A 68,165-nucleotide genomic window follows, 5' to 3' on the forward strand; every position below is an offset into this window, starting at 1 on the left:
AAGCTGTCAATGCATGCTTGGCAGGAGGAAGCAACACATGACCTCAGACTTCTCGGCCTATTGGCTAAGATCAAGTGTAGTATCGGCATGCTGCACTTGGTTGAAGTCATTAGGTTACATTTCAGCTTCATTTGAAGCAATTTTTTAAAGCGGCATCTCGGCCTTTTGGCTAAGATGCAAATTAGATCAAGCCTTGGAGGAGGAGCTACACCTACTCCAATCAGCTTGGATCATGTAGATCAAGCCCAAGACAGGAGGTGAGAGCCCTGTATTGTCAGTTTGGATCGGTAATGTCCCAACTTGTTGGGACACTGAATTGGCTTTAATTTGACTTGATTGGATTGAAATAAAGTAAACAAAAAAAAAGCAAGCTCTGCCAAACCGTATACAATTAGTACCTCTTTTGGAAAGATAACTTAGCCTATTTTCAAATCAAAGTAAAACTGGAGAGATTAGGAGTTGAATTTTAATTAACAGGAGCAAATGGGTTTGGGAACAAGTGAAAGATGAGCAGTGATGGGCAGTATCTCAAGATGCTATCTCCAATCTGCTGCTTTCCCCTTTGACTGCAGCATGCTAAAAGAACGTAAGAACATAAGAACAAGGAGCAGGAGTAGGCCATCTGGCCCCATGAGCCTGCTCTGCCATTCAATAAGATCATAGCTGATCTGTTCATGGACTCAGCTCCACGTACCCGCCCTCTCACCATAACCCTTAATTTCTTTACTGTTCAAAAATTTATCTATCCTTGCCTTAAAAACATTCAATGATGTAGCCTCAACTGCTTCATTGGGCAGGAAATTCCACAGATTCACAACCCTTTGTGTGAAGAAGTTCCTCCTCAACTCAGTCCTAAATTTGCTCCCCCTTATTTTGAGGCTATGCCTCCTAGTTCTAGTTTCACCTGCCAGTGGAAACAACTTCCCTGTTTCTATCTTATCTATTGCCTTCATAATCTTTTACATTTCTCTATGATCTCCCCTCGTTCTTCTGAATTCCACTGAGTATAGCCCCAGTCTATTCAGTTTCTCCTCATAAGCCAACCCTCTCAACTCTGGAAACAACCTAGTGAATCTCCTCTCTATCCCCGCCAGTGCCAGTATATTCTTTCTCAAGTAAGGAGACCAAAGCTGTACACAGTATCCAAGTGTGGCCACACCAACACCTTATACAGCTGCAACATTACTCGCTGTTTTTAAACTCCATCCCTCTAGCAGATTGCATGCATGTCACCAATCGGGAAAGGTGGGTTGTCAATTTCAATGTGTTAAATGCTCAGTTACAGCAAGATAAACATGGCTTTAAATTTTAACCATGGGTGCAAAGGCTTCCTTGACTTTTTGGAACTCACCAATGAAAGAAAGGCAAGTACATGCTGTCATTTGAGGGACTCAAAGACATGACAGGAAAATATGCCGATAAATACTGAAACCTTGCAGCTGTTGTTTTGCCTGATTGTGTGAAAAGCTTTGTTCACAGTACTTGTGCAAAGAGGTGACTTTCACAACTTCTGGAGGTTTGTACAGTTGATCTTCACAATGCAGCTGTGACCTATCACAGCGGCATAGTTGCTGCTTTACTTTTAGCCTCAGGTGAGGACCTAGATGACCAGCAGCACCTACAGTGCCAGCAGGAGTGACAGGAAGAACGCCAGCAGGAGCACCAACATCAATAGGAGCAGCACTAGCTCCAGTTGAAGAAATAACAGCTGGCTTCTCACAAGAACTAGTGCTCCACAGTAGAGAGGGGGTTGAGCAGGTGGTTGTTGTTCAGTGGAGCCCATTCTCTTGGCAGGGGTTCCTAAACCATGGGTCATGACTTCACATCGTGTTACAGAGGTCAACATTTGGGGTTACAAGCTGCCCCTCATCTGGAAAGCAATGGGAACTGTGGAGAGGAGACTGCTCAGTCTGGGCGATCTTGTGGGATAGCCCTGGATCCACTGGATCAATGCCAAATACAGCAAGGGGTGGACAGTGAGCTCACAGTGCCCTTGAACCTCAGAAAACATTTTTAGCTCAAATGTGCAGCTGCAGAAGAGCGAGCGTAACACAGTTACAGACTGAGTACAGAGAAAACTGGGAGGTTACGCAGCTGAGCCAGGAAGATGCATGATGGATTCAAACTTGATTGTGTTTTTCCTCCTGTCTGCCTGTTGGACAGGTTCCTTACCCCAGGATGGAGACTCTGCTTCACAATCATGACAACTAGACCAGAGGCAGAGCAAGGGGAAAGGGATTGGTAAGTGTCTTTTGTTCTTCCCTAATAACTGGGCTTCCTTTAAAGCCCAATGAAGCCCAACCAATGAATCCAGGAGTGATACAATTATCGGTATATGATAACCTGATGTGTCACTGGCTAAACCTTCATCATTCTAAAGATGCTCCAATGCCTAGGCTGATCTGGGAGCTTCCTTTAATAAGCATCAGGCTAACGCTCATGATGGACTAAGCTCTGCAGAACACAACCCAGCAGGCAAGTTTTGTGTAGTATAAAGTGTCAACAGATGGGATATGCTGAAGTATGATGTAGATGATGATGAGCCACTGACATCAACACTCTTCATCAATAGCCACCCAAGATTCAACATCTTGCTGAGCAGAGTTTGGATCATCATTCACCCAAATTCGGCATTACTTTCTCCATCATCTATGTTCCCTTGTGATGTGTCAGGGCAAAGCCAACTATCAGTCACATGGTAGTGAAGAACTTGAGTATTGCTGAAAAAGAGGCACGCTGTCAAATCTTTTCATATTGCACTCATCAAGACAGATTTACAAGATTAACAAATCTCAAAGTTATACTTCATGAGAAGAGGGTGCTAATTGGTTGACAAGTGCACTCTGAATGTTAAAGATGTTGCCATGGAGAATGCACCAAGGAACAGTTAACTGACAAGTTTTTGTTTAAATTCAAACCTGGCAAGCATTCTTGCCACATTCTTGTAAATAGGTCCTGATCAGCACAAGATGAAGAACATCAATAGTATGTCTCTTTTTTTCAGCAAAAGCTAACTGTCTTCCTCACTGGTGCCACTGAAATCTGAGTATCTGGGTTAGTGCACAGTTTATTATGTCCTGTGATGATGTACCTTAGAACAAAGTGAGCTCCAATGATTTGTTTCATTCTCATGCAGTATCTCTTGCAAGACGCTTGATGGTTCTGTGGGGATTAAGATGGTCAAGTGGAAAATGTTATAATTGATCATACCTCACTCACTGTTTATACCAATTCCAGATGACGTACTGCATTGAGCCATATGGCTGTCTGATATTTAATTCTGCCCTAATCCCTCCACACCCTGCAGCAAAGATGCCAGTAATGTCCAGCGCCACTTCCTCTACAGCTGCCAGCTGCAAATGTTTGGAGTGCCACCTCTAATTCTTTGCCCTTCTCGTATTCTGTGCTCTTTCCTCCCACAAGGAAAAATAGAGTGGGGGTAACGGTATGTGCTGAACAGATGGATGGAGAGAAATTATTGCAGATCATTGTAAGTGATAGGCATGCTGATGTATATCGATGAGGAGGAGTGTCAGTGGAGGTACACAGATAAGGGTGAGAGGAAATGCACAGTCTGAGAAGGATGGGTTCTCCTGCAAGTTAAATGAGTGTGTGCTGAAGTAAGCTACTCATGGAAGACTGAGGGGGTTGGCACAAAGCACACAGCAGGATATCATTAAATATGCTGCAGTGCTCACTTTTCCTGCTCTGTTTATATCATTAAACCACTTTCTGTATTAAATCCAGGAGAGTGATACTGCACTCTCCCTTCTCAACTGTTCCATGAACTTCATGTGTACATTGGTTTCAGTAACATGTTTCTTTCTCCCTTCAGTAAGGTGGACATCCTTCCTGCAGGCCTACATCCTTCCTGGGGGCCCATATCCTTCCTGGGGGCCTATATCCTTCTGGCAGATTTTCCTGTCCTGCCTGCCATGGCTGGGGTGTTGGGAGGGGTGTTGGCGGGGGGAAGCCAGAAAATCCCCCCCTCCCAAAGCCTTTTATGACCTTGGGACATCCCAAAGCACTTTACAGCCAATGATGTTATTCTGTAATAAAGTCACTATTACAACATAGGAAAGTAACTTATTCAAATCACTGAGAAATTATTTGGAAAACAAATGGTTTTCATAAAAACCATGCATTATGAATAATAATGGTGAGAGTAGAGTTTAGGCTTACCAGCTAGTGCACAGGTTTAATGAGGAGTTGAACCACATATCTGTGTACAATGTAGAAGCCATTGAGGGTAAAATGACAATTTTTCAAAATCCTGATTTCTCTTCCAAATGATTGAATAAAGGAGAAGTTAAACATGATTTTAGTTTTTTTATTATTCATTCATGGGACATGGGTATCGTTGGCTGGCCAGCATTTATTGCCTATCCCTAGTTGCTCGATAAGGCAACTGTGGGTCAACCATATGTCAGCCAGACCTACACATGGTCACGTGTAAAAATGGCAGATTTCCTTTCCTAAAAGACATCAGTGAACCAGATGGGTTTTCCAACAATCAACAATGGGTTTCATGGTCATCATAGATTCTTAATTCCAGTTTTTTTTTATTGAATTCAAATTCCATCATCTGCCATGACGGGATTCAAGCCTGGGTCCCAAAACATTAGCTGAGTTTTTGGATTAATAGTCTAGCGATAATACCAGCAGGCCATCACCTCCTCTGAGTACAGGTAAAGGTATTGTTTGAAGTCGGAACAAAAAGTCTGCAGGAGACAAAATATCAGACCTGAAATTTGTCAATTCCTGAAACTTGGAAATTCTCATTCACTGCATCCCTCCTTTTGTATTTACAATAACTGTGTCAAATCAATTTGGTAGAATATGATCCCTTTGCAGAAAGAGGCTGAATAAGACTTTCTTAAAATTGGTGATAGGTACTGACTCCAATTGAAGAGTGATTTGATTATTCCCTGTTGATAGAGGAGATTATTCTCACCTCATCTTTGCTCCAGTCTATAATTACATGCAGTACTATTCTTTACATTCATCGCTGCGGGAGAAAGCATCAAAGTATAAAGGAGGAAGTAAACTAAAGGGGTACCATCTTTTGTAAATTAAACACAGAAAAAAGACGGCCAAATACATAAGATCATCATTATAAAAACAGCTAAACACATTGCCACCAAATATAAAGATGGGAGGGGTGCAGAGAAGGTCAGCCTTCAAATTGCACTGACATATATTGCTGCTGAAGTGTTGAGGATGAGTGAATTTGCAGACTGATTTTGAACGTAGTAGTTTGAAAGGTTGGCAGCAAGTGGAGATTGTGAGGACAAAGATAATAAGAGAGAGTGTGAAATGTGTGCAGAATAGTATAAGGTAATGAAGTTATTGATGAGTCAGAGTTATTTAGCTGGAGCCAGGAGACCAGTGAGGAGGACATAAAGGAATTTTGGTGGGAACTGGCAATAAACATAGATGACAGTTTCGGTGATGGTGAAGATAATGGGGCAGGGATAGCAGATACTGCAGAGGTAAAAAGAAAGTCTTACTGAGGCATGGGGTATAAATTTTGAAGCCCAGGGGCAGAAGGAACACTAAACTTGTAGATAATGAGCAGCCAGTGGATGACTGGAGTCACTTGGTTAGGAGATTTATTTTTTGGAGGGGAAGAATGTTGGCAGCCAGGCAGACAAGTTAGCTTCAGTATATTAACCTGAAGAAAGATCTGGTTTATCCACAGAGTTTAATCTGCGTTTGGTTAATGTCTGATAGAGGAGATGAGCTGGGTACTCTCAGGGTTGGAAGATGGACGAAAAGATACAGTGATATAATACAAAGCCCAGGGTATAGAGACACCTTCTTGGGATGAGCAGAGAAGGGGGTTGAAGAGGTCAACTGGACAGTCTCAATATTAAAGATTAAAAAAATTCAATTGGTTCCTCCGCTTTTCAAGAAACGTGAGTGGAGGACGTTGTTCTCCATTGAAGAGTCACTTACTTTTACTCTCCATTGAAGAGTTGGATTACCTCTGGTTAATTCTTGAGCATTAGGAGGAATTGTGTATGGAGCAGCAACCAGGTCAGTTACGCTCTCAGCATGCAGCTCTTGGATATAGAAGTGCAAAATTGGAACTGTACCAGAGGCAAGGACAGGGACATCACGAGTGGTATTTAGTCAGGGGAGGAAGGCTGACCTGCCAACTGGAGAACCAGCAGGAGCTAATTTTTGTGAAGGTCCATCCTATTAATTGCCAGTTAGGAACTTATCTTGACAGTGGTAGGCCTTGCCAGGGAACCTGACGGTGGTAGCCCCACCTGCTGAGTGCTGCCAACCAGTTAGAGGCTGGCAACTTTTCATTGTCCAGTAGCACTAGTGGGTAGTTGATGGCTGCTGCTGGTACTGCACCCACCCAAAATCCAGGTTCACTGATAGATACGCACACATTTGGGAGGGGGGCCATGGGGTAGGGATTACAGGGGAAGCCACAGAATTTGGACAAGATTCTAAAGAACCGAGGCAGCTCTGGTAACCAGCCCACCTCGGCATTCAATTGCCCACGTGCCTGCCTCCAAACTATTTCAGGAATCAGTGGGCCGGACTCCAGCATGGGGCAGCTGCCTGCTATTTATTTCATAATTTATTCACAAGAACACTGATGCATTGATCCCACCGCTCCTATAAATCACTAAATCGTTTCCATCCTGCAACGATCAGCAGCATTCAACAAGCAGACCACAGCTGAGCTCTTCCCAAACTGGACAGCAATTGTACATCTCCACCCTTCACTCATGGGGTCTTTGGCATGATGGGCACATATAAATCCTGTTCCACATTAGATCATAAACAGTAATTAGTAGAAGGGCACGGTCACACAGTGGTTAGTACCGCTGCCTCACAGTAGCAGGGACCTGGGTTCAATTCTGGCCCTGGTCACTGTCCGTGTAGAGTTTGCCCGTGTCTGCGTGGGTTTCCTTCGGGTGCTCTCTGTGTCTGTGTGGGTTTCCTTCGGGTCCTCCAGTTTCCTCTCACAGTCTGGAAGACATGCTGGTTAGGGGTATTGGTCATGCTAAATTCTCTCTGTGTACCCAAACAGGCACTGGAGTGTGGCGACTAGGGGATTTTCACAGCAACTTCATTGCAGTGTTAATGTAAGTCTACTTGTGAAACTAATAAATAAACTTAAACTATCTGTTGACCTACATACTTTGCACATTTGTGATAATAGTGCTTTGAAATGGCTGAAGGTAGATGTTTCATCTGTATGCACTAAATAAAGAATCTTTGAGTCAGATGGACTCTAATTTTCTGTTTCGTGTTGGGTTCAATAGATGGAGGTAGCTTCTGCTTTCAACCGTTCTCAAATGTACACATAGAGTAAATTTACAAATATCAGGTATTCCAAAAATAGTTTACGTTTCCCAGTGCAAACAAGTTAGATGACTCAGAGACAGAGATGTACAGAGGCATGGGGTAGCTAAGAAAAGACCAATGTCCATCTTTTAACAGAGGCAGAAAATACACAGCAGTGGGTTTGTAGAAGGAACACAACTGTATCTTGCGCTGAAATGTGTTATATTCCAAATTGTCTGCTGAATATATTGCAAATGAGAAATGACATGCTGCATTCGACAAAATACACACATGCAGCAATAAATTTTATTACAGAACTTTAACTAATGTGTATATTAACCAATCGGATAAAGGTGTGTTTGCACTGGGGAAATATAAGCTATTCAAACCTGGAAGACCACCATGCAAGACCATTATGTACAATATACTTACATGTCAGCTTTCCAGGATTTGATGTCTTTTTAATCAACTAACTGGTATCGCAATAGGATGCTATCAAAGGGAGCTGTAAAGAAATGTCAGATAAAATAGATCCTAACAAATGCTATGATTGCAAGCCAAAGTATTAAAATTATACCATGGGATACTACATTTGTGAACATTAAATGGATTTTGTATGATATTCTTATCACCGGCGTTTTAAGAAATAAAGAGGTTAACATCTCTGTTGAAATAGCAGAGACAGAGATTTGCAGAAAGTCACATTAAGTGCTCATAAGCTAGCATTCCATGGCAATGTTTCAAGGCCCAAGAGATCTTCCACTGGAAAGCCAAACCCAAATCAATCAACTGGCTAAATATTTGATCTATCAATCTTGTATTAGTAGAAGATAGCTAATTCTGTGTTTAATGTTTTGCGCACATGGAGGAAGAATACCAAGCAACAACACTCCTTTGGAGAGATTTCATGAGAATTTCATGTGAGATTTTGTATTGAATCAGAATCTTGAGGTACAGCTGTAGCAAATCATTCATTTTAGTTTAATCAGCTTTCACAATGCATTTGCACTCCAGATTGGAAACTATAACGCTCAGACTATCTGGTGCTTGGACCTTTTATTAAAGAAAGAAAAAGGAAAATCATTTTCTATTTCTCATTTTTCTTAATGAAAATTAGAAATTCTAAAATCCAAAAATCAGAACGTGTTAAGGACTTCTTTAAAGTAATTCTTTTTTCAAAATAATAAATCAGAGTTGTCACTGGGACCGACTTTGTGGGCTTTGTGCCCTATTTAACATAAAAAAGTTGTTCCAATTGCAGTGCTTTACATTGGTTAATGTTTGTTTGTATTATATTCACTTTAAATTTGTGCAGACACACAAGATACAGCTGTATTAATAGCTCCATGGGTAATGTACTGTCTGGTATGGCACTCAGCCATACACACTAAGAGGCTTCCAAGCTCAATTCCTGCTTTGTGCTGAGTTAGCTAATTCAGCTGGGGTCAAAAATGGAGTACCACAATTGTTGGAGACAACATGAAGAGGGTGAAAAAAAAATCAGCTAGCGTTCCAGCTCCCCATCGCTGTCCAGTGCCACCTGCTCAAGAATGTAATTGTGTGAACTTTGATGTGAGGACATGATCTAGCTCTGGTTTAATAATCAATCAGCCTGCTGACATTCATTCAAATCTCACGTATGAACAATAGCTGATTGCCTCCCTCCAGTATGTTGCTCAAGCATCTGTGGAATCACAGGCAGCAAAGCCTTTGGACAGTGATGAAGAAAATGGTTTGAGTTGGTGCTAACTGTTAGGTGTCAATTGTTAGCCCTCCTACCTCCAGTCAACAAGCCATGGATTCAAGTGCCACCCCAGAGATTTGAGTGCAATGTTTTTGTTTTGCTAAACTGAGATCCTATCTGCCCTCTCAGATGCACGTAAAAGATCCCATGGCATTATTTTGAAAAAGAGCGGAAGATTTCATATTTATCCCTCAATCAAAACCACTTTTTTATTCATTTGGCAGGAGAAGCAATTATAGTTGAGAATGTTGAAGTTAACAGTTCATCCAACAGCTTCAGCTGAAGCAATATGAATGGTTGTGATGCCACCAGGAGTGGATCACTCAGGACAGCAGGACTGTATATAGGCTATGGCCTGACTTGGATAGCCACAATCATAGTTTGAGCTGTTGCTCATGTTTCAAATGGCCACATCTGGCTTACCCTCAAGCTATTGAGGGGTGTCCAGATTTTTGAAACCTGCGACTTCATTACTCAGGTCAGTTACCCGATAATGGTTGGTCATGTCTGCAGTCAACCAGGAGGTGCACCAACCTGCCAACTAATACCATCAAGAAGGCAACTAAATCCCAGTCATCAGGTTCCCAGACCAAGCGAGGTGGCATGGTGGCACAGTGGTTAGCACTGCTGCCTCTCAGTGCCATGGACCCAGGTTCAATTCCTGGCTTGGTTCAATGGCTGTGTGGAGTTTGCACATTCTCCCCATGTCTGCATGGGGAGAACGTCTCCGGGTGCTCTGGTTTCTTCCCACGATCTAAAGATGTGCAGGTTAGGTTGATTGGCCATGCTAAATTGCCCCTTAGTGTCAGGTGGACTAGGAGAGTAAATATGTCGGGTTACAGGGATAGGACCTGGGTAGGGTTGTTATCAGTGGAGGCTCAATGGGCCAAATGGCCTCCTTCTGCACTGTAGATTCTATGATTCTATAAATATCCATCAGAGAATGGATTTTATTCAGGATCAGCACCCCGAAAACAGATTAATGGGTCATTATCACATTGCAGTTTGTGGGACCTTGCTGTGCACAGCTTGGCCACATGTTTCCTACATTACAATACTAATTAAATGGCTGTAATGCAGTTTAGAAAGATGCTACATAAATACAAATCTTCTTTTCTTTGTTGACTAAATGCTTGGGACCTAAACTCATGGTGCTGATCATAATTTACATGAAATGGTCAGACCAACCTCTGAAGACAAATGATATATTTTGTCATCCTTCCATTTACAGAAGGTGATGGACAAACAGCAAACAAATCCATTTCAGGTGAGGTGCCTTCATGGAGCACACCTTTGCTGATGACTTCAAAGGCAGGCTGTGCCACTAGTGCCACACATGAAGCTATCGAACATTGTTGTGGGTTGATTCTTTTTGGCATTAGCAGCAGCAAAGTATATATCAGAGGTCATAATGGAGCCTCTATGGATTGTGACAGCACAGGGTTGCAGCACAAGGTTTCACTGACACATTTTATACAGCATTGACAATGCCCAAATGAAGGTCAGTGCATCACTTCCACATCTTTCAAATTATGTCTTTTCCAACAGTACATTTTATATAGTGCTTCAATAATGTACTAAATATAGTTGGATAGACTGAACCCGAAAGGTCACATTCCCCAGAGTGCAGCCAGAACATAAATACCATCGCACAATATCAGCACACGTACCAACTGCACTCTGCAATTTCATATTCTCTATTCTCAACAAGTGCTATTTATTGAATACATTCATCAGAATGGTTGCTTTATTTTGTCAGTTTCTTTTCACATTCTTTTTACTTCCCCTTTCCCTCCTACTTTCAAATGCTTCGTCCTCACACTTTGCGGTGCATCCCAGCTGAAAGGCAGCTGATCACCAGTGCTGCTCTGGGCTGGAGCATCTCTGGGACGGGTTTGTGGTTTCATGTTCCAATCCAGTGACCCTTCACTGTAGGACTGTGGGACTGCCACATAGTTGGAGATGCTCTTTCAATGGGGATGTACAATACCATAACAGTGTGTTCTGGCCAATACCTATCTCCTAAAAACAACAGACTATCTAGTCATATATCTCATTGGTGTTTGTGGAACTTGCACACAAGGAGTGGCTGCCACATTTTATACAAAACAGAAATGCCCACAGTTCCAAAAATATTTCATTGGCTGTAAAGTCATGCAAGTTCTGACAAAGCACAAGCTGTATTATCTCAGGAGCCATTATATCACTATAATGCTTCTGACTAGGCGGGAATGAAAAAAACAACCAGTGTCTCTGCTTTTGGTAACTACCCAGCCATCCGGCCAAAAATTCACCTGTGCAAGCACAGAGTGCAAACATGCTTTATAGTCATTCACGCTGATGCCAAGACTCACTGCCTATGTCACATTCCTTAGGATAGAACGGGGCCATTTAGCCCATCTTGTCTGTGCCGGCTCTCTGAAGGAGCAATTCACCTTTGCCACTCTTTTCCCAAAAGTTCAGTAATTTTTTTCCTTTTCAGGTAATGATGCAATTCCCTTTGGAAAACTGCAGCTGACACTGTCTCCATCACACCCTCAGGCAGTGTATTCCATATCCTAACCATTCACTGCATGAAGAGGTTTTTCCTCATGTTGTCACTGCTACTTTTGACAATGACCTTAAATCTCCACCTGCTACTTATCAATCCTGACACCAATGGGGTCATTTTCTCCCCATTTATTCCATCTAGACCCTTCATGATTTTGAAAAGCTCTATCAAATCTCCCCTAAAGATGTCCTTCTCCAAGGAAATAGCTCTAACTTCTCCAGTCTTTCTATATAACTTAAGTTCCTCATCCCTAGAACCATGTTCGTGAATATTTTCTGCAAATTCTCTAATGCCTCCACATTCTTTGCATAGAATACTTCTGACCTCTCCGCCCGATCTTCTTGGGCTCCAATCTTTCTAATCTCCCCCGTCCAGCTTTAGATTTCTGATCCCCCAACACCAGCCTTTAAAATCTCGCCCCGTTCCCCACTCCACCCAGTGGCCGTGACCTACCTGCTCACAAGCAGCCTCCTCAACCTGCAGCCAGGAAACAAAGGCAAAAGGATGTCAATCATGTATTGCCATTAATTCCAACAGGTCTTAAGGAAAACCCAATTTTTACTGGTTTCCCAGACACAAGGCTGCAACTACCATGCCAGAAAACCTTTCAGCTCCCACCCTCCGCACCCCACCCCCCACCCGTCCACCTCCCTATGTATACCCAGGGCCCTGATGTCTATTGAAGCACTGTGAACATGAGAAAAGCAAAATGAAGCACTGTTGCAGCCATTCTTCCTTTTCTTGTCTGCAGTGAAAGAATGTTACTGAAGGATTAATCCGTGCGCAATCTGATCTGTGCTGAGGTAGTGTCACAGTTTAATATTTGGCTTACAATGCATTGGGTTAGAGTCAGCATGACACCACTGTACTCCAAAGCAGATGTAAAGAATTTCACTCACTGTTCTCATTTATTACTGAATGCTCACCATTTATTCTTGCATTGGATTTACTCACCATGGGCTGTATAAAATATATCAGAATTTATTTTTGAGCCCTGAATAATGTGGAAAACTTTGCTCTTCTGTTTTTGTAACATGAGTTTTCTTTTGAAAGGCTGAAGAATTTTAGTACTGAGGAATGGAACATTTTTCCATTTCAGGTTCCCAGAGCCTGCAGCTCCTGCCCCCAGGTCAGGGTACAGCATGATTAGATCCAGCAATGCTTCCTCAGATCAGCCTCAGGTTAAGGATAATCCCCTCACTCTCACGTCCACTAAACCATTTTCCCATTTCTGTCATGAGTGTTGAACATGTGAACAGAATTTATTGTATGGTGTACTTGTCTGCTGACAGCGCAAAGGAGCTTCATTCACATCAATGGAAGAAATGTCAATTATCAAAGTTGTTTTTATACTCACACTTGTTTCATTTAGATTATGTGAGATCCATATCTGAGAGACAGATGCCCATGTTTACCAAATCTTTTTTTAAAACCATAATGTCAGAATCATGCCCCACTGCACCTCCCCCCAAGTCTTTTGAAGGATTTGCAAGTGACCAATTTCCCAGAATTCACATAAGTGCCAGTGGAAAAGCAGGCTGGTGGCTGGGAGGAGTTACCAAGTCTCACATTACCAAGTCTCAAGCACAATAGAGTCGATAATGTGGGCTGCAGTTACAGAACCTGTAGCACAAAACAGGTCTTGTATCTCACCTCAGTGATTGAAACAAGTTTACTTCACTGCGAGATTTAAATTTAAAATGTCACAAGTAGGCTTACAATAAATTGCAATGAAGTTACTGTGAAAATCCCCTAGTCACTGTACTCCAGCGCCTGTTCGGGTACACTAAGAGAATTTAGCATGGTCAATGCAGCTAACTAGCATATCTTTTGGATTGTGGGAGGAAACCATATCGGTCAGAGGAAACTCACACAGACACTGGGAGAACATGCAGACTGCACACAGATAGTGACCCAAGCCAGGAATCAAACTCAGGTCCCTGGTGCTGTGAGGCAGTCATATTAATCACTGCACCATCATGCCACTCACAAAGCATAATTGATTTGAACATTCACGTGATTGTGAAATAGAAAAAAAATCCAGGATGGTGTTGTGTCCTGTTAAGCTTGAAAATACTGAAGTCTGAGCACAAATTTGTTACTGTAATTCTGAGCACTGCAGGTAGCCAAATCCCATTCTGGGGCCTAATTTGAGACAAAAGGCAGAAGGTGGGCCACACTTCAAAAGATAGAAAATTCCACACTTGATTACTCCAAGAACTGGCCGCACAAAGCTTCTGACTGCCAAGGCCAAATAGCAGATATACCACTAAACCAGAGATGGTATGCAGCACAGACAGTGGATATGCATCTGAATCTGAACATAGGCAGCAGGTTGTTCACAGCACAGACAATAGATACACAACTGAATCTGAGATGGTACAGAGCACAGACAACAGGTATATCACTGAAACAGAGATGGTACAGTGTGCAGGCAGAAGATAAACTGCTGAACCAGAGAGGGTACACAGCATGTAAAGAATACACAAATCATTTGGGATGATTTTCAGCCAACAATTCATCAACATAAAATATTAATTTAACCAATTTGCACTTTTACATAATGGCTGGAATTCTCCAGCTGTTCACACCCTGCCACCGCTGCCAGCAAGAATGGAGAATTTGGCACACAGTCAGATCTCCATTCACTGCAGTGGGACTGGAGAATCCAAGATGCTAATGGATCCGGCCCAATGTTTGACTTGTGTCAATCAGTACAGTGATAAAACCAGCACAGTGTGGGAAACATATAGCTCTAGGTAGAAGTAACTTAACATGTGGTTTGGTTTGGTTTCACCACCATCTATTTATAAAGTAGTGACTTATCATCAGCAACCAGCTGAAATGTCCTTAATAAACTTATTATGACTTTTAATACAAGAGCAGTATTCTATCAGTGTGGTCTAACCAAAGTTTTATGTTCAGGTCCAAATGTAGCAAGACTTGGAAAATTTCCAGACAATTTTATTGCACCAAATCAACCACACAAATCACCCCAGAATTTCAGAACCAATTTACTTTCATTCCTCTGAAACATCAATTTGACTTCCACTTTTAAAATCATTCTGAAACCTCTGCAAATTGGAAAGTTATGATGAATATACAATGACACCGTAACATTTCCAGTCCATATGGTCAGGAAGAGGAGGTCTGTTATTCAGAGAACTGCTACAGTCAAACCCAAATATTGCAAGAAAGAAAGCAAAAAGGCCACAGATGCCAACAAGAGTTACCTGAATCCAAAAAAGCTGTACTGTATTGAGGAAAATACTTTGTCATGGGGTTTAGAAATTGGACAACACAAATTTTTCAGGTAATAAATGGGCAGTGAAGGAATCAATATTTTATGAGGCATGCATTTATTCATTCCACCCCAGATATATGTCATGCACCCTGTAGTCATCCAGAGTGCCCACTTGAAACAAGCATGAGGTCTGTGACCCATGCAAATTGGCAATCCAATGGCTACATCAGCTTCCTTTTTGGTACTGCTTCACAGTTAAGCAGCACACACCAAGCATCATCATGCTATATTCAGGTCACTCACAATGAAACAACGAACTTGTATTTATTTCCTGAGGTATTAGAATTGAAAAGTGAAGAAATTAGCTTGCTTCAAACCTTGGATAGATCACACATGTGGAGTATTGTGCACTGTTCTAGACTCTCCTAGCATATCAAAATAATTTACAAAGATGGGTATAATAATTTTTTAAATTTCATTTATAAGGACCAGCATTTGTTGCTCATCCCAAATTGCCCTTGAACTGAGTGGCTTGCTAGGCCATTCAAGTTAATAGTCAACCACATTGCTCTGGGTCTGGAATCACATGTAGGCCAGACCAGGTAAGGATGGCAGATTTCCTTACGTAGAGGCCATTAGTGAAACCAATGACTTTTTACAACTATCAACAATTGTTTTATGGTTATGGTCAAACTTTTAATTCTAGATTTTTATTGAATTCAAATTGCACCATCTGCTATGGTGGGATTTGAACCTGCATCCTGAGAACATTACCCTGTATTACTGTATTATTAGTCCAGTGACAATACCAGTACATCACCACCTCCCTGTAATCTCAGCAATAACCTGCTCATGGGTGCCCAATTTGAGCTTCACCAGGGTCACTTAGCTCCTGACCTCATTATAACCTTGATTCAACATGGACAAAAGAGCTGAATGCCAGAGGTGAGGTGAGGTGACTGCCCTTGACATCAAAGCTCCATCTGACTGAGTGTGGCATCAAGGAGCCCTAGTAAAATTAGGGTAAATGGAAATCAGAGGGAAAATGCTTCACTGATACAGGTTACATATCGCACAAAGGAAAATGGTTGTGGTAGTTGGAGGTCAATCATTTCAGCTCCAGGATGTCACTGCAGAATTTCCTAGACCCAACCATCTTCAGCTGCTTCATCAATGATCAGCCTTCCAGCATAAGGTTAGAAGTGGGGATGTTCACAGATGACTGCACAATATTTGGCACCATTCACAATTCCTCAGATACTGAAGCAGTTCATGTCCAAATGCACCAAGACCTGGACAAAAACCAGGCTTGGGCTGACAAGTAGCAAATAGCATTCATGCTGCCCAAATGCCAGGCAACGACCATCTCCAGCAAGAGAGGATCTAACCATCAGTGCTTGATATTCAATGGCATTATCATCAATGAATCCTCTACAATGAACAACCGGGGGTTACCACTGACCAGAAACTGAACTGGACTGGCCATATAAATACTGTGGTTACCAGAACAAGCCAAAGGCTAGGAATCCTGCAGTGAGTAACTCACCCCCAGACTCCCCATACTCTGTCCACCATGTACCAGCACAGGCCTCAATGGAATACTCTTCACTTGCCTAAATGAGTGCAGCTCCAACGGCACTCAAGAAGTACAACACCACTCAGTTCAAAGCAGCCCACTTAATTGCTATTCTTTTCACAAACATTAAATCCCTCCACCATTGATAACCCTGGTAGCTTTACGTGCCAGTACAGGAACTCACCAAGGTTCCTTACGTAGCATCTTCCAAACTGACAACCAATACTAACTAGAAGGACAAGGGCAGCAGGTACCTGGGAACACCATCACCTGCAATTTCCCCTCCAAGCCATCATCTTGACTTGGAAATGTACAATCGTTCCTCTAGTGTAGCTGGGTCAAAATCCAAGTATTCCCTCCCTTGCAGCATTGTGGATGTATGCTGAGGGACTGCAGCCGTTTAAGAAGGCAGCTCACAGCCACCTTCTCAAGGGCAATTAGGGATGAGCAATAAATGGTGGCCTGGCCAGCAACACCCGTATCCTAGAAAATGAATTTTTAAAAACGTGATGCACTGGGCAGATTTTTCTCCCTCTCTGCATGTTTGGCAGTGTTGCACCATTTACTGGCTGCAGGATCTTACAGTCCCATTGTTGTCAATAGGGTTTCCAATTCATCCCACAGGAAGCTTGCAGGGAGACATAACATTCTACTGGCATGATCGGCAACAAGATTTTGGCGACTCTGTTTCCAGATGAAGTCGCAGAAGGGAGAGATGTAGATGCAAAGTAGAATGGGGCCAACTGAGAGGATAACTGAGACAATGCAGGTGTGGGGAGAAAAGCTGTTGCAAATGATACACTGTGTGGGAGTCTCTGGCCATTCATGTCAGCTTGTCCCGCTGAAGTGAATGGAGATTTGGCTGAGCATCAAATTCTCCATCCCCGCTTGCAAGAGCAGTGGGGCATGTACAGCTAGAAAGCTCTGGCCACTATCAATGACAGAATAGATAAGAATAGAACTGGGTAAGTGCAGTCGCACCCAGCTAGGTGAGTTGAGGTACTATAAGAGGTTGTTGAGGCAAATAGTATAAATCTAGAGGTATAAAGGAGAGGAACATTAATCTGATAGTGATAAATGAAGAAGGGTGGAAGGAGGCTTGTGTGGAGTATAAACTCAAGCATGAACCTGTTAGGTTGAATGGCCTATTTCCCTGCAACATATGGCAATAAAATAGGATAAGGAATGCAGGCAACAAGTGGTACTCCATTTATTTATGGAGTACCACTGAGCACAAAGAAAGATGGCTGTGATTTTTGGAGGTCAATAGGCTCCAAGTTGAGCCTATTGACCTAGGCTCAGTTGAGCCTTGCAGGATTTCTTCAGAATAATGACCTAGCCCAACCATCTTCAGCTGCTTCAGCAATGAATTCCGCCTCCAAAAAAAAGGTCAGAAGTGTGATGTTTACTGGTGATTGCATAGTGCTCAGCACGATTCACAACTCTTCAGATACTGAAGCAGTCCACATATGCTCACATGTAGCAAGAACTGGACAACATTCAGGTTTGGACTAATAAGTGGCAAGTAACATTCAGGACACACAACTGTCAGACAATAACCATCTCCAACAGGACAGAGTCTAAACATCTTCTCAAGGGTGTTACCATTGCTAAATCCCCCACCATCAACATCCTGGGCAGACCATTGACCAAAAGCATTCCTAGACCAACCACATAAATACTGTGTCTATAAGAACAGGTTGGGAATCCTTAGGTGACCAACTCACCTCCTGATTCCCCAGACCCTGTCCACCATCTACAAGGCACAAGATTGTGATAGAATACTGTTTACCTGCCTAGATGAATTCAGATCTGAGATCACTCCAGAAGATCAACAACATCCAAGACAAAGCAGGCCACTTGTTTGACACACCACTCTTAATCATTCACTCCCCCCACCACCAGCACACAACAATTTTCTACAAGGTGCAGAGCAGCAACTCACCAAGGCTCCTTCAATTGCATTGATTTTGATATTTATTCATTTGTAAAATGTGGACATTAGTGCCTAGGTCAGTATTTATTATCCATCCCTAGTTGCCCTTGGGAATGTGGTGGTGAGTCGCCATCTTAAACCGCTGTTGTCCATGTGGTGTACATGAACCCACATTGGTGTTAAGAAAGGAAATCCTGGATTTTGATGCAGTTGAAGCTCAGTTTGGGTTCCACCAGTGACACTCAGTTTCTGGCTGCATTTTGACTTGCCAATTAAGGAGACAATGCCATAGTGATAATATCACTGGGCTAATAATCCAGGGACCCAGACTAATAGTCTGGGGAAATGGGTTCAAATTCCACCACAGCAGTGGAATTTAAATTCAGTTAAGAAAATCTGGGATATTAAATGAATCTCATTAATGGTGACCATGAAACTATCTTTGATTGATAGGTCCACAGATGTCCTTTAGGGAAGGAAATTGCCATCCTTACCTGGCTTACCTGTGACTCCATTGCTGACTCTTAACTGTGCTCTGAAATAACCAGGCAAGCCATTCAGTTCGAGGGCAATTAGGGATGGGTCACAAATTGCCCTTGAGCAAACAAATTTCAAGAACACAAAACATACCAAGAGGAAAAAATTACTCACAATTCTATAGTTGGCAAATCAAAGCAGGAATTGAAAAAGGAAAAACATGATGCACAGGCACAGTTGCAAGCATATACACTCAGTTGATGAAGTTGTACCTTTATAACAATAGACTGGACAAGGAGAGGGAATTTAACAAGCTGTACTGAGTATTGGATAACTATCAGTCCCTGAGGTCCACAAGTCCCCAGCAACTTCAACAGAACAACAAGAGTCTTCAAGGCAACAAGGGCTACAGGAATGACATTATCCAAACAATGAACATCACCCAGGCAAAGAGCCAATGTCAACATGCATTTGTTCCAGTAAAAGATCTGCACAGTGCAAAGACTATCAGTGGGATTCTCTGATCCCCCCCTGTAGCATGTTTCCCCACAGCAGGAGGCAGCCTGCCATTAGCTGGCAGCAGGATATTCTGGTCCCATTGGTGTCAATAGGATTTCCCACCTCATGCTACCTGGAAACCCACAGCTGGGGTGTGCCGTTGGCAGGACCAGAAGATCCTGCTGGTGGGAAAGGCAGTATGTGTGCCCATTCATCTAGTCTATCAATACTCCTTTGTAATTCTATGCTATCATCACGGTCCACAATGCTGCCAATTTTGTGTCATCAGTAAATTTAGATATATGACTTTCTTTGCCATTCTCCAGGTTGTTAATAAATAATGTGAACAATTGAGGCCCCAACACAGATCCTTGTGGGACATCACTGGTCACATCCCACCAATTTAAATACCTACCCACTAGTCCTACTTTCTGTCACCCACCACTCAACTAATCTCTTAGCCATGTCAGAAATTTTCCCTCAGTTCTGTGGTCTTCTATCTTAGTTAACAGTCTCTCATGTGGAATTTTATCAAAGGCCATCTGGAAAACAAATTATATTTATAAAGCTTTTATGGCAATAATCTCATGTCGTGGCAAGAAAATGATAGTAAATGTTCACTCTCGTGATATGAATTTCAAATGAATTAACATCTATTAAACATTGTCAAGTGCCAACTATGTCAGGACTTCCCAAACTTTTTCCTGGCATGACTCCATGATAATGTCTTTGTAAGGAGGGAACCGAGTGCAGGGTGTCGAAATTTGCTGATGACACCAAGATTGGGGGAAAGGCAAATTGTGCGGAGGGTGTGGAGAGTCTGCAGAAGGATCTAGATAGGCTGGGCGAATGGGCCAGGAAATGGCAAATGGAATTTAATGTTGGCAAGTGTGAGGTGGTCCACTTTGGTAGGAAGAATGGTAGGAAGGACTATTACTTACGTGGCGAAAAACTGCAGCAGGCGACGGTGCAGAGGGACCTCGGGGTCCTTGTGCATGAGTCGCAAAAACCCAGCTTGCAGGTGCAGCAGGTGGTCAGGAAGGCTAATGGGATGCTGGCCTTCATAGCGAGGGGGATTGAATATAAAAGTAGGGAGGTCTTGCTGCAGCTGTATAGGGCATTGGTGAGGCCGCAGCTGGAGTACTGTGTGCAGTTTTGGGCGCCGCATCTGCGCAAGGATATTTTGGCCCTGGAGGGAGTGCAGAGGAGGTTTACTAGGCTGATACCGGAGTTGAGGGGATTGAGCTATGAGGAGAGGCTGAATAAACTAGGCTTGTACTCGTTAGAGTTTAGAAGAATGAGGGGAGATCTCATTGAGACGTATAAGATGATGAATGGGATGGATAGGATAGAGGTGGAGAGACTCTTCCCGCTCAGAAAAGACAGTAGGACTAGGGGGCACAGCCTCAAGATAAAGGGGAGGCGGTTTAGAACAGAGTTGAGGAGGAACTTCTTCACTCAAAGGGTGGTGAATCTCTGGAATTCTCTGCCCGTTGAAGTGGTGGAGGCTGCCTCGCTAAATATTTTTAAGAAGCGGGTTGATGGGTTCTTGATAAGAGAGGGGATTAAGGGTTATGGGGAGAGGGCGGGAAAGTGGAACTGAGCCACAACAGATCAGCCATGATCTTATTGAATGGCGGGGCAGGCTCGAAGGGCTAGATGGCCTACTCCTGCTCCTATTTCTTATGTTCTTATGTTCTTATGATTCCAGAATGAAAACTTCACGGGAGAATTGTTAAGTTATGGGTTTGCGGGGGGGGGGGGGTGTGGTTCAGTTGTTTAGAGAGAGGTTGGCTTCAATTATTATGGGGCCAAGGGGGTTGATCATGCTTCATCTCTGGTAACTTCACTTCCTCATCTCCCCCTGCTTCAACCTCCCCATTGCCCTATCCTTCAATGCCATCTCTTAATTCTTCATCCCCAATCTCTCTGTGGGGTGGGAATTGATGAAAAGGCAAGTTTTATCTGAAAAAAAATGATTGCCTATCTATTCACAAGGCTTTTTGCAACAGCAGCTGCCACCAGCCTCAGACAGCAGTCCATTCGGCCACATCCTCTAATAAAACAATTGGAGGGTTTTAAAGGAGGTCTCAAAACTCTCAGAAAGCAGTCTCAGCTTCACATTGCTGCCTCAGAGTTCACAACACCACTAGGATTTGGGAGATTGTGTTTTATGGTATATATTTGTATTGTATATTTACAGATAATATTAACAGTCTGACCTGCTGAGAATTTCCAGTATTTTTGTTTTTATTTCACATTTCCAGCATCTGTTATATTTCATCCTTGTTATAAAGGTTGCTGTAGTGGTTATCCAATTTAATTCCAATATCATCTCTGGCCTTTCACATGGCATATAATCAAGAGTCAAATATGTTGCTGTAATAAGTCCCTGAAATGCGTTCAACTAGAAGATGGACAGAACATGGGAATGGCCAATAACTTGCTTTATTTATATATCATGCTGTCTGCAGCATGCTTGGACATTGGATTGCAAGCTAGAGTTGAAATGACTTTGTTTGACAACTTGAAATCTGGCCAGTTGTCCAAGTCCAATTTTCAAGATGGTCCATTCTGTACATCTCAAAGTGATCCATTCACTACAATGGAACCCAGCATTTCAGAATCTGAATTTGAGAATCAATCGGGAACTCACTTAGTGCAGTTCTTTCTTATTTACACAAAAGCAACATTAGTGAGTAAATTAGTCAGTCATTCAAGAGTAATTCCCAAGTTGGCAGAATGTATATGTTACATTTGAAAATAATTGCAGTTGTTTTGAAATAAGCATGGGTTGTTACAAAAGTAAAGTTTATTTATTAATCACAAGTAAGGCTTACATTAACACTGCAATGAAATTAACAGTGAAATTCCCTTAGTCATCATAGTCAGGCGCCTGTTCAGGTCAATGCATCTAACCAGCATGTCTTTCAGAATGTGAGAGGAAACCAGAGCACCCGGAGGAAACCCACGCAGATACGGGGAGAACATGCAAACTCCACACTAACAATGACCCAAGCCGGAAATTGAACCTGGGTCTGACAATATGTTTATATTTTTTTCCTTCAAAGCAGAGGAGACATAGCAGTCACTCTGGAGGTGTCCATTCTACTGTCACTCTGGACGTGTCCACTCTACTGTCACTCCTTGATTTGATTTGATTTGATTGTATTATTGTCACATGTATTAACATATAGTGAAAAGTATTGTTTCTTGTGCGCTATACAGACAAAGCATTCCGTTCATATAGAAGAAAACAAGGGTGTGCAAAATGTAATGTTACAGTCATAGCTAGGGTGTAAAGAAAGATCAACTTAATGCAAGGTAAGTCCAGTTAAAAGTCTGATAGCAGCAGGGAAGAAGCTGTTCTTGGGTCAATTGGTACATGACCTCAGATTTTTGTATCTTTTTCCTGACGGAAGAAGGTGGAAGAAAGAGTGTCCAGGGTTTGCGGAGTCCTTAATAATGGTGGCTGCTTTCCCGAGGCAGCGAGAAGGGTAGAGTCAATGGATGGGAGGCCAGTTTGCCTGATGGATTGGGCTACATTCACAACCTTTTGTAGTTCCCTGCAATCTTGGGCAGAGCAGGAGCCATACCAAGCTGTGATACAACCAGAAAGAATGCTTTCTATGGTGCATCTATAAAAGTTGGTGAGAGTCGTAGCTGACATGCCAAATTTCCTTAGTCTTCTGAGAAAGTAGAGGCATTGGTGGGCTTTTTTAATTGTAGTGTCGGTATGGGGGGACCAGAACGCATTGTTGGTGATCTGGACACATAAAAAATTGAAGCTCTTGACCCTTTCTACTTTGTCCCTGTTGATGTAGACAAGGGCATGTTCTCCCTCACATTTCCTGAAGTCAATGACAATCTCCTTCATTTTGTTGACATTGAGGGAGAGATTATTGTTACCTCACCAGTTCGCCAGATTCTCTATCTTATTCCTGTAGTCTGTCTTGTCATTGTTTGAGATCCGAACCACTATGGTGGTGACATCAGCAAACTTGAAAATCGAATTGGAGGGGAATTTGGCCATACAGTCATAGGTGTATAAGGAGTATGGTAAGGGGCTGAGGACACAGCCTTGTGGTGCACTGGTGTTGAGGATGATCATGGAGGAGGTGTTGTTGCCTATCCTTACTGATTGTGGTTTAAGAGTTAGGAAGTTCAGGATCCAGTTGGAAAGGCCTAGGCCACGGAGTTTGGAAATGAGTTTTGTGAGAGTAATGGTGTTGAAGTCTGAGCTGTAGTCAATAAATAGGAATCTGACATAGATGTCCTTGTTATCTAGGTGTTCCAGCGTTGAGTGCAGGCCAGGGAGATGGCATTCGCTATGGACCTTTTGAGGCGATAAGCAAACTGTAGTGGATCCAGGTAGTCTGGGAGACTGGAATTCATTCATGCCTTTCAAAGCAGTCCATAATGATGGATGTCAGAGCCACCATCCAATAGTCATTAAGGTACGCCGCTTGGTTTTTCTTAGGAACTGGGATGATAGTCATTTTCTTGAAGCAGATAAGGATCTCAGATTGTTGTACAGAGAGTTTGAAGATGTCTGCAAATGCTCCCGCCAATTGATCCACATGGGATCTGAGTGCTCGTCCAGGTACCACACCAGGCCAGTCGCTTTCCGTGGGTTTACCTTCAAGAAAGCTGCTCTGACGTCTGCAATGGTAACCCCAGATACAGATTCATCCAGGGCTTCCAGGGTGGAGGGCATGGTCTCGCTGACCTCTTGCTCAAAACGGATGTAGAATGCATTGAGGTCATCAGGAAAGGGTGCATTGGAGCTGGCGATTTTACATATCTTCATCTTGTAGCCTGTTATGTCTTGCAGAGCTTGCCATTGTCAACAGGGGTTGGTGTGGCTAGCCTGAGACACGAGTTTGGTCCGGTGATGTCTTTTGGCATTTTTGATGGATCTCCTTAGATTGTATCTGGCTTTCTTGTATAGGTCAGTGATGCCTGACATAAGCGCCTCAGACCTAGACTTCAGCAAGCAGCGGATATCCCTGTTCATCCATGGTTTCTGGTTGGGGAACACATGGATTTGCTTCTTTGCACACAGTCTCCTACACACTTACTAATGAAGTCAGTTACTGTAGTGGTGTACTCATTCAGGCTGGTCACAGAGTTTCTAAATACTTATCAGTCCACTGACTCCAAGCAGCCCTGTAGGTGATCATCCGATTTCTCAGACCAACATTGCACGAGTTTCTTTGATGGATTCTCCTTCATTTTTTAGTGGTGTTCATTCTATTGTCACTCCGGCCATGTCCATTCTACTGTCAATCTGGAGGTGTTCATTCTACTGTCACTTGGCCTTGTCCACTCCACTGTCACTCTGCCCGTGTCCATTCTACTATCACTCTGGCTATGTCCATTCTACTGTCACTCTGGACATGTCTATTCTATTGTCACTTTGGAGATGCCCATTCTACTATCACCCTGGAGGTGTACATTCTACTGTCACTGTGGCTGTGTCCATTCTACTGTCACTGTGGCCGTGTCCATTCTACTGTTACTCTGGCCATGTCCATTCTACTATCACTCTGAAGGTGTCCAATCTACTGTCACTCTGGCTTTGTCCATTCTACTGTCACTGTGGCCGTGTCCATCCTACTGTCACTCTGGCCATGTCCATCCTACTATCACTCTGAAGGTGTCCAATCTACTGTCACTCTGGCTTTGTCCATTCTACTGTTGCTCTGGACATGTCCATTCTACTGTCACTGTGGCCGTGTCCATCCTACTGTCACTCTGGCTTTGTCCATTCTACTGTCGCTCTGGTCATGTCTATTCTACTGTCACTGTGGCCGTGTCCATTCTACTATCACTCTGGAGGTGTCCACTCCACTGTCACTCTGGCTTTGTCCATTCTACTGTCACTCTGGTCATGTCTATTCTAGTGTCACTTTGGTGGCATCCATTTTACTGTCGCTCTGGCCATGTCCATTCTACTGTCGCTCTGGAGACATCCATTCTACTGTCACTCTGGAGGCGTTCATTGTACTGTCACTCTGGCCATGTCCATTCTACCATCACTCTGATGGCGCCCATTCTACTGTCATTCTGGCCATGTCCAATCTACTGTTACTCTGGCTTTGTCCATTCTATTGTCACTCTGTAGATGTTCATTCTACTGTCACTCTGGCTATGTCCATTCAATTGTCACTCTGGAGGCGTGAATTCTACTTCACTCTGGCCATATCCATTTAATAGTCACTCTTGTCGTGTCCATTCTACTGGCACTCTGGCCGTGCCCCTTCTACTGTCACTCTAGAGGTGTCCATTCTACTTTTATCGTAGCCGTGTCCATTCTACTATCACTCTGGAGGTGTCCATTCTACTGTCACTCTGGCCATGTCCACTCTATTGTCACTCTAGAGGTGTCCATTCTACAGTCACCCTAGTGAGATGTATGCCTTGGTGGCACAATTTGCATCTTGCCAGACTCACTCATCTCTGTCACAACATCCTATAGGTAGCTCTGACCAGTCTCTGTATTACTTCTTTGCTGGCGGTGCTGTTTCTCCATGTCATGCACAGGGTCCGATATAGATGATGCTGGTGAAAGATATCCAGGTTTGTGACTCCTTTGCTGTTCTCTTCCATGTCTTGCTTGTGGTTGGCAGAGTAATGTAGAGTTGCAGCCTCATGGCCCAGACTGTATGGAGCTGATGGAAGACCAATATTGGCATGCCAATTCTTGTGTGTATGACGGTCTCTACCCCACCTTTCCTGAAGATGTGGTTTTCTAGGAGAACAAATGATCTAAGTCCTTGAAGTTTTGTAACCAGGTGGTGATTGGAAGGCTTTATTGCCATCCAACTGTCACGTTCATGGTCATCATGTAACTAATGCATAGAGCAACCTTAGCACAGCTACTCTCAGCACTGTTGCTCATGTCTTGCAGTGCATGATTCGTTGGCTGGTAAGGTAGGGACAGACCAAATCTAACTAACATGTCCCTTTCAGCGCCAAAGAGGTAGAGAACACCTACCTGGGGGAATCGAGTGATAGTTGGCTAGTTCGATAGTAGCGCTCTCTGAGAGAATCAGTGGCACCCAAGGAGGGATGGGGGAAAAGAGGATAAATGGAAAAAAGTTGGTTAAAAAAAACTTAAGAGTAGAAATTTGGATTAAATCCAACAGTTACTGGAGTTTTGCCCACTACTGACAACTCAGTATTAGAGTTTTACTGCAAGAATCTGCTGATTGTCACAGAAGTGTGACAAAGTAGTTTTAAATCAAGAAATCAAGGGAGGGTACATTTCGTGTTTCAATTGCTAAGCAAAAGTTATCTGAAGGGTGTTGTAGATGTGCCTTGTTCTATCTGTCAAGTCAGGTTTCTTTCACTTCGATTAGGGCTGTCCTGTACAATCTCTGTGGATGTGTTCAGTGGACCAGCTACTTACGTGTTATATTGATGACTCTAAGCAGATTAAGCAACAAGCTTGCCAAGTGGTGGGAAATGTGTGATCATCTTTTAAATTGCAATCCCCTCCCTCCCTGACAAGCTGCCCGTCAGTCGCAATCTATTTCATGCCAGGTTTGTGATCTCTAAGCTTCCTGACCCTTGAGGCCTCGTCATCCGGATGAAGCTCGGTTTGAACTGGAAGAGGAAAGTACACGTTCTGCGGCTGCCTGTGATCAGCTCTGCTGTTACTTCTTCTTTTCATTTAGTTGTTTTATTATTATTTCCGTCTCTCTCTCTCTCTCTGGGTGCAAATGGCAGAGCCGAAGTGGAAGCGACAGAAAACCTGCCTTCCCATTTGCTCCTTTCATCAGCCGGTGTCGGGGACCCGGGTGAAGCAGAATTACCCTGAGAGTGTGGAGGAGGCGGTGTGCGGGCTCATCACCCTCTTCTACCAGGTTTCCTACCGCTTCCAAGCTCTGGTAAGGCGGCTTGAAATGTGCTGGGGCTGAGCTCCTAAGACAAGGCGAAGAGGTTGCGATGGAGCTGGGCAAAGTGGGGGCGGCGGGGGGCGGGGGGCGGGGGGGCGGTGGTGGTAGCGGATCCGCCTCCCCTTATCAAAATCCAGAAGAGTCGGGAGAGGTGTCTTATTACCTCCCTCCAGACTTTGCCTGATTACTCAGTACTAAACTGCTGTTTTAATCCATGTAACTGGAGTCATCCCTGCCAGACCGTGGGCAATGCCCTGCAATGGGACCTGGTCAGTACAGGATCCTGGCGCACGGAATTGCAGTTTGAGGGAGTTTCTGCTGAGAATGAGCAGGAAGAGTTCTTTACAAACGGACTGCCGGGACGAGGAATAAATGTTAGTTTGTGGCGGGCGGGCGGGGGTGGGGGGGGTGGTGCTCAAGTGACCTGACCCAGTGAAGCAAAACACTTATATTGCAAAGCCAATTAAAACATGTGGACCTTTTCAGCGAGTTTTTGAAAACAAGCTAATTTCATTTTTAAACCAAAATGGATAAATAATGAGCAAAGCTGTATTCTGCACAGTTTTGAGGATGCCTATTCAGCAGTAAAACAACCCTTCCCCAAATTAGTTTTATTTATTAAGCTTCTAGATCAAGCAAGCATTTTTCCTTCAATTTTAATAGCATTGATTCCAGGGGAAATTGATATGAGAATCTTTACGTCTGCCTGAGATTTAATCTCACTGCTAAAATCAGGGATTACAAAGTGCCTAGGATGGTCTTTTAAGCTTCCTGCAAACTATAAAACTATTCATTATTTTAGAGAAAGTGGATCCTCTCTCATGTCATCTCAAAACATCCTTGCAGTGAAAGAAATTCAAATAACAGTCAAGGGTGTGAGGATGTTTGTGTGGGGATGGGTTGGGGGAAAAGGGGGGGGGGGTGGGTGGCAAACCACATGTGAAAGATGCTACTTGGCTCCAAAGTATACTGGAGTGACCAGTCTCAGACTTGGCTACAGTATAAACACACCTCAATGAGATGAAGTGTTACCAGCATTTTTCATTTGTTAAGTTCTGTGATTACTTTTATTCAGAATTGGATTGTAATACAACAAAAGAGGCCCTGGGGTCAACATACACTTTAACTTGAACTTCAATCACTGTGCTGAAAACAAAGAGAGGCTTTCATTGGGGGCAGTAGATGCACTGAATTGAAAATAATTGGAGGTGGTTGGAAAAATGTATCTTCTGCAGCATTCTGGATTGTCAGTACAGGATTGGCCAGAATTTCATTTGAAAATATGCTGCACCCAGCAATTATTGTGCTCAAGGGAGGAGTTTATCAAGGAATCGTCAAACATAAAGAGTCTAACTCTGTGAATCATAAAGCCATTTACACACAAAAGGAGGCCATTCGGCTCATTGAGTCTATGTCGACTGTCTGAGGAACAATCAGTCTGTCCTATTCTCCTACTTTATCTCCATAGCCCTGCTAGTTTTTTTTAAAGTTTCCCTGCAAGTGTCCATTCCAATTTCCTTTTAAAATCGTTAATCATCTCAGCTTCATTCACAGGCTGCAAGTTCTAGGAAATTAATTACCACTTGTACTTAAAGATTTTCCCTGGTGTGTACATAGGTACTAATTTTGGGAGAAAAATATCATAGTTGATTCAAAAGTTAATGTTTGACTACAGATATTATCCAGAGGCTGGTAGATGCATATGATAATAGTTAGTTGGCAGATCTAAGTTAAACTGACTTATTCATCACACGGTGCTCAGTTATGAGAAGGTTTGCTTATTTTTAATGTATAGGGAGATGGAAGCAATTGAGTTGAAAAAAAGTGACCAGGCACATCTTGAGATCTGTAGCATAAGGTGCCAGTGGTGTGTGACGAATCACTGAAGTATGTTTTTGATGTTGTATCAGTGCATATTCATTTAAGTTTGAACAGAATATAACTTTATTGTCCATGTGGAAATTTGTCTCTTCCAGTGTAACATAAAATCATACAGTAATTAGTTTAAAAAACAATGACTATTTCATGTATACCTACATCCATACATTTATGCATTTAAAGCTTACGTGTTATATATACATATATGGTCCTAATATTTCCTAGTTGATAAACACAATGGATATTTCAGTATCAAACCATACATAGGAGAAGACCTTTCTTTCTCCTTTACAACATGCCTAAAGCCTCTTTGACCAAACTTTTGGTCACCTGTGCTAATATCTCCATTAGTAGCTTGGTGTCTAATGTTTTGATTTATTATGCCCTGTGAAGTGCTCTGGATTTTTTAATACATTAAAGGCACGATATAAATACAAGTTGTTGTTCTGTGCTGTGTATCAGTTGTAGCATTCTAGTTGAGCACTTGTGAGAGAAGGGCCATTTACCCCACTTCAGATCGTTATCTTGGTGTTCTAGCTGAAAGCTTCTCTTGTATGTCTGAAGTGAGATTGTGCTAATTAAGTAGTATGTGGACCGTCCTTTGTTCAACAAAATGAAGAATAGCGACTTGGGCAGGTATTGGAATGCTGTTAAGGCCATCAAACTGCACCGTAGCAAGCATTAGGACCTTCAGAATGGGAGGAAGGTTAGAGCAAGATTAGGAATGGATATCAAGAATTATTGATAGTTTTCCACAAAGACCTTTGCTCTGTACGTCACTACAATTGGTTATCTCAATATCACTACGTCAATAGTGAACTAAAAAGTAGCACTCTATATTGCTGAGGCTCTACAGAAGATCTGACAAACTGTATCGTTACCATGACTGACAGATTTCCACTGTTACAACATTAATGTAACAGTGTCAAACACAGAAGAAACTCACATTTCTTGATAGTTGGGAGTCAGAGCTAAGCAGGAATCGGAGAGAAATTGGAGAAGTGATATGCTGCCAAAAGGACTCGTGGAATTACAGAATCCTACAATGCAGAAGGAGACCATTCGACCCATCAAGTCAGCATCAACCACAATCCCACCCAAGCCCTATCCCCATAACCCCATGCATTTGCTCTAGCTAGTCCTCCTGACACTAAGGGGCAATTTAACATAGCCAATCCACCTAATCCATACATCTTTGGACTGTGGGAGAAAACTAGAGCACCCGGAGAAAACCCAAGCAGACACGGGGAGAATGTGCAAACCCCACACAGACAGTAACTCAAGCCAGGTCTCTGGAGTTAACCACTGTGCCACTGTGCTGCCCTTAAAGGTGGGTTTTAAGGTGAATTTGAAGGAGGGAAAGAGACAAGCTGGAGGCGAAAACATGGTGATGAAAAGAAGTACTCCACTGATATAATGTGTCTGGAGGGGGAAACAGCTTAGACCAGAGTCAAAGAGTAGAGGAAACAAACAATGAGGTAGGGCTGACGGAACAGCAAGTATACAGAGGGATGTGTAGGCACGGGGAGGATTTTGAAATTAATGCATTTAAGAATGAGAGCCAGTGGGGCTTATCAAGCACAGGACCTGCTGGTGAAAGGAACTTCAGCTGGGATAGGAGTCAAGCAGTAGAATTATTGGATGAGTCGGAGTTTAAGAAGAATAAAAGTTCTGAGGCCTATTCAGGAAGTTATTAGAAAAGTTGAGTCAGAAAATAGTAAAACAGGGATGAGCAGTTTAACAGAAATGAGGACTTGATAGGATGAGAACAGACATTTCAGAGGTGGATGTTAGCAATCTGGACAGGCCGAATGAAAAATCTGAAATTCAACTCAAGATGGAACTGAACACAAAGCGAAATAGACCATCAATTTGAACATATGCAGAGGTCCAGAAAGGAGGAGTTGTGACCAGTGTGGTTGAGTCAAGGCAGTATAGATAAATGAATGGTCATATTAAATAGGCCGGGAGTCAAAACATTAGGGCTTTTGGAAATACTGAGTTTGATGAGGGAAGGGTTGGAGATGGGAAGCAAACTAAAGTATTGTGAGACAAAAACAGAAAATGCTGGATAATCTCACCAGGTCTGACAGCATCTGTGGAGAGAGAATAGCACTAAGGTTTCAAGTTTGGATAACGCTTCGGCAGAGCTGATGAAGGGTCATCCAGACTTGAAACCTTAGTGCTATTCTCTCCAAAGATTCTGTCAGACCTGCTGCGGTTATCCAGCATTTTCTGTTTTTGTTTCAGATTCCAGCATCTGCAGTAATTTGCTTTGCTTAAAGTGTGAGGTTGGAGCTAGAGTTGGGAGTAAGAAGGATATGGTCAGGATGGCTATAGAGACTGGGGAAGTCCTGTATTCCATCTTGCATTTTGACCCAGTTTTTACCTCAGCCTTTGCTTGCACATACTGCTTCCAGTGCCCTAAATGTTTAGAGATAAGTCTTCAATCTTTTCTTCACCTGATCTCTGAAACCTCCTTCAGCCATGTATTTCTTGTTGCATTGATCTATTTTTTGACTGATATTTTAATCAGCCTTTCTTTCTGGGATGACTTCAATCAGGCCATTGAGATTGTCCTATTGGAATATGAACTCCCTAGTTAAGGAGTCAGTTGATGAGCCAATCAGGGATCCTTTTCCTTGTATTTAAGTGGGAGTCTTAGTTCGTCTGATGCTTCTGAAGGTAGACTGCTGACTGATAGCACTCTGTGCACTGGTGTTGGAATTGTGAATAGAGGGATTTTGGTGAAGGGACTTTTGCCTCTGAAGACTTATTACACTTTCCTTTGTACCAGCATCTCAGCCCTGATACCCTAAATCCCTTCCACTTTTGACCATCTGAAGACCCATCTTTTCAACTAAGCTTTTAATTCATTGTTCTTTTCTTTATTTCAATCCCTGCATTATAATTTGGGATAATGTCTACATAGTGAGGTCTAATTTATGCTGTTAATATTATTAGAAGTTTCATTCTTTCAACACAGTGTTAAACCAAGGTCCTGTCTGGCTGTTCTGGGGGTTTGGAGAAGGATAAGTGATCCCAGGGTAGAGGTCAAAGAGAACAGATTTCTTTTGGATAATACTTGTCCCTCAATTAGCACCACTAGAAACAGATTACAGGTCTTTTGCTTCATTAGTATTTCTTAGGCCTTGTACAAAATAGCTCCTGCACCAGCCTATATAACAATTACCACATTCAAAATAATTGTTGTGCATGTCATACATTGCTATATAAATACAAGAATTCCCTTTTTCTTTGTACCTAGCAGATCCACTGTGACATTTTTCTTTTCATGGAGGACAGAATGTTTGTGATATATAGTTTCAAAAATGAATGTATAAGGTGTATATCACTCTAAGCCCAAAGTTCAAATATATCCACAAAGGAAGCATCCAAATGGCAAGACAACAGAACCAAATGCTTTCTCAGGTACCTGTAACACAGGCATCTGCCTGACTAAATAGAAAATCATTTAGATCATCCCAAAAATACAAATCAAATCAACTTATTTCTGCTCTATCAACCTCCACCCAATCAGCAGCAAAGTAATGAAAGCAGCCATGAATGGGATGACCAGGTGACATCTAGTCATGAAGAACATGCTGACTGATGGTCACTTTGCATTCTGCCAGGAAACAAAACCTCATCATAGCATTGATTCAGGTGTGTACAGAGGAGCTGAATGCCAGAGGGGAAGCCATTGAGGTAGCACTTAATTGAATATCACACCAAGGCAAAATTGAGATCAATGTGCCTCTAGTGGCTAGTGTCATAGTTAACCCAAGAAAATTGTATGGTTGTTGAAAACCCAATATTGCAGCCCAAAATACCACTTCTTCAGGAAGTGTCCTGAACCCAAACCGCTTCCGCGATTTCATCTGGGGCCTCTCCATCATAGGGTCAGGAGTGGAGCTGTTCACTAATCATTAGACAGTATTTATAAAATTAATGCAGCCCACATTACCATATACTTGGGCTTGAAGAACATCCACACGTAGGCAGATAAATGACAGATGACATTTGCACAACCTAATTCAGTGTCTGTTCATGGCCATTTCCAACAGTGAATGGACCAAGAATAGATTATTTGGGCATCGCGGAGGCAACAGTGCTCTGGCTATGACTGAGTAGGTGAGGGTGCAAACTATTTCTGGGCTGTTGGTCCCTCTTTTCGCTCATGTCCTTCAGGATCTGAAGAGATTAGATGATAATTTCCCCTCGTCCTGCATGCTTCAGACAGTGGCGATATTTACAATTCTGTTCATTTCTGCACAGCTCCCTGCCCGTCGGAGTCACTTCAGATATTCAAACTTTAGCCACGGTGTAATTTTGAATTCTCCAAAAGCTTTCACTCTGGGAGTGAATCACACAATAATCACATGCTGCACCCAAACACATTGTTAACACTCTCCTTCTCAAGTGCTGTCCGTTTATGTACTCTTAAGTTAGTCATGGGGCAACGCCATCAGAATTTGAAATGCCCTATAGTATGAAATACCTTACGTAGGCGTTAAGGACAAGTTTAAATCCGCCCGAAGTGAACAAGGTAAAAAGGTAAAAATTTCCGCCTCAACTGCCTTTCAGTTTTTAATTCATCATAACAGTGTATGGGGTGAAAAAAAAACAGCAACAATTGCCACTGGATTCTCGGCTCTGCTGTAGAGAGGCAGAACTGTTACCACTCCTATAAGTGAATCATCCGTCAAGCCACTGGATCTAGGTCAGTGCTGAGATTATCCCTTCCTCCGGCTGTGGCATATGAAAGGACAAGACTCACACAGTCCTCACTCCTAAACTCCACTGGCGAATCCGTATTCATAAGCTCCAAGAAACTAATAGGAAAAACAAGTCGTTTAGAATTGTGTATTTTTGTTTTTGGAGCTAAGCTTTTTGTATTTTCCAATATTTATATTTGGTATTTAGTATATCATAACAATGATACACTTCAAAAAACATCTCATCGGCTGTAAGACGCTTCGAGACGTCCAATGGTCGTGAAAGGTGCTACATAAATGCAAGTCTTTCTTTATTAGCAGCTGATTGATCCCCAGAAGTTTCTATTTTCTATGTACTTTGGGTCTGTCAATATTATAAAATCACTGTCGGTGAAATAATGGCGCCACAGCTGGAGTCCAGACTTGGCCTCTAGCTGGTGGTCAGTTGACTTGTCTGGTGACCGCCGCTCACTCTTTGTTGTTTTCTCCTTCATTGCCAGGCGGAGATCTTCGAACAAAACGATGTGGCTTTGCCCAGAGTTTCTGGCTATTTCCGGCAAGCAGCGGAAGAGGAGGAGCAGAACGCCGAGATCTTACTGGAGTACCAGAAGGAGCGAGGGGGTCACTACTGCGCCAAGGACATTAAGGTATTGGTAAGTGTTCGGCCAGCATATAGGCGAGCTGGCCGGTCATGTAGATCTGCCGGTACTATGGCAGCTCACGTAAAGAAGAATGCAGTCCTCCCAAAGCGGCCAGAACCGATATAGATTGCACAACATGGAATATAACTTTTCTGATACATTCGATTATCACAGTGTCACCCAGTTCAATACTCTGTATAGCTGAAGAATCTTTAGTAATCTTGGAATAAGGGTGGCACAGTGGTTAACACTGCTGCCTCACAGCGCCAGGGATCCGGGTTCGATTCCCTGCTTGGGTCGCTGTCTGGTGGAATTTGCACGTTTTCCCCGTGTTTGCGTGGGTTTCCTCCGGGTGCTCCGGTTTCCTCCCACAGTTCAAAGATATGCGGGTTAGGCGGATTGGCCATGCTAAATTGCCTCTTAGAGTCGGGGGACTAGCTAGGATAACACATGGGGTTATGGGGATAGAGTTTGGGTGAGATTGTGGTTGGTGTAGATTCGATGGACCGAATGGTGTTCTGTGATTCTATAAATGGTATGCTACAAAGAACAAGCAGTGAATCTGAGGTCATTCATAAAAAAAACCATTAGCTATGGTCAGATTGTGGTCCTTCACTTGTTCTAAGTCATCAACCAGTATTAGATGTATTTTTTTCCTTGAGTACATAGAGCAATGAATTGTTTTTCACTCTTACGTTATCATGTCAGTGAATTAGTGGGAGGAAGATTCAAGACCTGTTTGCTGGCCATTTGATCAAATACAAAAATAAATGACAAAAATAAGGCAAGGGAAAGGAAGAGAATGATTTTGTGGTTCCATATCCCATCTGAAATTGCTGTCTTATTCAATTCTGAGAAGTTATATATATAATATTGTATATTATATATTATGTACATAATATCCTAGAAGTTGATGACTTTTTTTAAAGTACAAGCAACCATAAGTTTGATTAAAGCACAAAAACTTCAACATGTAAAGAGAAACTACAATAGTTATTTTACCCGGCTATTTATTAATACTGAGTTGCAAACAGTGGTCCAAAAGGTTCAAAGGATGTCAAAAAAATGACAATTATACAAAACATTGGTGAGATCACATCTGGAGAACCGTTTGCAGTATTTCTCCTTATTTGAGGAAGGATGTAAATGCATTAGAAGCAGTTCAGAAAAGGTTTACTAGACTAATACCTGGAATGGGCCAGTTATCTTCTGAGGAAAGGTTGGAGATTCCAGATAATGCTTTGGGGACTTGGGTTTGAATCCCATTGGTGAAATTTGAATCCACAAAAAGCTGAAATTAAATGGATAATGATGCGTGTGAAACCGTTGTCATAAAAAACCCCATCTGGTTCACTAATAGGGAAGGAAATCCTGATCTGGCCTATACATGACACTGGATCCACAGCAATGCAGGTCACTCCGTTCAAGAGCAATTAGGAGTGAGCAATAATTCCATTAATGAATATTGTCCACAACCTAAAGTACTTTGGGAAAACTGCCTTTGTGTACTAAATGCGACAGTTCTGCACTCCCTCGGTAATATATTGGAGTGTTAAAATTATTGCAATGTTAACATCGCCTTGGGATTGTACCGATGGTCTGCCTCAGAAAACTCCAAGAAGTAGGCTTCCTTGACTTTGCTGAAATTAGGACGGGCCAGCGGGAAGATCCCACGCATCCAAATTAATCTCCTTTACACGACTTTGTTTCTGTTTTTTCCTGTTTCCTTGCAGAAACCCGGGACCGAGTCGGTGCAGAATATTCGCCAAGCGCTGGATCAGACAATCCAGCAGTGGAAAACGGTGGCCACCTTCTTAGAAGAACTCTGTGCGCTGGGCAAGAGCTGCACGGACCCTCATACCACCAGCTTCATCCGGAAACGTCTACTCATCCCCAAAATCCAACAGATCAAAGTAGCTGGCGACCTGATCACCAACGCTAACCGGCTGGGTTGTACAGATGAAGGGCAAGTTAGCTTTGGTGAATACCTCATTGACCGGCTGCAGGAAGAGTTGCAGAAGTCACCTGCCTGAAAACGGTTACCGTTTTTCTTACGTCCCATAAAATGCCAAAGATCACAACTTTTCTATCTGCATTGCATCCAGCTCACGCCTTTAGAGAGATTCCCCCTTCTTCTAAGCTAATGATTTAAAACAAACATTTTATAGCGTTTTCTAAGATTTTCTTAAGATTTCTAAGGTTCCTTAAGATTTGATTTTTAAATGTGAACATTGATAAATCACGGAGATTAAAGGTTGTTCCCAGTAAATTCTGCACGCTACATTGGGGCCCCAGGTAATCCACACTTTTGGTAGAAGTGTATTATCACAGACAGCTATCAGGATAGAGACCCACTCAAAGTATTTAGGTACAAAGTCTCCAAGTTACTATTTTTAGATTTAATTATAAAGAATGACTAGAGACGAGAACAGGATTTTGTTTCAAATATGCCCCTATCCCTTTTTACCCAAGTACATCAGTTAATGTTATCTTCCTTCAATTAATCTTATCCTCGATAATGGCCCATATCCTCACACGGGACGATCACTAAAGAGATTCTCTTCAGGAAAGGGACGCCTCTTTCTCCGCAGATGCAATGTGGGTAATCCCAATGAAACCGCACCATCAGAGATTGGTCTTTACTTCCAGATTCCTGCAACTGCACACAATTACAAAACCAAGACAGTTACAAAGTCTGTATTATCTACAAGCTTTGGTTGCGTGTAGTCTCTGGAAGGGACCAGCAGTTGTCAGCCTGTATGTTTGATGTATCCAGTATATATCCTCCGCGTGGGCCAACCTCTCACTGCATTTATGTCGCTTCCTACTGTATCTGGAAAACGTTATGTTTCCACTTAATTCAAAAGTCGAGCTTTTTATTTTTGTCATTTTAGATTAGGACAACTTGACAATCGAGATGTGTTAAATGCTACGGCCGCACCTTTGATAAACGAGTTTGCTAACTGCTCTTGAGCTGGGTATAGCAGTGTATATAGCTGGACTGCATTGCTTTGAACTGTTCCATTGCAGTAATTACATTTCGGCTCAGAGCGGGGATCTTACAGGTAAAAAACAGTGTTAAACACACTCTGCAGGTGGGGTCTGTGTGTCACAATCAGGTGGGGTAGCTTACTAGGGAAGGAATGAAATCATTTTATATAGCTAAGGGATATGGCGGTGATACTCGGTTTTACGCTATAAACTAGTTCTCGATTTGTACCAACTCAGGGGATTAAGGTACAATAGTTTTTTAATGCGTGTAGTGAAGAACTTTGATGACATCTACAGCCTTTCATTTTCTCTTCCTCATTCGCCTCCCCCTCCAGAAGCCAGGAAGGGATTTTAAAATGACGTGGAGGGGGGGAGGTTCGAGCAAGGTTCCAGTAGGGGATAATGTACTCTTTAACAGCTTCCCTGTACCGCTTCAGATCCCCCCGCAGGACCTTTGTCTTCTGTTGACACCCCAGAGGCACCAACAGCAATGACAAGTGCGGGCGTCCTTGCAGTGTCATCCAGTCAATACTACAAATATGTTAGCACTAAAATTCAAGTACGGTTCTTCCACCTATTAAGTCGAACGATTCTATCGCAGTATATATTTTCTGAAAACAGAGTTTTTTGAAAGCTATTTTCTAAATATTTTTCATACAGCTCCTTTTTAAAAGTCTCGCTTAACACTCCATCGGAGGAGGGGTTTACAATTGGTTCGGTAAACTGTATTGTGGAACTGGCTCACAAACTGCCTCTCTCCAATCGCCATGTGCCCGCAACGAGATGAATTGTGTTTCTAGGGTTGTTCTGGGTGGGTTTCGTTTATGTCGGTGGAATTCATCTCCCTGTTTTACAATGGTTGAGATACCTTATACTTTTTTGTGCCCAGAATCAAATAAAGACTCTGAGAAAATCCGTGCCTCGTTTAATTTATGTCCTAAAATCAGCAGGTGCCGCGCATTCACGTTGCTCATCTTTAATGGATTTAAATTCATATCGCAGAATGTTTTCATAAACATTCTATCGTTGTCTACCTCAGTCATTGACAGAATCAATATAACCCTTAAAAATACACTATTCACATTATTGGCGAAAAATTAATAATTGAAGACAAGTTGTGTAGAGTTGCCGCCACAGTTACAATTCCAACTCGCAGCCCCGGCTGTTCCCAAGTTACTGCACCTATCTCTCAAACGTGCTGCGCAAGTCCCACTAAATACCTGTAGCTGCAGGAGGTTCTAACTGGCAGTGCCAATTTGAGTTGGCCGGTTGAATGGTGACTTCTGACGGGGAGACAGTGAACACGGGAGGATAATTGCTCCATTATCTTGGGAAGTCGAAGTTCTTTCCCGGGCTTTTGGGAAGGTACAATTAAAGATACCGGAGTTAGCCATGGGGAGAAAAACAATCCCACAAAGTGTCAGGCAGACAAGTGGGAATTCGCAAACATTCCTCTTTATTCAGTGGGAGCCCTGGCAGACTGTCCCAGTGTCGCTGTATGCCTGACATTGTCGGGTATTGTTCCATTGCCAGGCTCGCGTGATAATGACAATCCTTATATATTAGAGAAACGTCCTACACACGGACGCCAAGGAAATTGGTCCCCAGACCGAAGGAGGGGTTAGAAGTGACCGACAATCGGAAGGAAAAAGGCGAAATCTCCAGCTAGAAGTTGGAGGTGGAGGAACTTTGGAGAGTGAGATCTGGGCGCCACTAACGGCCGGTGAAGGGAGAGGGCCAGAGAGACTGGGTTGAAGAAGGTTACACACTGGAGATGTCGTGAGTGCATTAAAAGGGGAAGATTAAAATATGAGGGGTTGGGGATGGAACTAGGGAAAGATATGGGGAGAGGGTTTTTGGATAACCCGGAAAGTAATCTAGGAGAGCATTGGAGTCAGCGGATTTGGAGGTGATGTGGGGATGCATGGGACGTTCCTCTGTACTGTTGCCCTGTCACCGCTGCCGAGTTCTAAACAGCTGGCGACTTCTGTACTAGCTCACTCTTCCACATCAGTTACCAAGTTTGGGGAGTGTCATTCATTGAAGACGCAAATATGTGCATCTTCAGATAAAATCCCACAAAGTGTGAAAAGGAGTAACAGATCCGCACAAAGCAGCCAGTTACTAAAAGCAGAATTGGATTCATGGTAAAACGAGATCAAGGATCTCACTCGATTCCTCCACACAGTGGATAAGGGCAACGCGAGTGGTACACCCGAGCACACAGCATCATGTAAACACCGACAGAGCAACAGAGGGAAATGGATTCGGACACACAACCCTATATGAACAGAAGACAAGGCATGTCTTCATTTACCAAAGAAATAAAATACTGTTTCATTAGGACAGCGCGTGGCATTTACATTTCAGCCAGTCACTAAAAGCTAGCCCTCCGAGAGTGGGTGATAGTTATTCACTCACGTTAGTGTGGGGGAAAACCTTATGGGGATTCCAAGCGGAGTGCACAAGCCTGCTTTTATTGGTGGGCGGTGCTGGACTGTGATTATGGACAGATCAGTAATTGGACAGTTAACTCCATCTACCGGATTTACCCAACATCTCCAGTGTTGCTGGCGGCAGAGGGTCCCGAGGAAAGGGCTTCACATTGCTACACATAACGGAAAAGCGGCCCGGCAAGCAACCTGTCAGCTTATATCCTGCACCTGGGATTGGGACATGGGAGGTGATGGGGAGGCGGGTGTAATGATTTCTCCACTTGGATTGAAGGCACCGCTTCTGGAAGGCGGCATTCTGCTTTTCATATACCTCTTTGAATCAGACCCCGAGGATGTCACTCTATCCTCATGCCTTCCGCTACAGAGATTTTTTAAAAGTGCAAAATCACCCTTTTTTTCACTCTTCTGTTTATCTGGTTATAAATTGGATATCAACGTTCAAAAGCATCTCAAATTCTTCAGATAAGTGGAAAACACAGCTCTCTAGTCTTCACACTGCGTCTGATTTTAGAATTAAAATGTAAACACCTACATTTAATTTAATAATCCGATAATCTCTCGTTCCGCAAGATTAAAAGATTTTTTTAATAAATAATATTCTAAATTAATGATTCTACTCAGTCAAATAGACTGTTGAATCATTAATTTAGAATATTATTTTCTCAGTCTATTTGACTGAGTAGAATCCTTTAAATATGGAATTCCACTTGCAGCAAACGCAATTGCTTCGTGAGATACGGGCCGTGTAACCACAAAATAATTTACCTCTCCATCCACCAGTTCACATCGAAGAAACGGACTGCACAGCAGTTGCCCTGTTTAATTGAGTTCGTTTGAAAGTGTTAGTGATGTTGAAACAACGCCGAGTTCCGGGACTCTTTGACACTGCTCATTTCGTTCGCGTCTTTTAACGGGAACATGCGAAAAAACGTATTTTTTAAAAAAAATGAGCAAAGCGATGCCGGCGATGTTTAAAATAGAAATGGAACAATGTTAGAGTTTAACCTCTCGAAACATTAAATAAAATCAACGGATGCACGCAAGTGGTTAACATAAGTTGTTTTTAATAAACGCTCAGGGAAATTGCACTTGTCATCCTGGCAGGAGGAGAAGTAGGAAAGTTTTTTTTGTAGAGGGGGCTTTATGTTGAATGGTTTAACACTAAGCAGACTGGCTGAGTGACCCAGCCACAGGGAGCCAGGGCCAATGGGGAAGGTGGAAGCCCCGGACCCTGAATAAGGCAGCCGCCCGCCACGGCTATCTGATTGGTTAATGGGAGATTTGGGGCGTTCGAGGATTCAGCTCCACAACCCCCAGAGTTGGGAATAAATAGGGCAAAACTTTCACTGCACTGAGCACAGGTACCGACCGGTACGAGAGACACAGCCAAAGGCAACACAATCAAAACACTATCAAAGAGGAAACGAGAAAATAAAGGGGGACAGACAGATCCTTTTAAAGAGAAGTTTATTAAGATCCCAGATCGCCTCGCTCCCATCATGGAGATAACGGACACCTCCTTGTGCTCTTTCTCCTCTGCCGATGACTTCTACGATGATCCCTGCTTCTCCACTTCGGACATCCACTTTTTCGAGGACTTAGACCCCAGGTTAGTCCACGTCGGGCTCCTCAAACCCGACCAGGGGCCGTCCGAGGACGAGCACATTCGAGCCCCGAGTGGGCACCACCAAGCCGGTCGTTGCTTGCTCTGGGCTTGCAAGGCTTGCAAGAGGAAAACGACCAACGCCGACCGCAGGAAAGCGGCCACCATGAGGGAGAGGAGGCGCCTCAGCAAAGTGAACGAGGCATTTGAGACGCTCAAGCGGTGCACGTCCACCAACCCCAACCAGAGGCTGCCCAAAGTGGAGATTCTGAGAAATGCCATCAGGTACATCGAGAGCCTGCAAGCCCTCCTGAGAGAGCAGGACGAGAACTACTTCTCAGTTATGGATCAATATAGTGTGGACTCAGATGCCTCCAGCCCGCGATCCAATTGCTCAGATGGAATGGTAAGAAATGTCTCTAGGATATCTGGACAGATACGTCCACAATATCAATATTGAATGGGATAGGGTCAATGAAGGGCAAAGTGTTAACTCAATTCCTTCTTTAACATTTGAACAATTGATCTCTGACGACTAAAAGTGTTTTCAAGGTTTTGTTTGCCACGATTTATTGTGAATAGACGCCACCAAAGTAAAAATATAAACATTAACACTCCTTGTATCTAAGGAATGTTTACTGGCAGATTTCCAGACTGTTTTGTCTGTACTTTAAAAACCAGATGCAAGAATACGGTTTAATTCCCATCTCATACGAACCGTTTTAAACCTATCAGCTGCCGGACATCACACGAGACGCTGGACACATCAGTTCAGGGTACACTGTGACTGACCCTTGTCTGCTTTTCCTTGTGTTTTGTTTCTGCAGTTGGATTACAGTGGACCCACGTGCAGCAGGAGACGCGGTCACCTCGACAACACCTACTTCTCGGAAACGCCAAACGGTGAGTTAGTGTGATTGTGTGTGGGTGGGTGGGTGGGTGGGTGGCTGGGTGAGGGGAACAAAACAACAACAAAATAAATCAAAGAAATGAGACGCAGCGGGATCCCACCCTGAGAAAGAAGCTGTATTAACCATCCGCTGACCAATTCCCAGCCAAATGTTCAGTGTAAATCCTGTGTATGGAATCGTGTTTGAGAACGTTACATTTAGTGGTGATGGTGGGGCGGGGGACAGGGGGGGGGAGCAAAACGCTCTCAATTTGACACATCTGACAAGTGGTGTGGAGGGAAACCATGAAAGATTATTTGGTTTTCAGAGATACCTCCCATACTGCATTTATATTTTTTGCCCTCCAATATGAAGCAGGAATAATGTTGCCCAGTGTCAAGATTTTATCTTTATTCCCTCTGTTAGGAAGTTGCATTCGATTCGGTAGTTACGAAATGATTTGCTGTTTCTATAGCTCTATGGCTCGTGGGCTCCGTTCAGTCGAGTTCTTGACCATCTCACTGTCATATGTTTTAGATTCGAGAACGGGCAAAAGTTCCGTCATTTCAAGCCTGGACTGTCTCTCCAACATCGTCGAAAGGATTTGCACGGATCGTCCGACCTGTCCGGTGATGATAGTCCCCGGTGGCACGATGGGAAGCCCCACATCTCCCCGGGAAGGGGCCACTTTGAACGACCCCACAGGAATGATGCCATCGCCCGACAGTGGGACCCGCACCGAGATTCCCACTGACAACCCCATCTATCAGGTGTTATAGAGGGCCGAAGACAGCCGCCGGCCCCGGCTCTGTAAATCGACGGTGAGGATTGAACCCGGCTCTAGAGAAGGCGGCACTGGAGAGAATGTTTCCTAACCAGAAAAAAAAGGGGGGGAGGGTGCAAGTCGTCCAAGAACAGACTGAGAACCTCCAACCACATGTACTAAAATCTAATCGATCACACGTTTAATACTTGTCTGCATTTAGGAACAAAAACGTGTTTCTTTTTTTCCTTTTTTTCCTTCTTGAAATGCATCCCAAGAAAAAAAAATCAAAATATACAAAACACAACGTGGACCACTTTTTGTAAAGCTTTGTGTATACATGTAAATAAGAGTTGCCTTTTGCCAACCATTGAAATATTTAATGTCGCTTGTTTATAGAAATGCTTGGTTTGATGTGCCAAACTAAATTTATATATTTATATATATTATCTGTGTGAATGCCAAGACTGTTTCAAGAAATACGAAATAAAAAGGTATTTATAAAAAAAAGTGTTCCCTTTTCTGCACTAATTCTAGTACTCCTGCCAGTGACTTGTAGCAGTGAGAAATTTAACTGTGTTTAAGTCACATAGAAAGAAGCAGAGGTTTGATTCAGAGGAGTGTTTGGCACATTGTATGACTGTGCCTCAGATTGAGAGCATTTTGAGTTGGCCTCCACCATCCCCCATCAGAGCTTCTAATTGCGACTGGCCTGTCACTGAGGGAGAGTGCTGCACTGTCGGCGGTGCCGGCTGATATTATAATTTCTTGCCTTGTTTTCAGTGGATAAAATCCAATGGAATTTTCCTGGTGTCCTAGTCCCTATTTAACTTTCAAGTCAAAACTTTTTTTTACACCGCCAGTGGCTCGCTTTGGAATGCACTGCCTGGAATTGTGGTGGAGGCAGGTTCAACAGAGACATTCAAGCGGACATTGGATGATTATTTGAATAGAAACAATGCGCAGGGGCGCGGGGAAAAGGTAGGGGGATTACACTGAGCCATAACGTTCATTTGGAGAGCCGGTGCAGACACGATGGGCCAAATGGCCTCCTTCTGCACCGCAATAATTTTGTGAACACAATCTAAAACACATCAGTTGTCCCAGTCTCAAATTTGTCGGCAACCTTACATTTCAATAAAACACTTTGGTGGCTGTCAGACGTCCTGTCGATATGCGCACTGAATTCGTTTTATAATGAAAAAGAAATAAAGCGATGTTAAAATAAAACTCGGCTTAAGTCCCATGTTCCTATTCCGAACACTCTGAAATTAACAACAAATAAGCATGGTATCGCTCTCGAACTGTCTTAATCTCATCTACCGCTCACAATCGGTCGGACATGTAAAACTAAAGCCTTCAGCCTGAAGTCCCCCACACCTTTAAAAAAAACCCCAAGCTCCAGAGGCCCGGCTTAGCAGCAGGAATTCATCAAGTCCAAGGTCGCTGAAATGTGCCTTTCAAAGCAGAATGGATAGATTGGCGCAACGTGATCTCCAAAACATTGCTAAGGATCCCAAAATAATGGCACACTGCAAACCGCGGGGCTCCAACTTAATTCATCCTCATCAATATTACAAGACCAGAGAGGCAGGCGAACAAGCCAAGTGTCCGAATAAAAGCCACAGGTTATTAGCCCCCTCCCCTCTCCCCAAAAAGCGTGTTTTAGCTAAATTAAAATGTAGTTGAAAACAGAGGACATTGAGCGCGGGTGAGCAACCTTCATTCAAATTCGCAAACAATCCCGAGGAACGGATTTAATGCTGATTTAAGTCGTTCTTGTAACGACTACTTTCATAATTGTGTTATTAGAGGATGGACTGGGGGTTACAACGGCTTGGGGACTTTGTACGTGTCATTTTTAATACAGTTTTTAAACAAAAGTGAATAATTTGATAACTTAACCCGCGGAGACTTTAGGCCTTCTGTGAATGACATTAGCCGCAGGCCAACAGAAATAGCCAGAGATCAAAGCTCAGCATAAGGGAATGGCAGGGGTGGGGGGCGGGGGAGGGATCTTTATCCCAATCTTCATTCAGCGTTATTTAACTCCACTCGGTCCCACAGCCGTGTGTAAAGATGTCACTCAGACCGCAAACACTTTGAACACATTGCATTTCTTGATTCTGCGCAAAACCTCCCCGTTTGCAAAATTGATTCAAGTAATTTCGCGGGTGAGATGGTACAACGCTCGTTTTTAAATATTACACGCGTCGATCATTTATTAATACTGGAACAGGTAAGATGCCCCCGACTACATTTGGTCGAAAAGCTTATTCCAACAACTCCTTTCCTTCTCAATCTGCTGCCTGTTTGCTGAGGCAGGTTCCAGCTTCACTACCCACTGCTGCAACCGTTCAAGAGGTCATTCGAAAGAAGTGTTACATTATGTGGAGTACTATGCAGAACAGATCTGGGCCAGGCAGTCCAGCAATCTATGTTGCCGTTAGAGCTCATTTGGGACGTCCTCCCATCCTCTTGTCATCTAACTCTCTCATCATAGCCCTCTACTCTGCCGCCCCTTTCCCCCGCTCCCTCCCTTCCCCGCCGGCTTATCCAATTTTCCCTTTCATGCATCAAGATATTAGCCTCATTTTAGCCGCCACATCCACACTCCCGCCACTCAATCAGTGCAGAGTTTTCCTCGGTATTCTGTGGTCGATTTCTGACTTTCTTAGCTTATATTAACGGCATTTAGTTTTGCTCTTTCCAACTATTGGGAACTCACTCTCTGCGTCTACTCTACGAAATATATTTTATACTTTTAAAACTTTCACTGGGTCAACCCTCAGTTTTCTCATTTCAGCCCGTTCACCCTTTCCTGACAGGATTAACCTCACACTACTTGGATTATCCCGATAAAATTATGTTTTTGCACACTCTCCAGTGTCTGAACTTTAGTACATAATAACATGTTGTATACAATGTATTAATTTTTTAAATATAACATTTCGAGCAGACATGTACACAGCGCTTCAGCTATTATCTGCCGAGTTCTAGAATTTGTGAAACGTTTAAAGACGTTTCCGGTTCCCGTAAAAGATCGAGAGAACGAAGAATCATTTTCTCTGCTGTCACAACCATTACCTTGAGTTGAGGTCAAGCAGTTCGACAGAGATCGGGAATTGAATCTAGGGTTAACTTCCACTGTTTTTCCATCACCCAACATAACTTTAGCAGAAGTGCAAGGTAGGTCCTACCTAAATGGAGGAAGTGGTTGTTTAAGCAGGTTTTCGGGCGGGAAATCGGGAAAAGTCCTTGCAAAGTCAACATCCATTTCTCTCAACAAGACTGACAGAGCCTTTATTCAAGTCAGCCACCAGGGGGTGCTTATATTATTCACACACGTTTTGCTCAGGAGCTGGCACCAGAGCACATAATTTCTCTTAATGTATTGCAAAACATTGAATGACACGCTTTCAATCACATGGTTGTATTTTGCAGATAGAATATCACATGGGATGTTTATCTTATGATCTCACTGTGCAGCACTTCTCACTAGTACATATGTACCAATCTTGTTTTTGAAGTACTCGTAAGGTTGAAATAATTCTCATCCTCGCACTGGTTTGATTTCATTAATTAAAAAAAAAGAACATTTTACATCGAATGAACAGGGACATATACGTAACCATATATACCTAATTATTTGGAATAAACATTTAACTATATACAAAAAAACCCAGAGGGATAGACAATTATCTGTATACATTGTACCATATTGTAGTTTTACCTCAAAAATTATAACGGGCTTTCTTTTAAAATTTGGGATAGATTATATAATTACAATGCAACTTAGTTGATAATGCAATGTGATATAAATGATGTTGAGAAATTCAGCACCTGAGACCGTTATTTATTTTCTCAGGAATCAATCATGAAATCTCAACATATATATAATATGAAAGATACATATATTGATGCTGTGGTATACACTGCTACCACTGTGCGTCGGTGGTGAAGAGAATGAATGTTAAAGGTTGGATTCTGTCCTATTAGAGACGATCATTGCCTGGCGGTTGCATGGCATGAATGTTAATTGCACTTATCAACGCAACCCGAGATATTGTCATGGTCTTATTGCATGCGGACATGAATTGCTTCAGTATCTGAGGGGTCATGAATAGCGCTGAACATTACACAATCATCCACAACCCCTACTTCAGATCTTATAAAGGAGAAAAGGTCACTAATGAAGCATTTGAAGATGATTGGGCACAGAATTCAGAGGAACTCCTGCAGTAATGTCCTAGGGCTGAGATGATTGATCTCAAACAACTTTGTGCTAGGTATGATTCCAACCACCAGAAAACAAATTTCCTTCTGGTTCTCATTTATTCAGTTTTTCTAGGGCTCCTTGATCAAATGTAGTCTTGATGTCAAGGGTGATTATCCTCACCTAACCTCTTGAGTTCTGCTCTTACGTCCCATGTTTGGATTAAGGTTAAGGTCAGTGCTGACTGCTCCTGGTTGAATCCAAACTGAGCATCTGCGAGCCATTTATTGCTGCACAAGTGTCACTTGATAGTATTTTCGACAACACCTTCCATCACTATGCTGATGATCGAGTGTATACCAATAAAACATTAATTGGTCAGATTGTATTTGTCCTGCTTTTTATGGACAGGACATACCAGAGCAATTTTCCACATTGCCAGGAGATGACATTGCTATAGTTGCATTTGAACAGCTTGACTGGGCGCAGCAAATTCTGGAGCACAATTCTTCAATGCTATTGCTGGAAATTGTCAGTCACCATAGCCTTTGCAGCTTCCAGTGCCTTCAGCATCTCCTTGGTTGAAGACTGGCATCTGTGATACTGGAAACCTCTGGAGGAAGCTAAATGGATCAGTCACCAGAAGATGGTTGCAAATGCCTTACCTTTTGCACTGATGGGCTGGGCTCCTTCATCATTCAAGATGGGAATATCTGCGGAGCCTCCTCCTCCTGTTTGTTGTCTATTATCCACCACCATTCATTCAGGACAAGATAATTGCACAATGTCCCAGACTGCAGAGCATAGAGCTGACCTGTTGGTTGTAGAATTGCTTTGCTCTTTCAAGTGTATGCTGATTCTGCAGTTCGGCAAACAAGTAGTTCTGCGTTGCAGCTTCATCAGGTTGACACTTCATTTGTAGGTGTGCAGATGCTGCTTCTGGCATCCACTCTTTAACTCTTCATTGAAGCAGTATTGATGGTTGAACCAAGGTTTATGGTAATGGTAGAGTGGGAGATATAGCAGACCAGGAGGTTACAGATTGTGGTTGAGTACAATTCTGTTGCTGCTCATGGCCCACAGTACTCATTAGTACCCGGTTTTCAGCTGCTAGATCTATTCAAAATCTATCCTATTTAACATTTGGTAGTGCCACTCAGTACAATAAAGGGTATTGAAAAATATTCAAAATAGCAATCCTGCCATGGACAGGTGCATCCGTGACAGATAAATTGGGGAGAATGAAGTCAGGTAGGTTTTTTTTCTCTCTTGTTGGTTCCATCATCACTAATTGAACACTCATTTTCTTCTGTACCAACAGCAGATTAAATGCATCCAAAGCAAATGTTGGAAAGTTTCGACACTTGTCCAAATTTTCCATCTCTGGATAGCCAGAGACCAGATGCATGATGGAGGATGTATGTTAGTTCTCTGTGAAAATCCAAACATGTGAGCCAATGTGGGAATTGCCTGGGAAGTTTACACTTATAATGGGCAATTCCTCTGCCAGTTCAGAACCTGCATCAATGTCCGACTCTGGGCTAGACTTGAAGACTTTGGCTAAGGCTCCAGCCCTTCTCTGAATAGTTACCCAGGAAATGCTAGACAGTTTGAAACCTATTATAACACCTGGGTAACTTCACTACCCTGATGTCCCCATGACTGTCCTGAAGATCTGACTATGATTCCGACCAGATCCAACTACCCATCGACTGTTTCCCCAATCAGAACTGACCCCCAGACACAACCATCCTATTTCCGACCACTTGACTTTACTATTCCACTGACTGAGCCTAAATACCAGTCTTCCCAACTGGATTCAGCCTAATCATCCCTCCAGATCATCCAACTATATTTCGACTGGTCCCAACTACCACCTCAACAATCCAACTACTCCCCAGACCCAACTTCCTCCAAGAACACATCAACCAACCCCCTGAGTCAATACAATAAGGCACAATGGTTCGCCCTGCTGCCTCTCAGCATTACAGACCCGGGTTCAGTTCTGGCCTTGGGTGATTTTCTGTGTGGAGTTTGCATGTTCTCCCCATGTCTGTGTGGGTTTTCTGTAGGTGTTCCAGTTTCTGGTTTTCATCCCATGCTCCAAAGACATGCAGGTTTAGGTGTATTGGCCATGCTAAATGGACAGGGTTATGGGGATATGGTGGAAGTGGGTAAGATGCTCTTTCAAGAGTTAGTGCTGACTCGATGGGCTAAAAGGGTCCTTCCACGCTGTAGGGATTCTAAGATTACTCCCTCCATGTGACTTCTTCCCTCAATATGACCAGACTACCTTCCAACCACCCAACTTCTCTTCAATCGTCAGACTACCTCCCTAACCTGACTAGCGCCCCCTCCCAAAACCCCTCCTATCTCCTACTCCCAACCTGACTATAACTCCAGACCATAGTACTCTCAACCACCTGACTAAACACGACCATCTGACTAACACTCTGAATAGACCCAACTGCCCTCCCCAACCTGATTATCCCCTACCCAATGCAACAACCCCCATGATCCAATCAGTTCCAAACCAGTCATTCCTCCCACCCCCCTGCAACCACAAGCCAGCCCTCCATTCCAACCACCCGCTTACCTGCTTAAGAACAGAACAATAAGAACATAATAGGCCATCTAGCCCCTTGAGCCTGCCCCACCATTCAATAAGATCATGGCTGATCTGAAGTGGATCACTTCCACTTACCCGCTTGCTCCCCGTAACCCTTAATTTCCTTATCAATCAGAAATCTATCTATCCGTGACTTAAACATATTCAACGAGGTAGCCTCCACCACTTCAATGGGCAGAGAATTCCAGAGATTCACTACCCTCTGAGAGAGGAAGTTCCTTCTTAACTCTGTTCTAAACTGACCCCCTCCCTTATTTTGAGGCTGTGCCCTCTAGTTCTGGTTTCCTTTCTCAATGGAAAGAATATCTCTACCTCTATCCTATGCAGCCCCTTCATTATCTTATATGTCTCTATAAGATCACCCCTCAGCCTTCTAAACTCCAACGAGTACAGGCCCAATCTACTCAATATCTTCTCATAAGCTAACCCCCTCATCTCCAGTGTCAACCTGGTGAACCTTCTCTGTACTCCCTCCAAGGCCAATATATCCTTTCGCAAATAAGGGGACCAAAATTGCACACGGTACTCTAGTTGTGGCCTCACCAGTGCTTTGTACAGTTGCAGCAAGACCTCCCTGCTTTTATATTCTATCCCCCTCGCTATAAAGCATTCCATTTGCCTGCTTGATCACCTGCTGCACCTGCAGATTGAGTTTTTGTGATTCATGCACAAGGACACCCAGGTCCCTCTGCACAGTAGTATGTTGTAATTTTTCACCATTTAAATAATATTCCACTTTACTATTATTTCTTCCAAAGTGGATAACCTCACATTTGCCAATGTTATACTCCATCTGCCAGATTCTCACCTACTTGCTTGACCCAACCACATACCTGACTCTACCAGAACACCTCCATGACACACGTACCCCAACCTGACTACCAACTCACCCAAATCATTTAGCCATCTCACTGTCTCACTCCATCTATCTACTCACTGCCTGCCCATTCACCCCATCCCACTCCCCACTCATGGCCCACCTGTCTACCAACCCACTCACCCCTATTTATCCATTTAACCCCCATCCACCCAGCTCCCCACTCACCAACATTCATTAAAAGATTGGCCTTTAAATAATTTTAAGATTAAGGTAGCTAGTATTGTAAAAGAGAGCATGCCCTCTCTTTCCCCAACTCTGCTGAACACTGATGGGAGTTCCCCAGATTCAGCTAGAGCTGGAAGATCCTGAAAGGAATGTACAGTAGCGCCAGGTTGGGAAAATGTTTACACACAGCAACAAGATTCAGGCCAATGGGTGAGAGTTTATGGTCTCACCCATCCCGAAACTGTAAAATCCCGCCTGAGGTCAATGGACTGTTCTGTGTTCCGCCTCTCGCCTGCTCTGATTTCTTTGGCAGGTAGGGTGGTAAAATTCAGGCCATTATGTTTTCACCTTTTCAAAGATTTTCAAACTGTAATTGTCCTGTCAGCCTTTTATTTAATATAACAATCAAACCAAAATTTACATTCTTGGTAGCAGGTCTCTGCACATTCCCTGATTAGAATAGCTTGCACAACTGACAGTGCAATTCCAAGTAGCCACCCAACTAAAATTAATATCTGCAATGTGAGAACTCTTCTGCAATAAAACCACCTGTCCAGAGAACACTACACTATTCTTGTTTGTAATAGGCAGTCCCTTTCATCACTGTAGTGTACTAAATCAGGTAAGATCATTACTGGTGCATTCACATTGGTAGCTTGGGCCATTCATCATACTCCTTAGAACTCATTATACTTCTTAGAAGAGGCTGCCATTCCTCAAGAGGGTCCTTTCCCTCTGGTGACCTTCTGTGCACATTTCAATAAGCGCTTTCATAACTGAAGATTGTTAGGGTTTTTAGCTTTGCATTAAATGTCCTTTTGGATTTAGCATCAGCAATCACTCTTAATATGAAACTTTCACTCCCCATGATTGGAAAACACAGTTATCAACGAATATGTGGGTGCATGATAACCTGCCTGGTGTTAAGACCTTTCAGAATACAGGAGTGAGATAAAAAATCTGGTGAACTGATGTGGCAACAATAATCTCTCCCTCAATGTCAACAAAACAAAGGAGATTGTCATCGACTTCGGGAGGCATAAAGGAGAATATGTCCCTGTCTACATCACTGGGGACAAAGTAGAAAGGGTTGGAAGCTTCAAGTTTTTAGGTGTCCAAATCATCAACAACTTGTCCTGGTTCCCTCATGCCAACACTATAATTAAGAAAGTCATCAACACCTCGACTTTCTCAGAAGATTAAGGAAATTTGGCATGTCAGTTGTGACACACCAACTTTTATAGATCACCATAGAAAGCTTTCTTTCTGGTTGTATCACAGCTTGGTATGGCTCCTGCTCTGCCCAAGGAACTACAAAATGTTGTGAATGTAGCCCAATCCATGATATAAACCAGCCTCCCATCCATTGACTCTGTCTACACTTTCTGCTGCCTCGGCAAAGCAGCTAGCATAATTAAGGACCCCAGACACCCAGACATCCTCTCTTCCACCTTCTTCCATCGGACAAAAGACAAAAGTTTGAAGTCATGCACTAACTGATTCAAGAACAGCTTCTTCCCTGCTGTTGTCAGACTTTTGAATGGAACTACAGTGCATTAAATTGATCATTTTCTACACCCTAGCTATGACTTTAACACTACATTTTGCACTGTCTCGTTTCTTTCTCTATGAACGGTATGCTTTTTCTGTATAGCACACAAGAAACAATACTTTTCACTGTATATTAATACATGTGACAATAATAAATCAAATCAAATCAGATCATTGGTAAATGAGATTGGTGATTTACAGCTGAAGTCATGGCTATAACAAAGATTTGGCTTAAAGCATGGCAGGACTGAGTGACTAAAGGGGATACAGGATCGGAGGGACTTGGGTGTATATGTACCTAACTAATTAAAGCTAGCAGGACATGTTGAGAACGTGTTTTATAAAGCATACAGTATCCTAGGCTTTATTAATAGAGACAGAGCGCGCAAGAGAATAAAGGTAGTTTGGGCAATAGTTCAGACTCAGCTGGAGTATTGCATGCAGTTCTGATGCCACACTTCAGTCAGTTGTCTAAAAAGGAAGATTGTGCAGTATTACGGGATGAAGGCAGGACAATGGCATTAAGGGAATTGCTAATTTGAAAAGCTGGTGCAAACATGATGGGCTGAATGGCCTCCACTGCTCTGGAACATTACTGTCTGTGTTTTTTATACAAGCTCTGTGATTTAGCATGTTGTTTTGCATGATATTTTTCTGTCTGTTAGCTGGTTATCTACAATACTCCAGTGAAACAATACCAATTGTAAACTAATGAATGGATTTATTTCCCATGACGTACATGAATGAGTTGAGTGCAGTCTTCTAGTGTATTACGGTCTATTTCATAGGGCTCACAGTAAATGAACAAAACTCAATCCTTTTTAACAGAATACAAAGAGGCTATCCTTGAATCTAGCCAACATATTTTTTTTCCAATTCCAGGTACTATATAATCAAATTACATTCCCCTTGGCTGGAAAGAACTTGAGACTTGCCATCTCATTTTTTTGAAGATAAAATCTCCCTATTTAGAAAGAACAGAAGTGTTCCTATGTTCCAAAGGGAAAATAAACATCTCCTAAGTGAAAACTGCCACCTTGAATGAGGAACCTTCCTTATTTAGCTATATCTGCAAATATGCTCCATGATTGGAGACTATTCTAATAATATAATTATAGTCATTCTGAACTACTTCAATTATCTCAAAGTAATTCATATTTTAGAAACACACTTTGGTACTCCAATTAATAGACATCTCATTCCAGACAACTTGTGCATTGTTGTATACTAACTCTTTGTGGATTGAATTAATTTACAGCATCATAATACAAACTTGATATCCTATCAAGACAAAATATGCAACAATCTCAAAATGTGACAACTCACTTTGGTAAACATCTGTATGTACATAATACTACTTATATGCACCTGAAAATAGGCATCTGAAATGTGTCCCCTTTAAACTGCTACAGCCTTTGCAGTCCTCCAACAGCATGCTATTTCAACCCCTTATAGTATGGCTCACTCCCATGAGTAATAAGCTATGAGAGGAACAAGCAACAATTAATTTAATGGACTTCTTTGGTCTTTCATCATTTTTATGCTCTTCAGACAAGAAAGATAGTGTTGTCTCAGGAAACACTTGTTAGGGCATTGATCATGTTTAGCCTGCTGTACATTTTTTTTAAACGAGAAAATTGCTTTCAAGAATCTTGAATAGTTTCAGAAACAAGTAGCATCATTACTTATTTAAGTTTTGGAAACTCAATCCATTCCATCAATTTTGCAAAATGTGTTCTGAGGGAATTCATTTAACTGTTAATATTATCTGTTAACCATAACTTTATGAGATCTATCTCTTATACTGCTTTGGGAAAGAAGAGGTGCTAGGCAGGAGTGATATTGCCTCAGGCATTCAAAACAAGTCAGTCTTGCACTTTTATTTTCAGCCTGTTGTTTCGGTCCATCGTTTCAGTTGGTCACTGTGTTAAAAAACTTGGTAAGAAGTCTCACAACACCAGGTTAAAGTCCAACAGGTTTATTTGATAGCACAAGCCACAAGCTTTCAGAGCACTGCTCCTTCATCAGGTGAGTGGGAGTTCTGTTCACAAACAGGGCATATAAAGACACAAACTCAATTTACAAGATAATAGTTGGAATGTGAGTCTTTATAGGTAATCAAGTCTTAAAGGTACAGACAAAGTAAGTGGAGAGAGGGTTAAGCACAGGTTAAAGAGATGTGTATTGTCTCCAGCCAGGACAGTTAGTGAGATTTTGCAAACCCAGGCAAGTCATGGGGGTTACAGGTAGTGTATACAAATAAACCTGTTGGACTTTAACTTGGTTATGTGAGACTTCTTACTGTACTTACTGCAGTCCAATGCTGGCATCTCCACATATTAAAATGTGGCTTCCCTTTTCTTAACCTCCTCCAGCAACACACAATGCCTTGGGTTCCTAAAGGTGCAGGAGTAGGCTATGTAATTAGCAGACACCCATTGCTTGAACCTTGACGGCTCTAACTAATTTACTTGAAACAGCAAGCAACAATATTTTAAAGGCCTCTAATAGCTCCACAAATCTGACTCCACAAATCGAGCTGATATCTGAATAAATTAAATGTTGAGAACCTCTATTTTGGGATTACTTTTCACTGGTTTAAAGTTTACAACTTCATCTATTGAGGAACAACTTGCATTCGTACAGCTTCTAACGCAATAACATGTCCAAACATTCTTCCCAGCAGCATTAATAAAAGTTGACAGAGTCACATAAGAAGTTATTAAAGCAAATGATCAAATACTCAGCAAAAGATAGGATTTAAGGATTAGAGAACAGTTGAGAGATTGGAGAATCTTAGGCCCATGACACGACTGTCAATGGTGGGGCAAAGAAAATCAGAGATGCACAGGTTGTCAGAATTAGAGAAAAGCAAAAGATCTAAGAGGGTCTTGGGGCAGATGGAACAAGACAAGATTAAAAATGTGAAAATAAAGATGAGAATTTTAAAATTGAGACAATACTTTGAAGCTATATTCCACATTCAGCTTTAGTTAGTGGATGTATGAAGTAAATAAGGTTCATAAATTGTTTTAAAATGGTAGGTCATAAAGAATATTATTCAAATGTACAAGTTTAGTGGGAAGTGTACAGAGAACAGTTTAATTAGGACTGTACTGGTAAATAGAATGAAGATATTTGGCAATAGTCAGCCAAAATAGGCATACCCCTTTGTGAATTTTGAATATGTTTAATCCAGACAATGATGAAATGATCTAAATTAATCATAACTAATACAAAGTAAGAATTCTGTGATGCAAAGAAAATGAACTATCAAGCTACTTAAAAATAGGCTGCATTTGGAAATCACTGCCTCACTTCGAAATTGCAATTGTCATGGAAAAAATGCCAAAATCAACATCTTTCTGAGCAATTTCTGTGGGTTTGAAAAAATCAATATTACAAGATGCCAGAAGAACTCTCCATTCTTCTTAAAGGGTGTTGTGGGACTTTCAATGTCCAACTGAACAGGCAGGCAGATTAAAGGATGAACTAATTCACCCATATAACAAATTGAGGCAAAGGAAATAAAACATTGCATGAAGATAGATTTCAATGTAAGCAATGCTACAAATCATAGCATAAAATATTTAGTAGCAAAGAAAGAGATTGAAGAAGTGTTGAATCTTCATTCCAATGATCCCCACAATGGGGGGCACAGTGGCACAGTGGTTATCACTGCTGTCTCACAGCATCAATAACCCAGGTTCAATTCCCTGCTTGGGTCACTGTCTGTGTGAAGTCTTCACATTCTCCCCGTGTCTCTGTGGGTTTCCTCTGGGCGTTCCGGTGTCCTCCCACAGTCTAAACGACATGCTGGTTAGATGCAATGGGACTTGCTAAATTCTCCCTCAGTATACCCAAACAGGCATCACAATGTGCTTGATTTTCACAGTAACTTCAGTGCGGTGTTAGTGTAAGTCTATTTGTGACACCAATAAATAAAATAAAACCTGGTGAGGATGCAAAAATGAAAATTATTCACAAGCCAAAGGAAATCCTGCTTCTGGATAAAATATGTTCTCCATTTGCTTCTACAAACACAATGTACAATGACAAATGGGCAAAACTGATGATGGCAGTAGGTTATTATTAAACTGTTATTAAATTGAGATGTAGTCACTCTACTCACATTTCACACTACACTGCAGCAGCACAAGCTTATTTCCCAATCAACCAATACAAATTCTTCTCTGATGGCTTCACTGCAAGTTTATGACAGACTTTAACAGTACAGTGGCCCTCGGTATAACCACCAAGTTGCTCAATTCTCACAAAGAAGCATACAAATCTGAATAAAAACACCTTCTAAGATTCAAGGCTTGAAAAATTATTCTAACTAATCCCCAAATTAGGATTCCATCTGTAAAACATTCCGAGGTTGCCATTATTCTCACTAGGAGAACACAACCCGAATATTTATTTGGGGATCATAAATCACAAAAAGCTGGCATGCAAGTTCAGCAGGTAATAGGGAAGGCAAATGGAATACTGGTCCTTGTTTCAAAGGGCATGGAGAAGAGAGTTTGCGTAGGTAGGGCTTGTAGTCATTGGAGCTTAGAAGAATGAGAGGTGACCATATTGAGACAAATAGGATTCTCAGGGGATTTGACAAGATAGATGCTGAGAGATTGTTTCCCCTTGTGATAGAGTTTAGGACCAGAGGGCATATTCTCAGAGTAAGGGGTTGCTCAATTCGAGAAAGATGAGGAGGAATTTCTTCTCTCAGACATTACTGAATCTAGGGAATTCTTTCCATAGAGGGCTGTAGAAGCCAGCTTATTAAATATGTTCAAGGCTAAGATAGATAAGTTTTTAATGAATAAGGGAATCACAGGTTATGGGGATAAGGCAAGAAAGTGGAGTTGAGGATTATTTATCAGATCAGTCGTGATTTCATTGAATGGTGAGGCAGGCTCGATGGGCCGAATGGCTTACTTCTGCTTCTACATCTTATGGTCTATCACCACCTCCTCTGAAAAACAGAAAATCTTTGAAAACAAAATGTAATTTTAAAAAACTGACAATCCAGGACATGAGGCAATCAGTTATCTTACCTCAGAATCCAGGGGTGAAAATGTTGTACCATGCAGCACCACTTCATAGGGAGAAGTGGTGGCATTGGTCACTGGACTAATAATTCATAAACTGTGGTAATGCTCTGGGGACCCGGGTTTGAATATCACCACAGAAGATGTTGAAATTTGAATTTAATAAAAATCTGGAAACAAAAGTCTAATGGCAACCATGAAACATTTTTCAATCTGGTTCACTAATGTCCTTTAGGGAAGGAAACCTGCTGTCCTCATGGCTTACATGTGATTCCAGAATCACAATGTAGTTGACTCTTAAAAAATGCCCTCTGAAATGGCCTAACAACCCATTCAGTTCCAGGGCAATCAGGGATGAGCAACAAATGTTGGATCAGCCAGGGACGCCTGGATCAACAAATAAAATAAAGAACATGCCTTTCCCAGGAAATTCCCATGTCGGTCAGCATGTCGGGACATCTACAGGGTTCCAGCATGCATTTCAGTCATTCATCCAGTCTCTGATGATACAGAAACTGGAAGCTTTGGTCAATATGTCTCTAATGGGGTGGCACGGTGGCACTGTGGTTAGCACTGCTACCTCACAGCACCAGGGACCCGGGTTCAATTCTGGCTTCAGGTCACTTTCTGTGTGGAGTTTCCATATTCTCCTTGTGTCTGCGTGGGTTTCCTCCATGTATTCTGGTTTCCTTCCACAGTCCAAAGATGTGTGGGTTAGGTTGATTGGCCATGCTAAATTGACCCTACATCAGGGGGATTAGCAGGGTAAATACGTGGGATTATAAATGTTATTTCTAACATACAGGAATAGGACCTCAGTGGGATTGTGGTCGGTGCAGACTCAATGGGCCAAATGGCCTCCTTCTGCACTATAGGGATTCTATGATTAAAGTTACAGTGACCAGCATGTCTCTTGATACTTCAAGTGCAGTCTAAGCAGGGTTTATATGATTTCTACCCAATTACATTCAAATCCTCTAGTTTATAAAGATCAGCATTTCATTAGCCTTTTCCATTATTTTCTGCACCTGTTTGTGACATTTTAATGAGTTGTGTACCTGGATCTCCAAATACCTTTTGGGCTTTACACTTATAGCCTTGCAACATTTCAAAATTACCCTATTCTATCATTTTTAAATCCAAAGTAGATGATATCATACTTTCCCATACTTAAATCCATTTGCCAATTCATTTAATTTTTATATCTACATTACCACCTATCTTTGTGTCATCATACATTTGGATACAAGGCTTTTTAGCTGATCATTTAAACCACTAACAAACACATTGACTAACTGCGGGCTCAAAACAAAGCCCTGAGAGACTCCACAAGTCAGATCCTGCCGATTAGAACACCTATCCTGGGTCCATCTCTCATGCAATTTCCCAGCCTGGTCAATAATTGGTCTCCAAATCCATGAGCTTTAATTTAACTAACAGTCTCTTGAGGGACCTTATCAGATGCCTTCTGGAAGTCTATATAAATATTATATATTTTATATACCTAATGAATATGATTTATGACAATTATTTGTAGAAAATAGGATTATGCTTCTATAATTCTATATTTTTGATGTCAACTATAAATATTTTTTAAAAAGCTGGTGTTTTTAGAACACCTTTCACAAAATGGGACATCCCAAAGTATTTTAAAGTCAGTGAAATACCTTTGAGGGCAGAAACATGACAACTGTATTGCTCACAGCAAGATGCCACAAAAAAAATGTGATAAATATTCATTTTTAAGAGAAAGCCTGCACATAAGAGGGCATGATGTGGAGTTGCCGGTGTTGGACTGGGGTGGGCACAGTAAGTTGTCTCATAACACCAGGTGATGAAGGAGCAGTGCTCCAAAAGCTCATGCTACCAAATAAACCCATAAGAGGGCGAACAAGAGTTTAGTTAAAATTTCACCCAAAAACCAGCCTGGATATTGTTTATAGTTTATTTATTAGTGTCATAAGCAGGCTTATATTAACACTGCAATGAAGTTACTGTGGAAATTCCCTAGTCGCCACACTCCAGCGCCTGTTCGGGTACACTGAGGTAAAATTTAGCACGGCCAATGCACCTAACCAGCACTTCTTTCAGACAATGGGAGGAAACTGGGGCACCCAGAGGAAACCCATGCAGGCATGGGTAGAACGGGCAGACGCCACACAGACAGTGACCGAAGCCAGGAATCGAACCTGGTTCACTGGAGCTGTGAGATAGCAGTGCTTACCAATGTGCCACCATGATGTGCTCAAGTCTCTGGAATTGGTGTTGAACCTAAATCCTTCTGATTTGGATGAAGGAGTGTTATCAGAACTATGGCTGGTAGAAATGGAATCAATTACAAAATAAAGAGAGAAAAAAGTTATGCAACACTTCAAGGTAGCTGCATTAAACCTCTCAACCATGAGCTGGTGCCAATAGCTTGGAACATTCAGAAGTGGAATCATTTTACAAGACACTGTGTACATCAGTATCAAATTGCCTAGCACACGTCACATGATGTATCATCACTTTCTGACAGATGATTAACGTGACAATCACTCTGCAGAATCTCTTCGGCCTCTCGCTTTGACCTTCTCCCCGCACCCACTGCTACCATGACAAGTTTCTCTTTCCCTCATCGACCCCGGATTTTGAAACAGCAAAAACTGTCAATGTTCGCCACTGTTACTACTCAGAATCTGGTGGCCAATTTCTGAACATCTGCAGTCAAACAAGGACAGTAAGAAGTGGTTTTCAGTGATCCTATGCTTCTTCAGAGGGTGTGGTGTTGATATTCCCCCACTCACCACCCCCCCCAATTCCATTACAATCATGCAATCAGTTAGAAATTACTGAACTAAGGACAATTTGCCCCTTTCACGATTAGTCTCATTGAAAAAGAAACCTTGAAAACATTACACCTTGTTCAATGAGGTATAACTGGGATGCTAAATTCTCCCTCGTGTACCTGAACAGGCACTAGGGCATGGTGACTGGGGGATTTTCACAGTAACTTCATTGCACTGTTAATGTAAGCCTCATGACACTAATAAATCAACTTTTAAACTGTTTAATTACTGCTGAAAAGTCCCTCTGGTCCAGGGAAATCCAGGGAGATTTCAAATGTCCTAATTGTAAAAAGAAATCCACATTTTAAAAATAAAGATTTTCTTAAACATTCTATGCTATTTGAGCATTGACTTTAATCCCACATGTATGTCCTATTTGTTTATTCACTCTGTAAAGTGAAGGACAATCAGTGTATATTACTCCTCCGTTGGACCGGAGAAGACTTCAATGTGATTAGCATCAACCCTGCTTGATAATGTCACTGTTGCTGGATGCTGCAAACTTGGTGCCAGTTTCAAACTAATATTGGGAAAAGGAAATTCACACTGCAGTGATTTCTTCAAATATAGTGGCAAGAGCCATTGCTTGAAAAATGTACAGGTTAGATTGATTGGCCAGTGCAGGGTTGATGGACTGAATGGTCTCCTTCTGCACTGTAACGATTCTATGATTCACCACTTATCATAGGGTGGCACAATGGTACAGTGGGGCCATGGTGGCACTGCTGCCTCACAGAACCAAGGACCTGGGTTCAATTCCAGTCTCGGGTCACTTTCTGTGTGGAGTTTACATATTCTCCACTGTGACTGCGTAGATTTCCTCCACATGCTCCAATTTCCTCCCACAGATCAAAGATATACAGTTAGGTGGATTGGCCATGCTAAATTGACCCTAATGGCAGGGAGATTAGCGGGTAAATATGTGGGGCTACAGGTATATGACCTGGATGGGATTGTTGTCAGTGCAGATTCGATGGGTCAAACGGCCTCATTCTGCACTGTAGGGATTCCATGATTAAGGGGGCAGCATGGTGACACAGTGGCTCATTTTGCCAGTGACCCGGGCTTGATTTCCATCTTAGGTCACTGTTTGTGTGAAGTCTGCACATTCCCCCTGTACCTGCATGGATTTCCTCCGGGGGCTCTGGGTTCCTCCCACACTTCAAACATATGCTGATTAGATAATTGGCCATGCTAAATTGCCCCTTCGTGTCAGGGGGATTAGCAGGGTAAATTTGTGGCATTATGGGGATAGGGCCTGGGTGGGATTGTGGTTGGTGCAGACTCGATGGGATTCTATAAAATCCAAGTCTTTATTGGCACTACCATGTCCTGGTTCTAGTGAACTTTCCCTTCCTCATGAGTCACAAATAATCACCCAACTCATTGCTGTACTCGCAGTTGTTTCCTTAAATTAAGATTTAGGAAGGTCTCCTCTTTAATTCATTCAAAATGCAGGATCTCAAAGTGATTGAATACCTTAGCTCTCTGTATTCCCTTCTTTCTGTAACAACCTTTTTAAGAATCTGCCGTCACTCGGCATTGGTGATATCTTAAGTTACAGGCTGTCTTATCATTCATCTTGTTTTCACAATTTTAAGTTACCATTCTTTGCTGTCAATCTTTGGTGCTACCAGAGAGATTGACTTTCCATTTCTCAGATGAATTCCTGACCTTCCCAATGCCTGGATGGGAAATTGTCAGATCCAAAAACCAGGCACTTGCGGGACAGGAAAGCACTGACGTGCAACCTCACTACCTTGTGCTAAAACAGAACAGCCATAACACCCCCGAGATCAACTTACCTGACTGCCCACTCAGCCAGAATCAATCCTTGGAAAAATATATTCATATAAAGTAACGTGAGCTCCTCCCAGTGGCTCAGCTGGGGAAGGCAGCTGAACAACTTAACCTCAATCTGGGCTGTGTAAATGAGTTAGTTAGCTGGTCCCAATCTTACAACCTTGTAACTTGCCTTTATAAATAAATCATAGAAATACTGGAGTTTTTTTTTACTTATTCAACACTTCTGAGAAAAAAGTAGGGTGATAGCGTTCTATTGTGAACATTAAATAGACGCCACAAACAGTTCAAAGAATAATTTGATAATAGAAAAACGAAAGTGCATATCACTCACTACTCGCAACAGTGACACAATCATTCCATCAAGCTACGATTCAAATTCCAGCAATACTATTTCACCTTTCCAGCCATTGCACCATCTTAGTTTGGTCATTTCGCCACAAGGGCTGAGTTGACAACTTCAGTATTTCATTGGTTGGTATATACGAAATAAAGGTTCATCGATATCACCCTGGGAAACTGTATCAATGCTACTAATGGTGCCTGAAACTGTAAATTAGGGAGAGCCAAATTAAAGTTTCCTCACACCTGATCGCTGTGAAGTGACTGGGAATCGCAAGTGTTGGGGGCCGAGGGCCCGATTTTACTATCAAGTTGCGCCAGTTTTCCGGTACGAAAGCTCAGTAAAGTCAGGTGTGAGGTGAGTAGCGCGATCCATGACCGCCTCCACACCTGTTCCCCCTTTACCAACACCTAAAATGGCCACCGTCTGGACCATGTCCAAAATGGGAGCCACATCTAGTCCACGTCCAAAACGGGCGCAACATCAATTTAAATGCATTTAATTTGACTTAACTGACTGGACGTCCAGACTTACCAGCATTTCCCCCTTTACCACAGCGTTCGCCTGTCCAGATGTGGCACGAAACAGACAAGATCCGATGGTACACCATCGTCTGAAAAGCTAGGTTCAGAGCTTCTGGCAGCTCTCAGACTCAGATCAGTGGTTGGGGGAGGGCGTGGGTGTGGGAGGCAGGTCAGATGGCTCTCTGGTGGGAGGCGGGTCAGATCGCTGTCTGGTGGGGGGGGGGGGGGGGGGGGTGCGGAGGTAGGGAGGGGGATCAGGCGATCAGTGGGGGACAGCAGAGATCCACTGCCACTCTGCGTGCAATTGGTGGAGGGTAGAAGGTGGGGTCACGATCGGTCTGGTTAGCGGAGGGTGGGGGGGATAAGGGGGTCAGTTATGTTGTAGGGGTGAGGCAATGTCAGTGGTGAGCAGGGGTAGGCATTATCTGGCCCGGGAGCAATGTGGCAGGGGAGCATTTTACTTTTTTTATTGCGCGTGTGCAGTTGAAGGCTCTGATTGGAGCTGCAGTCTTTCGAGCACGATAAGCTCTGTCCACAGGCTTCTACAGTGCAAACTGTGTATGAGGGCCCTGGAGAACGGGTCTAAAAGTTGAATCTGAAACACTCCCAGATTCAGCACTTAGAATCAAAATGGTAAAATTGGGCCCTGAGTGTGGGAAGGATTGTGGTCAGCTATAACAGGCACCCCCCTGTCCCTCACCCTCCCCCTCCACCCAAAGTCAAATAGCCAACTCAGTCTGGGCTCACATATGAACAATAGCCACTTGAAGTGATAGGAAAAGTTCCTAGCTCCAAAAGGGGAAGAAAGAAATAAAAGGCAGGGTGAATTCATTTGCTAAAGTAAGAACAGAATTTTTTTTAAAGTCATAGAATAGCTCCACCCTACTCGTTTACAATTAACCAAGCATAGATAACATAATTAGAACATAAGAACATAAGAAATAGGAGCAGGAGTAGGCCATCTAGCCCTTCGAGCCTGCCCCGCCATTCAATAAGATCATGGCTGATCTGTCGTGGCTCAGTTCCACTTTCCCGCCCTCTCCCCATAACCCTTAATCCCCTCTCTTATCAAGAACCCATCAACCCGCTTCTTAAAAATATTTAGCGAGGCAGCCTCCACCACTTCAACGGGCAGAGAATTCCAGAGATTCACCACCCTTTGAGTGAAGAAGTTCCTCCTCAACTCCGTTCTAAACCGCCTCCCCCTTATCTTGAGGCTGTGCCCCCTAGTCCTACTGTCTTTTTTGAGCGGGAAGAGTCTCTCCACCTCTATCCTATCCATCCCATTCATCATCTTATACGTCTCAATGAGATCTCCCCTCATTCTTCTAAACTCTAACGGGTACAAGCCTAGTTTATTCAGCCTCTCCTCATAGCTCAATCCCCTCAACTCCGGTATCAGCCTAGTAAACCTCCTCTGCACTCCCTCCAGGGCCAAAATATCCTTGCGCAGGTGCGGCGCCCAAAACTGCACACAGTACTCCAGCTGCGGCCTCACCAATGCCCTATACAGCTGCAGCAAGACCTCCCTACTTTTATATTCAATCCCCCTCGCTATGAAGGCCAGCATCCCATTCGCCTTCCTGACCACCTGCTGCACCTGCAAGCTGGGTTTTTGCGACTCATGCACAAGGACCCCGAGGTCCCTCTGCACCGTTGCCTGCTGCAGTTTTTCGCCACGTAAGTAATAGTCCTTCCTACCATTCTTCCTACCAAAGTGGACCACCTCACACTTGCCAACATTAAATTCCATTTGCCATTTCCTGGCCCATTCGCCCAGCCTATCTAGATCCTTCTGCAGACTCTCCACACCCTCCGCACAATTTGCCTTTCCCCCAATCTTGGTGTCATCAGCAAATTTCGACACCCTGCACTCGGTTCCCTCCTCCAGATCATCTATATAAATGGTAAATAGCTGAGGCCCCAGCACTGACCCCTGGGGCACCCCACTAGTCACCAACCGCCAATCCGAATAGCACCCATTGACCCCCACTCTCTGCCTCCTATTTGACAACCAATCCTCTATCCACGCTAACACCCTACCCCCAACTCCATGTCCCCTGACCTTCTGCAATAACCTCTTGTGAGGTACCTTGTCAAACGCCTTCTGAAAATCCAGAAAGACCACATCCACCGGCTCTCCTCTATCCACTGCCCTAGACACATCCTCATAGAACTCCAGTAAATTTGTCAGACACGACTTCCCTTTAATGAAACCGTGTTGCGTCTGCCCTATCAAGCAATTCCCTTCAAGATGCCTCGCAATTTCCTCCTTAATGACGGATTCTAACATTTTACCTACCACAGACGTTAAACTAACCGGCCTATAATTCCCCGCCTTTTGCCTGGCACCCTTCTTAAACAACGGCGTAACATTAGCCGTTTTCCAATCTTCCGGCACTTCCCCAGAATCCAGCGATGTCTGGAAAATAATCACCAAGGCATCCACTATCACCTCCACCATTTCTTTCAGTGTTAGCAGTGTTAGAACAGCGTGCAGCCCAGACATTCCTGTAGCATTAGGAGCAGGAGTTAAAATTCCAAATATGTGCAGGTTAGGTTGATTGACTACGATAAATTGCCTTTATTGTGACAGGTTGATTAGTAGGGTAAATACGTGGGGTCATGGGAATAGGGCCTGGGTGGGATTGTTGTCGCTGCAGGCTCGATGGGCCAAATGGCCTCCTTCTGCACTGTAGGGATTCTATGATTCTAATTAACAAAAGTTCATGATGCAAAAGACAAAGAGAGAGTAATGGGTATAGTAAATAAATAAAAATTATTCAGGTGAAGTGTGAAGTAAAAACAAGACAAAAATCAACCAAACAGAACAAAAAAGAGGGTTCAACAACTTTAGTTCATAACCTGTATGTTCCATGTTGAGTGCAGAAGACTGCAGAGTGTCAAGGCAAAAGATGAGGTGCTGTTTCTCAAGTCTACATTGAGCTGCACTGAAACTCTGTAGCAGGCCAAGGACAAAGGTCAGGGTGGGAACACAATAGAGAATTAAAATGACAAGCTATGGGAAATTTCAATTATCCCTGCGGACCAAGCCTGTCCACCATCTATGGAGACACAAATGTGATGGAATATTCCATTTGTCTGGATGGGCGCAGCTCCAACAAAGCTCAAGAAGCTTGACACCATCCCAGACCAAAGCAGCCAATCCATCACCTTAACATTCACTCCTTCCAAACCTGGCACAGTGGCAGCAGTGTGCATCATCTACAAAATGCAATGCAGCAACTCATCAATACTCCTTCTACAGCACTTGCAAATGTATGATTGGCAACATCTAGAAGAGCAAGGGCAGCAAACGCCTGTAAATATCTGCAAAGCTCTCCTCCAAGTGACACGGTACTGTGAACTGGAACTATCACCATTATTTTGCTGTTGCCTGAGCAAAATCTTGCAACTCCCTCCATAATAGCACTGTGGATATAGCTACATTACATTGACTGCAGCATTTAATGTGACAGCTCACTACCACCTTCTCTAGTTTAATTAGGGATAGGCAATTAATGCTAGTTAAGCCAGAAATACACATACCCAAAGGATAGATACCTCTGTGCTGTTAATTCCATTAGTATCCAAGCATCTGTTGGCTCTGTCCTGAAGAGATGCAATGGCTGAGTATCAAAGGTCCTCCAGGATAGAGAGTTCCAAATACCCACAGCTTTGAGTGTTGCATCTGATCCTAGTTAATGCTGTGTCCTCTTTCTCATCATCACACTCAATTTGTCCAAAACTGACACGAGAGATGGGGAGCAGAATCACAACTTAAATTTCTGCTGACTTGTTTTGCTGATGATGAAAAAGGCGCCAGAAACCCAAATCACCTCAACACTAAATACATCCAATAAATATTTGAGACAGAAGTGGGAAAATTTACTTTATTTTTATTTGTTGATATACTTATAAGCCATCAGATTACTGGGTGTGAAGTTTACCTCAGAAAATTCCAGGCGATGTCAGCATCTTATTAGAATTTAACAAATTAAAGATTTTCTTTATTGTGGAAAAAACATGCTTCAGCAACACACAGGAAAGCAAAAGAAAAAGGGTAAAACATATACTACAACACTCAGTTTTATAGAAACAATCACATCTGCATGAAGAACAGTTGTAATTCCAGTAACATCAACTCAGTTTCTAAATTATCAACCTAATTTTTGCTGTTAATGAGGCAACACTTTCATTAAATCTTAAAAAGGTAAATATTTTTAACCAAGGTTGCTTGATCAATCAATTCAGTAGACCGAAGACCTAACACTCCTTGCACTAGGGATTCTCAGTCAATCACTGTGTAGCAGTACCATCTACAATTGTTTGGGCAGACCAAATGTGCAGCCTCTCAGAGCTAGATATTAACACATTGTGTTCCCAAAATGTCCAAAAATACTATTTTATTCTAGTTAGTACCCAAAAAAGAATAAAACAGAAAGTAGCAAACACTACTCAAATTTAACAAAAGCCCAATTTGGAGATTGCTTATAATAATCTCCATGATTAAAAGACTAATTTCTTTTTAAGGTTTCCTTGCTGCAATCACTATTTGCATTTTTTCATCAATCCTCAAATATACCAGATGGATTGGTCAGATGGACAGAGCAGTGGCAGATGGTATTTAACTCTGATAAGGATGAGGTGATGCAGGATACTTGGAAGCTCAGAGGAACAAATTGATCTTGCAGCACTTATTCACCGATCCCTGAAGGCAGCAGAGCAGGTGAGTAGGATAGTTAAGAAGGCAGATGGGACAGTTACTTTTATCAGTTGTGGCATAGAGTTTAAGAGCAAGGAGATAACGTGGGAGCTGTACAGAACATTGGTTAGGTCACAACTGGAGTATAATGTTCTGCTCACCCCATTATAGGATGGATGTGATTGCACCAAAAGGGTGCAAAGGATGTTCACCAGGATGTTGCCTGGGATGGAGGATTTGAGCTATAAGGAAAGACTAAGCTTGGATTGTTTCCTTTAGAGCAGAGAAA

At 42.7% G+C, this 68,165-nt stretch overlaps 2 protein-coding genes and 1 long non-coding RNA gene across 6 annotated transcripts; 2 read left to right on the forward strand and 1 right to left on the reverse strand.

Annotated features, from left to right (window-relative positions):
* Nucleotides 1-26,847: 26,847 nt before the first annotated feature.
* Nucleotides 26,848-38,382, forward strand: LOC145343847 (ferritin light chain). 2 transcript variants are annotated; one of them, XM_080190284.1, is made up of 3 exons: nt 26,848-27,232; nt 34,338-34,484; nt 36,212-38,382. In XM_080190284.1, exons 1-3 carry the CDS (start codon nt 27,065-27,067, stop codon nt 36,509-36,511), a joined length of 615 nt encoding a protein of 204 aa, XP_080046410.1. In that variant the 5' UTR covers nt 26,848-27,064; the 3' UTR covers nt 36,512-38,382. The 2 variants fall into 2 exon arrangements, with proteins under 2 accessions (XP_080046410.1, XP_080046409.1); XM_080190283.1 differs by having other exon boundaries at nt 26,849-27,232; nt 34,338-34,490.
* LOC145343848 (uncharacterized) lies at nt 29,203-46,468 on the reverse strand. Of its 3 annotated transcripts, none has more exons than XR_013886810.1 (3): nt 46,382-46,468; nt 35,667-35,769; nt 29,203-29,807 (listed from the first exon to the last, which is right to left on the reverse strand). It is a non-coding gene; the product is annotated as an uncharacterized LOC145343848 (long non-coding RNA). The 3 variants fall into 3 exon arrangements; XR_013886809.1 differs by lacking the exon at nt 46,382-46,468 and adding an exon at nt 40,691-41,186; XR_013886811.1 differs by lacking the exon at nt 46,382-46,468 and adding an exon at nt 38,690-38,782.
* myod1 (myogenic differentiation 1) lies at nt 41,288-43,653 on the forward strand. Its single transcript, XM_080190281.1, has 3 exons — nt 41,288-41,934; nt 42,356-42,431; nt 42,956-43,653. Exons 1-3 carry the CDS (start codon nt 41,425-41,427, stop codon nt 43,195-43,197), a joined length of 828 nt encoding a protein of 275 aa, XP_080046407.1. The 5' UTR covers nt 41,288-41,424; the 3' UTR covers nt 43,198-43,653.
* Nucleotides 46,469-68,165: the final 21,697 nt, after the last annotated feature.

This window comes from Carcharhinus amblyrhynchos, chromosome 6 (genome assembly GCF_965287045.1).
Source record: "Carcharhinus amblyrhynchos chromosome 6, sCarAmb.v2.hapA, whole genome shotgun sequence".
Lineage (NCBI taxonomy): Eukaryota > Metazoa > Chordata > Chondrichthyes > Carcharhiniformes > Carcharhinidae > Carcharhinus > Carcharhinus amblyrhynchos.

Bases quoted from the DNA above. Each gene is read 5' to 3' on its own strand.
- LOC145343847 (XM_080190283.1), top strand. From the start codon at position 27,065: ATGGCAGAGCCGAAGTGGAAGCGACAGAAAACCTGCCTTCCCATTTGC. The intron at 27,233-34,337 runs GTAAGGCGGCTT...CTTCATTGCCAG, and splicing joins CCTACCGCTTCCAAGCTCTG to GCGGAGATCTTCGAACAAAA. The intron at 34,491-36,211 runs GTAAGTGTTCGG...GTTTCCTTGCAG, and splicing joins CCAAGGACATTAAGGTATTG to AAACCCGGGACCGAGTCGGT.
- myod1 (XM_080190281.1), top strand. From the start codon at position 41,425: ATGGAGATAACGGACACCTCCTTGTGCTCTTTCTCCTCTGCCGATGAC. The intron at 41,935-42,355 runs GTAAGAAATGTC...TTGTTTCTGCAG, and splicing joins CCAATTGCTCAGATGGAATG to TTGGATTACAGTGGACCCAC. The intron at 42,432-42,955 runs GTGAGTTAGTGT...CATATGTTTTAG, and splicing joins CTTCTCGGAAACGCCAAACG to ATTCGAGAACGGGCAAAAGT.